This window comes from Emydura macquarii, unplaced genomic scaffold (genome assembly GCF_026122565.2).
Source record: "Emydura macquarii macquarii isolate MOO-44397 ecotype Brisbane River unplaced genomic scaffold, CSIRO-AGI_Emac_v2 contig_1551, whole genome shotgun sequence".
Lineage (NCBI taxonomy): Eukaryota > Metazoa > Chordata > Testudines > Chelidae > Emydura > Emydura macquarii.
Genome location: NW_027131688.1, coordinates 11,911,549 through 11,983,637, shown reverse-complemented (window position 1 = coordinate 11,983,637; position 72,089 = coordinate 11,911,549). Strand labels below are relative to the sequence as shown.

General features: G+C 44.0%; 1 long non-coding RNA gene across 2 annotated transcripts; it reads right to left on the bottom strand.

Annotated features, from left to right (window-relative positions):
* Positions 1-32,989: 32,989 nt before the first annotated feature.
* On the bottom strand, positions 32,990-39,280 carry LOC137157711 (uncharacterized). 2 transcript variants are annotated; one of them, XR_010921207.1, is made up of 3 exons: positions 39,166-39,280; positions 37,120-37,260; positions 32,990-33,282 (listed from the first exon to the last, which is right to left on the bottom strand). It is a non-coding gene; the product is annotated as an uncharacterized lncRNA (long non-coding RNA). The 2 variants fall into 2 exon arrangements; XR_010921206.1 differs by having other exon boundaries at positions 39,114-39,220.
* Positions 39,281-72,089: the final 32,809 nt, after the last annotated feature.

Here is a 72,089-nt window from a genome sequence, read left to right as displayed (position 1 = left end):
TCAGTTTTCCATCTGTAGGATGGGATAGAGATCAACTTTAATTTCTTCTACCCCTTGCCTATCCAGTCTATTTAGATTGGAAGCATTTCAGGACAGAGGCAGTCTTTTGCTCTGCATTTATACAATACCTAGCATAATGGGGCCCTGATCTCAGCTGGGATCTCTAGGTGCTGTTGTAATATGAGTAATAAGGAGCTTAGCAGAGCTTGCAATTCGCTGCCTACTAAGAAATTGGCTGGTTTGCAATCTGCCTTCAAGAAAGGGGCCCCAGAAAGACAAATTTCACTCCAAAATTGATTCAAATAAAATTACTCAAGCTATGTGAGTTAGTGTTCCTTTATATAGTCGAAGCAGGCAAATGCAGTCTGTTCTCAATAAGGATATGAAAGAGAGAACAGCTCAGCTGTGATGAAGTAGAGGGGAAGGTTTGCAGAGAATGAAGGAAAACAGATGTCTACAGGAGCCATCATCTGGAGGAAGAGAGAGGGCAAAGCTAGAAGAACAGGAGCTAGATTAAGGCACAGACGACACTGGGGCAAGAACACTGGGCCAGATCCTCAGGGGTGTAAATTGCTTTGATCCATCAATGAAGCTGCATGGATTTATAATAGAAGAGGATTTAGCCCAATGTTAAAAACAGTTTAAACCAGTTCAAACTAACTTTAATAAACACCATACGGCAGGAGTGTTTGTGTGTGTCACACCCTCTCCTCCTCCAAGTCCCTCCTTCAGATCACTTCTTCCAAATGACATTTCCTTGTCCTCAGGCAGGTGTCTAAAACCCAGACTGGAATTCTTTACTTCCGCATAAAAATTCCACCCAACCAAAATCTGCAGAACTACTAGGACATGTGATAAGACATGTCACTGCTGAATCACAGGGCTCTTTACTCACCTATCTGCCGTCTCAATCAGTCCCTCTGTGTTTGTCTGTGTGTAGTGTTGATCTAGATCAGTGGTTCTCAAACTTTTTGTATTGGTGACTCCTTTCAGACAGCAAACCTCTGAGCGTCAGCCCTCTTATAAATTAAAAACACATTTTATATATTTAACGCTATTTTAAATGCTAAATTTATCACCCTCTTGCTTAAAATGAATTTACCTTTTCTCACCACTTTTAAATTAAGAGTAAAACACAATTATTGAAGGAAGCAGAAAAGTAATTTTTTAAATAGTTACTGTTTATTACTGGAGGGGGGAAAGAAGAAACTTTGTCAACATCACTTTTCACAGCAGACTTGGTGCCCCCTTGCCACTCTTTCTTCTGTGCCACCGCTAGCAGCAGCGCAGAACTGCAGAAGTATGGCTGGCATGGTGGCCATACCATGCCACCCTTACTTCTGCATAATGTTTGATCTTTGCACTGGTAGGGCTGGCTATAGGGGGTGGGGCTAAGGCAAATTTTGGAGTGGCTATAGCCCCTGTAAAGCCCCACCAGCGCCTCCCCTGCCTGTGTATCTGACTGCTAAATTATAAATTACTTTTTTTTTGTTGCCAATCTGTGTTCAGATTGTTCTGCCGTTTAATGCAGCTCTTCAGCTGCTGAACAAATCAAGCCCTGTAATGTTGTCTCAGTCCCACCTTTTTAGCCTCAAGATAAATCAGCACACACAACACAACAATCCCCACAGTCCAATTTCCTTAAAAAGGTGATCAGATAAATATGTATTTTGTTTAGGAACGATCGTTGCATTATACGTTTACAATACTTTTTGAAGTAAATGCACTCCATTGCAATGGAAAGGTGTGTGTACTTTCCTAAAATACTAGATTTAAATGATATATTTTATAGCAGTTGCTCTCTGTTTGTGCACATACTTGCGACCCCACATAATCACCTTGCAATCACTTGAAGGGTTGTGACCGCCCCCCCCAGTTTGAGAGTCCCTGGTCTAGACAAATGGAGATACCTGGGTCGGCTAACACAGTTTGGCTGGTCAGTGTGGACCAGACTAACCTTGTTAAACCAAATTTGAGGCACACTGTGGGCAGCGTCTTAGAGATGTAAGACGAAAAGGGGACCAAAGGAGAGAAAGCTTATTTGTCGCTAAAACGAGACCAATTTGAATTTTGAATGACTGTAAAGAGATGGAAACTTAGAGATCAACTGATTTCTCTGGGAAATGAGAGCATGCCACTCCTCCAGAAATTGCTCAGTATCTTGCAAGTTCAAACCCTTAATATAGCTGACATGGAATCTGAGGGCATGTCTACACTGATGGCGGCAAAGTGGCCGCCGTCAGATCGATCTTTCTGAATCGATTGAGTGGTCAGTGAAGACCCGCTCAATCGATCAGGAAGTCGACCTAGTAAAACCACCTCCTCAAGCGGCGTAGCGCTGCGTCAACGGGAGCACAGCTCCCCTCGGCGCAGTGCAGTGAAGACACCGCGCAGCATGGAAGTACAGCAGCCGACGGGAGTTACACAAGCTACTCTGCCTAGCTTGCATAACTCCCGTCAATTGCCGCTGAATTTCCAGATAAGTGTTGGCCAGGCCTGAGTGTAGAAGGGCTGAATTTGCAGCTGTCCCGTGAGATTTTAAAGAATAATCAATATCCTCTTCTCGGGGACCAGTTTGGGCACGATCTGAAACTGTTATTCAGCAGTGACTGCAAGAAAATCAGCTGAGGAACTTGAGATTTATCTTGAGGAAAAACATTAAAAGCTGATGAAAATCTGGAACCCCTGGGGCCCTAAACTCATGGCAACCACTAGCTAAGTGTAATGTACACTTGTAGGAGACAGTCCAACTGCCAGGCTGTAGCCGATCAGAATTCTACAATTCTGTATTAAAAAAACCCACAAAACCACTATTTTAAAAGAGCTGTGAATGAAAAGAAGGCCTCAAAAGAAAAGAAAACAATGTTTTATAACAGAAACTGAAGAGATCTGGGAGAAGTAAAGGTTTGGAGAAGGGAGATTGTGTGAAATAAAATGCTCATCACTAGAAAGACACCCCATAAATAAAGGGAATCAGGACCAGGGAAATCAGAGAAAGGCTCAGGGGTGGGAAAGTATCACCCTTAGTTAAGAGGGCAACTAGCTAATGGAAGCCACCAAAGGTTCATGCCAGTAACCGTTCCTGCTGTGTTCTAGTGAGGGACCCTAGGTTAAGAAAGAAGAGAAATTGAGGAAAAATTCTCTGCTAGTGTAAATGGGAAAAACCCAGTCAAAGTCAGTGGAGTTTACACCACCAGTTTGGCCCAGAATTACTCCAAGGCCAAAATCCACATTTCTGCCCACCGTGTGTATGTGTTAGTTGTCAGCAGGTTAACCTTGTGGTCAATAACCAAAAACAAAAGCAGCTCCAGGCTTTGATTTTAAAATCTTGAAAGGTATTTTATACCCTTTTCAACACTTTGCAAAGAACCCCCCATCCCCCATCACACACACTCCCTGAGAGAGAAACATCTGTTCCCTGGACTTTTGCTCCATGTCATATGGTCCCTGCTAAGAGTTCCTCCCCAGATGCAGCGATGGAACATCCCCTGCTAAAAAGAAGGCGGGACATTAGACCAGCTGGGAGCAGAAAGCTCTCATAACCACAGGGGACGGAGCCAAGATCAAAGACATTTATATTTTCCCAGGTGATCCCATTCTCAATAGCACCTCAAAGCCCCAATATTCTCACTCCAGCTTTAGCCCCAAAGCAAACAAACTGGAGCTGATTTGCTTATCCCAAGGGTCGCTGATTTCACTCTTTGTTGGCTTATCACAGTCAGCCGTTAGTAGAATTCAAAGAGAAAATAAAAGACGATAGCAGATTGAGAAGACTGCAAAGTCTGTCTAGGAAACCAAGGGCTTTAGGTAACTTTAGAGCAGTGTGAACCAGGTTTGCAAGATAAGCCAAAAACTGGTATTATGGCACAACTAAAGAACGAAATCAGAAGTAAAGAAAAAAAAAAGGGAAATCATCGCAGCATGGATCAGTCAGCTCCCGGGCTTTGCCTTTGCTCCCGTCACCTCCATTGGATACCATCAAATTTATAAGTAACATGGACCCTAACCCTGTACCTATGGAAATCAATGGCAAAACTCCTATTGGCTTTAATAGGGGCCGAAACAGGCCCAAATTGTTTTGGGAGTAGGAAGAACGTTTCTCTGTAAGAAGATTATTCCGTCTGATTCCTCTAAGAAATCTCCATCTTTAGAGGTTTTTAAGGTGTGGCTTGACAAAGCCCTGGCTGGGATGATTTAGTTGGGATTGGTCCTGCTTTGAGCAGGGGGTTGGACTAGATGATTTCCTGAGGTCCCTTCCAACCCTAATCTTCTATGATTCTATATGTCTGTTATTCTGTTTCTTGCACCTTTTTCCAAAGCACCTGGTGCTGACCACTGTCAAAGACAGGACGCAGGACTGTGTGGACATCGGGTCTGAGCTGGTCTGGTCATTTCTATGTTCCTAGGACTGGAACAATTCTGCTTCTTTTGAGTCAAGACAGAATCAGCCTAGAAACACCAGATGTTACTTTCTGAGGTCCTCAAAGTCCAGCCTGTATGTGCAGTTGCAGGATCAGGATCATAGATCCGCATAGTTTGCGGGCATAATCCTGCTCAGTCATCACGGTCCCCAAAAAGACAGAAACAAACAGCAACTAATAAACCTAGCTCCAGGGGAAGCATGGGGAAGGAGGGAATGGTTCCTCCTGACTGGAGCCGGTTGTCATTTATTTTGCAGGAAACATTTTTTTTTTTAATGAAAAGTGGCCTTTTTTTCAAAAATGAAAATTTTCACCAGAAACTTCACGTTTTAAAAATTTTTGAATTTTCCAATAAGTTTAAAACTTGGGGGAGGGGTTGGGTTTCAGTTTTCAATGTTGGATTTGTGTTTAAGGGGTTTCTGACCCCTTCCCTTCCATTTTTTAGTGGCAAAATGGAAAAAGGGAAGAAAAAGGGACAAAATACTAAGGCCGTGTCTACACTATAAAGACCATAGCAGCCTAACTGTAGCGCCATAACTATGGCAGCATAACCCCCCTAGTGTAAATGCAGTCCACAGTAAAAGAAGAGGCTTTTTTGTCGGCTTAGGAACACCACCTCTCCAAACAATGGTAGCCACCATTCTGTCGACCTAGCTCCATCTATTTCAGGGGTTAGCTTGTCATACACCTATGACGCTCGGGGGGGTGGATTCTTCACAGCCTTGACCAATGTAGTTATGTTGACCTAAGTTTTTAGGGTAGACTAGCCCTGAAAATGTTTCATTTTCAACAATTTTGGTTAATTATTTTTCACAAATTAAACACATACACCCCAACATTGGTCCTTTTCTGCAGCACTAAAATTATTCTGCAAAAAAAAATTGTTAGTATCTTTTAATCAGTTCTGCGCCTAATAGTGCAGCTGCTACGCCGAACAATCTACCCTTCAGAGAAACGTCCATATTCTCACTGCCACACATTGCTAAGTTTCTGAAACGATGCTTTTCACATGGTACCATCTGGTCAACCAAACATGTACATAGAATCATAGGACTGGAAGGGACTTTGAGAGGTCATCTAGTCCAGCCCCCTGCACTTATGGCAGGACTAAGTAACATCTAAGCCATCCCTGACAGGTGTTTGTCTAACCTGCTCTTAAACATCTCCAGTGATGGAGATTCCATCACCTCCCTAGGCAATTTGTTCCAGTGCTTAACTACCCTGACAGTTAGGAAGTTTTTCCTAATGTCCAACCTAAACCGCCCTTACTGCAATTTAAGCTCAGAGCTTCTCCCCCCGGTATAGCTACCACCACTCGTTGAGGTGGTCTTGTGATGTCAACAAGAGAGCTCTCTCCTGTCGGCATAGAGTGGCTACACAAGCGCTCTTAGAACAGCGCAGCTGCATCAGTACAGCTGTGCCACTGTAAGTGCGCTAATGTAGACACGACCTTAGTCTTTGCAGACAATCTAGCCCTCTCAAGTTGCTTGTGCATTATAACTCCTGGGGTTCCACCCATGCACGTGCAGGACTGAGGCCTATGTTACCATCTGTATACCAGGTATATACAGTGCCCGGCAGGCAGCAGGGGAAGGGAAAGGCAGCAAAAGAAACCTGGGAGGAAAGGGAGAGCCAAGAAGATGATTCAACAAGAAGAGTAGGGGCTGCCTGGTGAGATAGAAACAGGAGGTAGGAAATGCCAGCCAGGCAGGAGGAAAAGGCTGTGAGAAAGGAGCATATCCTGAGAGCAGAGGGGAGTAGCAGAAAATGGGCCTGCAGAGACTTGGAGTGTAATTAATGTGAAACCAAAGTCTCTAAGAAGAAAATGTCAGGATTCCAACAGATAGGACAGTGAGGGGCTTAGAGCCTATCAGAAAGCTGCTTTCTCCCCATGGACTCTTTTAATAAGCTTCTGGCCGGGACTTCCCCACATCATGCATCCCATCCCTAGCAGTGGTTCATGCTATGCTCACCATAGAGCTAAAGGGATTAAACATAATTATGATTAGTCCCTGGAAACCTCTGCAAATGTTTGGCTAATGGCAGCCCCTTTGATAAAGAAGAAAGGCGGCAGCCTGCTGGGTGAATGTACTCTCCCCATCTCCCTCTCTAGCTGTAAAATGCATTAGCCTTTGCAGAAACTGTGGGGCTGGGGAACTGTGCTTTGTGGGGCTGCACAAGTTTCAGCAGGAAAAGAGATTTAGTGTTTTTGTTAAAGCCTCAGCTCCTGGAGTCGTGTGACTATATGAGAATTTCAGCATGCATTTTTAAAAAAAATAGTGTTAGCCCTCAGAGTTGCAGAGAAAAAGCTGGAAAATGTGACCCAAATCTACCCAACAGGCTCAAAAACCTGAAGGTGAATAAAAAGAACACAACTTCTTTAAAAAAATGTCTTGATCTTTAAGCCGGTCTCATGATTTTAGGGGGAATGACTGACAATTTTTTAATGCTTTGGGTTGGCAATGCTGTAAGTGGAAAACGCTTCCAAATCAGACTCGTGTAAACGGCAACACAAGGTGCGGGGCAATGGAGAATCAGCCCAGCAAGGAATAGCTTTTTTTAAATGTTCTGATTATCTGTTTGATATATGACAACAATTATCAGCACCGACACCAGAGAAAACCTGTGTGTGTGCCTAGAACTGGGCCAGTAACTGATTTTTCAGTTCTCAGGCCAAACTAAAAAATAACTGTTTTAGGTTGACCCAAAATGAAACTTAAAAAAAAAAAATTAGCGAAGCAAAGAAGTAAAAAATAAGAATTGTGAAATGAAATGAAATGCAATGCAATGAAATGAAATGCAACACAAAGTGAAATGGTTTGTTTAGTTTTCAGGATTGTTGTTTTCCTTTTACATTTTTTTTTAAATAAAATGGAAGTCAACTTCTAAAGTAAAAGATGTTTTGAACTGAAAAATCAAAATGTTTCACTTCAGAAAAGTTAAAACAAAATGTTTCCACTTGGGGGATTCAGCACAAACTCATGAAATATTCTCTTGACCCAAATCTGCATTTTTCAGTGGAAAAAAAGGTTTGGCTGAAAAATTTCTCCCAGCTCTATGGGTGCATGAGAGGTCCGAAGGAAATCCAGTACTGTAAATATTTGAGCACAACTGAAATTGGGCTCCCTTTTCCCTTGCTGTCCCTGAGCAAGCAGCTCGCCTGGCAGTGAAATCAGGTAAGAGAGAATAAAGGGGCAACATAGTGTCAGATGCGATTGCAATAACACCTGTAAAAACAGAAGGAAGAAAAGAAGATGAGCAAAAGAGAGAGGGAGACCCCTGGACATGAAAGCACGAGACAGGTGGCAGGAACAGAGGAGGGAGAAGATGAGATGTCAGAAGAAATGAAAGAAGATGGGGATAATAAAGGAAGAGAAGAAATAATCAGTGACAAAGGAGAGCGGATAATTCAGGGGAATGACTCTTCGCCCTTCTGTAGTACCTTTCGTCTGAGGGTCTCAAAGCAATTTACGAAGGTTGATATGTATCATCATCCCTGGTTTACAGATGAGGAAATAAGCACACAGAAATTATGTGCTTTCCCAAGTGAGACCATGGCAGTCAGGAACAGAACACAGGTCTGTCTCGCAATCTCCCACTCTGACCACTAAGCCACATTGCCTGCCTCACAACAAATATTCCTGATAGGTAGTTTTACTGTAGAACTTCCCAAGACATAACCCATTGGCATCCAACTCAGAGGAAACATTCAGAACAGTTCAAGCCAGAGAATCATGCCACAGAGAGCAAATGCAAATATTTTACATTTTGCCCATTAAACAGAACAATAATATTTCAATGAATGTTAGATTTTTCTTTGGAATAAAAGAGGATGGGTGCATTTTGACTACCCTGGAAAAGGAACTCCGCAGGAATGGTCCCCAGAGGCAAAGAGCTAGAACATAATTCCCAGGATTTTGGCGTAACACTGGTTTTATCAATGCAAAGAGCATTTCACAAAATTAACAAATACAATATAGTAAACCAGAGGCAAAATAAAGCCACTCAAGAGTCCTTTTCTCTATGATTTCCCAAGATAGTGCCATTACTATATTTTTTCCAAGGATTAGTGCCCTCTAGGGTTGCACTACCAGTAAAACCTCAAATATTACTCTCAGTCGTATTTCGGCATTATTAACCAGAGCAGTTTTAATACTTGCAGAAAATAATTTATCATCCTTTTCTTTTCATGGAAAATCCACATGCCCATTGTAATTTGCTCAGATCTACTCAGGATTCAAAAGTAATAGACACATTCATGGCAATTTTTTAGCATTGTAGATTGATGGCAAATTCTATATAGGTGCATAGATTCTTATACCCCCCTCAGCACCGCAGGATTGAACACTTTCCAGTTGTGCATTAAGTGATGTGACTAACATCTGTCATGTACGGTTCATTCTCTCTCATCCTCTTCCTTGGGGGAGAATTGTGTGTGCAGTGGAGTATTTTGTTTTGGCAGGGTTTTCTTTGTAAATGCATGAATTTATGGACGGAGAAGGCAGATCTAAGAGGTGCACCTGGTCTTTAGAGCAGAAGGGGAGGCAGTTTGATGGTGCTCCTTCATTCCTGTGGAATTTAATCCCACATTAATGATGACTGACCAAATGAGACATGTCTCTCGCTATGGCAACATGGAAGCCCAGGATGGCAGGGCATTGGTGGTGCATACCCACTCTCTGGTGTTTTGAATGAGCCCCAGATGAGCAGGTTGAGTGCTCTCTCTCTTTACCACCAGTCCAGAAGGCCTGCATGACCTTCCATCAATGAGGGCATTGCACAGCGATTGCTAACCCAGGATCTCCAGTAGCTTGAAAACTTGGCTGAGCTGAATGGCAAAGGCTCTGCAGCTCGCATGCTTCCTGTACTCACCAGGTATCTGTAGTCCTTTTTAAACGTGATAGTTATTCGCCTCTGGGACCTCCTCAGTTACAGGACATTGCTTTCTTGGCAGTCTGTTGCACTTGGAAAAACTACAAATTCCTCTAACATGATTTACTAACACAAATCTGAAATACAAACACTCAGTTACTGCTGCACTGCAGCCTCACTACACGGCCAAGAGCAACATGCAATGCTTGTATAGTACCTTTCATGGTACACAGTGCAAGTCTCTTCACAGACCAATATTATTACAGCTCAGGCAATAACAGCTAGCCAAATAAAACAACACAGTTATTCTTGGGGGAAAGTTTCCTGAAGGTACCTATATTGAACCCAGAAAATTTGTGAGCATGTTGGCACTGCAAGTCCAAAATTGACAGTTGCATGTCAAAGATGACAGGCTGTGCGCTCCCATGTGGGACCGCATGTACAAACTGGCACTTGACAGCACCGTTACCAGTCTTGCATGTGTACATGTAAACACTGCAGGTGCATTTATGGAAGCAGAAGTAAGCAGCCCCCCCCAAAAATGTGATCCATAGAGTTTAATGAGGTCACATCACAAACTAATACTGGAAGGGGAGTTGGATAAAAGTGGCAGAGCTCATGCATATTGTAGAGGCTAGTTTTCTAGAAGCAGCCACTAACGTTGTTAGGACAATTCTGCATGTTTGCATTTTTGGACACATACATTTTGAAAATGTGACCATATGTGGGCAAGATCTCACATCAGTAACTGGGACCATTCAAAGGCCAGTTTTTTTCACCCAGGCTCAGGGAAGCCCACAGAATATAAAGTCGAAGGAGACCATGGAGGGAGAATCTGTGTTGCATTGCATAGTTGAGCAGTTCGGAAGAATAAACATCAAGAGCCAGTGCAGAGTAGAGCTGGGCCTGAATGGCAGCATTTGGATGGGAATCCTAGCTATTCAAAACTTCAGGGGTCTTGGACACGGGTTTTTGGTTTGGCCCATTGTAAAAGATGGGGGACTGATGCACAGTTCAGATTCTGGCCCAGATCCAAACTTTTCCCTGGATGCTTTGATCAGAGGGTTTGGCCTGACTCCTTGACTAATGCCAGTAATATCCACCATGAGATAAACTGCATGATGAAGCGTGCTAATGCCTTGCAAGCCTGGGATGTATTATTTATACAGTATTATTTCAACATGCACGGTAACATTTTCAAAAGTGCTTCAGTGACTTAGGAGCCTAAGTGCCATTTTCAAAAGTAGCTTGGGGACGTAAGGCTGGATTTTTAAAGGTATTTAGGTGCCTAAAGTTACAGAAAGGTATCTGGCGAGATTTTCAGAAACTCCCATTGACATCAAGAATCCTAGAGTCTCAGTGAAAGTCAGTGGAACATAGGTTTCTAAATCACTTAGGCGCTCTTGAAAAATTTTACTATCAGACGTGATCCCTGCCTGGAGGAGCCATGTTGAAAGAATCTAATGTGTAAACCAGCAATCAAACAGTAAGGAGAAAAGGGGATCTGGCAGAATATAAACTCTTTGGGGGCAAAGACAGTGTCTTATATGTTTATGCAACTTGTAATATAATGGTGTCCAGTTTCTGGCTGGACTGTTGGACACTACCCCAATACAGATAATAAATAATAAGAACCAGGCTGTGAGCTGTAAATAAAGGGCTCAATCCTGGGAGGTGCTGTGCAGTCTAAAATTCCCATTTCAATCAGTATGTCCTCGTAAATATACTCTGAAAAGCAAATATAAAGTTAACAATGAGATTTCCTGAGCAACACTCCGTAAAGGTTAACAAGGATAATGAGATTAATGCAAAAACCAGGGTAATAGGCAGATAGGTCTCTCGTAGCATGGAACAATTTCATAATCCCCAATCTCATCAGTTTGCACATTTCGAAGCAAAGCATCTGTGCTTCTTTAGGTCTTGGATTATTCTGAAAGTGTCTCATTAGACTTCGAGTGTTGCCAAATAAACTCAGCCAGCCTGTTTAATTCACCAGTGAAAGTATCGTCTCCAGCTGCATTATTGCTTCAGAGGCCAGTGGGGCCGTATCAGATCCAAGGTGGTCTGCCAGTGGTTTAGTCAGTCAGCAGATTCCCACAGAAAAGAGAGCATGGAGAGTTAGCACAGCAACGCGCTAGATAATAAGCTGCAATTCAAAGGGGGTGTATGTTTGCTTATTGCTTCTGATTTACTGACTACGTCTTATCAGCCCCTTCCATTTTGCAAACTCCAATCCCAGTCCTCAGCAAGTTAATAAATACCCCCAGAAACAAATTACAAAAATTAGTCACTGCTAAATGATTTTGGTTCTGTGAATTCTTTTAAAGCGCTCCAGCAAAGCTGAGATTATCTTTATTGAGCTAATTGCTTTGCTGCAGACTGTTTAGTCTGTCGTCTGCAAAATGAAGAATGGCCGAAGGAGCTGAACCTGTTCCATGCCATGTTCTTGTGCCAGAATGGAAGCCCTTGTGCTTTCACTGCACACAGAGAATGAGTCGCCTCGGCCGGTGCTTTTCAACCAGGCTGAGAGCATCGGATCAAAATTTGTTCTGAAAGTCTCTGAGCTGCGCTATTCTAACTCCCCACCTCATGAGCCCTAGTGGAATGACTAACCAGGCTTCACTACTAAACAAAATAAACCTCAGCTTAAGGGCACCAGGCTAAAAATAAAGAACACACAGCACCCCTCCCCCCTCCAAAACAAGCACCGGGGCTAGACGCCATTGTTAAAGGTCTTCTCCATGGGCTTGTTCACATTCAATATTTACACCTCCCCAGTCTGAATGAGGGTGGTGGAGAACTGCAGGAAGGTCAACGCTGAATAGATGAGCCCCTGCCAAAACAATCTCTACTTGAAACAGGGCTGGGCAAACCTCAGGGAACTCAAGAGTGTTTCAAACGTCTCAAAACTATTTTTGATGAAGTTGTGGTTGGAGTTCGCAATGCTTTCCTGCTGTAATTTAACCCAAAATGCTGTCTCATCCCCCAGGCTGGGATGAATGGATGACCTATATGTAGTGTACATTGACGTGTTTTTATCATTTATTATTTGTATTGTCCTAGCATCTAGAAGCCCCAGTCATGGACAAAGGACCCCGTAGTGTTAAGAACTGAATGCAATATATTGTTCATTAACATTTCTCTGTCTCCTCCCACCTCTGCTCCTTTCTTGACAGTCTCTCTGGATTTGATTCACAGCTTCATAGATTTCAAGGCCAGAAAGGAACATTGTGATCATCTAGTCTGACCTCCAGTAGAACACAGGCCACCGAACTTCCCCCAAAATAATTCTTAGAGCAGACCTTTTAGAAAAAACAGTTTTGGGTTTTTACTCGGCTCCATTTCCAATTCAGGTTTTTTACTCCTACTGGATCTTTTTCTTGCTGCCCTGAACACAGTAAAGTTTGGGTTAAAATTCAACTTTCAAAACACAAAAACAACTGCGTCAGCTCTTCGGGTCTGGGACTGTCTCTCAACTATATGCTTACTACAGTGCAGCCCCAGTCTTGACTGAGGCCCCTAGGTGATACCATAACAGAATCCATTCAAAAAATTGCATCCGACGAAGCGGGTTTCTGCCCACGAAAGCTTATGCCCATATAAATTAGTTAGTCTTTAAGGTGCCACAGAACTCTCACTGTTTTGCTAAAAACAGACTAACACGGCTACCCCTCTGGAACTCATTCAAAAAGTGATTGTGTAAATGAGGCAAAGGGAGTTTGCCCATCCCAAATTTTGGATGTGTAGCCGAAAAACAACCCTCAGGGAGTGAGCCAGACTTAGAGATGAAAGGAAGAGAGTTTGCCATTTCAGTGCATTCGGGAAAGGAAATTTGCAAATCTAGGGCATATTTTATACAGTCCATCCTGAAGTCTCAACTGTGTCCCTTTTTTATCAATGAACCTTAATGCACAATACACTCCCTAAAACAGCCAACAGTCCATGTTTGTTCTTTTTATTAACTTATTTTTCACTTACTGCTGTGATGCCTGAATGCATCATTCATAAACACAAACAGAAATGCGGGCAAAGACAGCAGTTTGTTCAAGTTAGAGATGGGCCCAGCAGAACAGGCAGATGGATTTTGAACACCTGGAGGTGTTCAGATTTGGGGTTCAACCTGTCATATAGATATGGGCCAGCTGCAAAATTTAGAACCGGAATTCTGATTCATGCCAGTCCCTCGTTTAAACCCATTGATCAAAAATTTGGTCGAAAAAGATCACTGCTGCTCCATGCTTGGAAATCTAGGGTTCAGATGGATTAACAGAAGGACAATTTCACATTCAGCAACTTTCCTCTGAGAACACCTAGTCTTCAGCTCTCAAGAATGCACATACAGGAATAGTTTGCAAAAGCTGCCAGGCATTTATGGCTTGATCAGGGGAGTTGCTGAGCACCCACAACTCCCCAAGGCTCTTAACTAAAAGCAAAGCTAGCATGGAGAGCCTATTGCAACACATAACTATCGCTTTCATAATGTTTTCTCTGCAGCTCAACAGTTTCCTTTGCAAATGTTCCCATCATTTAAGCAAAAGCTGTTGCGCAAACCTGATCCAGAGAATACCTTCTGTAGCCCCTTACATATTCCCCATCTACTTTGCTGGGACCTTGAACGGCTCAATGGCTGGCCTCCCTGAATTGAAACTGTCTCCAGCCATTGAGGGAATTAGACATCTCTCTTTGAGATTAAGTGGCTACCAAGAAGAAAACAATGGAAACTTGTGTTTGTTGTCACATCCCACAGCACAGATCTATGGAGCCATCTGTTCAGGGCTCTGACAAGCTCAACATGGGACAGCCATGTCTTGCTCCTCCCACTCTGTCCTTGCACTTTGACTCTGAAATTAGAGCCAGATGACAGCGGCAGCGAGAGTTAATTGCAACTTGGGGGGTAGCTCCGAACCATGTGTGCTGCAGAAGATAACCTCCCACTTTCTGAAAGGAAATGATGGATGACCTCACATTTTCCATGATTCACTGCCGCCCGCCACGTGTTCCCCTGATGGGCTCAGACAGTCAATACAAGGATGCATCAGGGAAATAATAAAATAATCAATATGGGGAATACAGTTCTTAAGTAATTGATAACCAGGATCCTTCAGGTATCAGACAACCCTGACGATCAATAAACGTCTGGCTAAAAGAAAGCCGCCACAGTGCGGCTTACACTAAGAAAGGACATCTGACTGGTTTTTGTATTCCCACTTGATTACCTCTCTTACTCCAACAGTGCTTACATCAGCTCCTTCTAAGCCCACCTAGCCCCATTGCACCAAAGCACCTAATTTATATAAACCAGCTCCAGATCTGTTGCTTTGCAAGCAAAATAAGAATCAGCAGCTCTTTTCATTATTACAAATAATAACACTTTGACCTCACACAGGTCCTTCCAAAAAAGATCTCAGATTGCCCAATATTAATTAGTTAAGCCTCACCAAAATCTCTTGCTGTGGGATGTTTTCGCTACTGGTTTTTGGGAATCATGAAAACTGGGGGCTTTACTCATGTATAATTATTACCAAAGCTGTCCAGAAACAGCTGGCTGGATGATCCACTGTGCAGAATGTTCATTGAAAACATTGGTTCTTTTAAAAAAAACAAACCAACTCAATAATCTATTCATGAGTATCTCCCCCCATGTTATAATGAGTTCCGCTTGAAAAACAGACATAATAAAACCTTTGTTCTGTTTCACTTATGTGCTTTTTTGGGGGTATCTGGAAGCCTGGGTAAACCAATGACTTTGTTTGAGGTTAAACAAAAACTAAACTTTCATCTGTTTAAATCAATTTTGCTCTGGCTCCTTCTTGCGGATCTTCACAACTGAAGAGACACTTCTGCATGGTAACCTTCAGCAAGTACAGTGCACCTGACTCAATGTTAAATCACCGTATGCAGTCACCAGGGATTTAACCCAATTCTGCAGGGCAAAGAGGCAATTTCATCCTTAGTTTTAGAAATCTTGTGGGTCCCAAACTGCCAGCAATCCAACTCTATGCATGATAGATTTCACAGTACTACAGCCACCCTGCACTTAAGACTCCTGTGCAACGAAACACCGAAGCATGTGCTTAATTTTAATGTAACCATATGCTTAAGTGCTTTGCTGAATAGGGTTGGACATTAGCACATGCTTAAGTCTTTTGCTGACTCAGGTCCATATGCAGGCTACGTGTCTGATAGGGAGACAGGGCCTTGTGATTGGATTTTATTATTTTTCGTACGCCTTGTAAATCAGATATTTCTCTTTCTGAAAATACACTGACGACAAAGCAGTTGACCCGCAGCACCTGAAATGTGCATATTCCAATTGCTTCATTATGATGTTAAGGACCAAAATTTGTACTTACTAAATCCTCCACACAAGGAAGTCAGGCCAGGATTATAATACATCCAAACCATTTATCAACTATACCCTTCAAACCATTATTCCAAGACTAATAGCTACAGGTCTAGGCATTGAATACTAATGCCACTGACTCATCAGTATTCTGAAGGGCCATGTATGCATCTCTCAGCCACACACACTGATAGCATGCTAGCCACGGAGGACGTAATGGCAATTCACACTCAGCTCAATAATACCATTAGTGTGTCTTCTAGTCTCTTGCTTATCATTGTCACAACGCGTCAATTCCCAGATATCCCAGGCAATTGGCCCAGCCGCCCTGCCACACTCCTCAGTACAGACTGAGCCAAGGTTGCTTTGTGAAATGCAAGAGAGCTGTCCTGCAGAGAAAGGCAGTCGCGGGTCTCTTGCTGACTCTCCCACTCCCATTGTTTGCTGAAACCTTTCATTTGTAATGCTCACGCTGGAGTAGTGCCGAAGCATGAGCCTGGACAAAAGAACTTGGCCCCTCTTCTGAGCCAGTCTGCACCCCAAATCGCAGAGGCCAAGGTGGGAGAGGCGACGTCCAAACTGGAACACAAGGAGAACAGAAGCTGGACACCTTGTGGGGTACATTTTTTTAGGCATAAATAACTTTGCCTCCGGCAGGGGGGCCCACATGTGACAAGGGTTACCCAGCCATTTGTCAGGTGGCTGCTCCTAATTTCATCATCATCATCATCATCATCTCCTTTTTCCAATGCCAAGGTTGGGTAGGGCCAAGGTTCTGAGCAAATTCCATCCACATCTGCTGTGAGCCACCATTTGAGCTTGCTGGGGCACCACTGTCTCTCTGGACACTCATGGCCTCTTTCGCCATGCCTTTTTTACAGCACAATGTTAGGCAGTTGGCATGGGGTCATTTTAGCAACATGGCCAAACCAAATTTGCATATTTATTATCAGATTGTGATGATAGCCAATGGCCTCAACGAGGCTGGTGTCACATTGTGCTAAGTACTGTAGAAATTTATCATAAATGCCCCTGCCCCCAAAGAACTTGCCATATATATGTATTACGTTAGAGAGAATAAAAAAAATGGGCACAATCGAATTGTTTGCCCTTAGCTGTATTCTTCTCACCAGATGAACGGGAGCCATTTCACCACCATCACGAACCAGCAGTCGTCCTTACCTTGCAGTTATAGGAAGAAGGCAGCTACAGCCCAAGTTTTATGTTCCCCAGGCTGAACTTCGGGATCCTGGTCTACAGTGTCAGTTTCTGACTGCAGCATCCTTAAGGCAAATACATTACGATAAAAGCAAGTAGTTTGATATCTGACATGTCTTCTGTCAAAGGACGATAGCCTGGCCAGGTGGTGGAGATACACTTGATGAGTTATACTTGATGTTGTAACATATCTTTCTCAACTCCATCCAGTGAGCTATGAACCTAACTCAAAGTTGACTTGTGATGGACATAGCTTTTGGTCTGTAATGGAGGACAGTTGAGAAACATGGTCCTGTCTTTCCTTAGCACGTTACACTGATCTCAAGCATTTCTACCAACATGACTCACGCGAGGGACCCAGTCTCCTTGTATAATTATTATTTATATATCTAGTAGTGATAAGAAGCCACAACTGAGATCAAGACCCATTGTGCTAGGCACTGCACACAAAGTGAGATACAGTCTCTGCCTCAAAGAGCTTACCGTCTAAATAGCCAAGACAGCCAAAGGGTGGGAAGTGAAACAGAGGCACAAAGAGGTGAAGTGGTGTGTCCAAAGTCACACAGTAGGTTAGTGGCAGAACTGGGAATTAGGTCTCCTGGATTCGAGCATATAACCCCTCTACTTCTCTTCTAAAACAACTTTTTTTAAAACTGATTTTATGTCAGTGTAAGAAGTAAAGCACATTATTCGTTCTAAAGATCTCTTAAATATGAAGCACTAAATAAGTGTCATGGTTTAGACTCAAACTCTCTCTTTTTATCCCTGCATATAATGTAACCATTGTTATACAGTGTGACTCAGGGGTCCCATGACCCAGAAAAAAACAGTTCAGATTCATTTACATTTAATATATGGCTTAATATGGTGGTTATTTTGAGGGAAATGTAAGACACTCTGTCATGATAGTTAAGTGTCTGTATGAAACACAGAATATAAGCCAAAGGGTCATGAAATGCAGTATTTCTTTCAGCCTTATCTTCCGTTTTCAGCTTGCCAGCCTGCAAGCTGTCATATATATATACACACATAAAGCAGCACAATCTGACTTCCAGAATGGAAAAATATTAATCTTTAAATGACTTTGGCTTTTGCCAATGAAATCCGCAGCTGGAACTGCAGGAACCATGATACTATTAAAGAACTAAATCACTTCTAACAAGCATCTGAGCGGTGCTGTACGAAAACAAGCAAACTGACTGGCAAGCATGGTCACCTGATGAGCAAGCATGGTCACGTGACCTGCTTTGATGGAATGCTGAAATGAAGTCAAATGGAAATTTTAAAATAGGGGGGGAGGGGAAATCAAGGCAGCAAAAAAGCTAAAGTTGCGTCTCAATTCAGCTTTAGACTCAATTTGCCCCTCTGTGAGGCTTTCCCCTCATACTGAGACCATTCCTAAGTGAAGTAAATCACCACTGATACATTCAACAGGTAACCCAGCAGAGCTACGCCTTGCCTAGCATTCTGGTGTAGAGCCGTACGCTTAGCCAGTCAGATTTGGCGGAGTACGTGGTTGTTCTCGAGGGACCAGGTCCCCAGTCCCACACCATGGAAAACATTTCTCTGCTTGATATTCAAAGGCCCAGGCAGTTCCCTTTGCACTAGGACTGCCCACCACGCAGCATGTATGCAGAGGAATGGCTTCTCAGGCAGCAGGCGTGATAGAGTGTAGAGGCCGCCAGCACGAGCGGGCTCTGTGGGAGTATTTCTGCGACATGCAGCCAGCCCTTTGCTGGTTCTTCTGCCTTGAGAGAAGCTGTTTCTATGGCTCTGAGCTCTTTGTGAAGTCTTCAGTCTGTGTAACTGCCCTCGCAATCAGGAGATCCCTTTGGCTGACGCTCCAAGCCACACAAGTACACAGCTGGCCAAACCTCAGCCACATGCTGTTCTCAGTACATGGCTTGATAAATGGTGTGACAATGACAAGACATCTATGGGCAGCTCCTCAGCTGTGAATTGTCACAGCTCTCCTGACTTCAATGGAACTATAATAATGTATACCAGCTGAGGCTCCATATATCAAAGACCTATAGGAAAACAATCATATAAAATTATATATGTTGTATATACAATGGTCAATTATTTGTAGTACTAGCCGTTACAGATTACTGGTAAATGGTATAAATAAGCTTCCTTCCCATTTTTTTGGCTGGTATAATTTGGACACAACCACATATGGCAGAAAAACTCTTGCATCATTAAGTTTATCCTCTGTGACATGGTCTTTCAGCATATGCTCTGTAAGAAATAGGCCTTTTTAATTAAGAATCCCACCCTTTCATAAAGAAAGAAATTAACTTCAATAATCTCAGCGTAGTTTTAGTGTCACTTTGTTTAGTTAAACTACATTTTGCATTATGGATATTTCAGTGTTCCATGCAAGTGTTCAATGCTGACTAACATTTCTACCCAGCTTAAATGAAATTTCTGGTGCTGGCTTGTTTGGAGAGAGCTGGGAGTGTCACATCTGAAAGCTTTACAGAGGCTGTGAAAAATAGCATAGAAGAAGACCCAGGGGATATTCACATGAGTCTGCAACAGTTTTATTTGTTGGATTAATAAAGATACATTTAAAGTTCCAATTCAGGATGCGCTGGATATCACTTAAGCATGTGCTCAACCTTAGGTCAGGAGTAACAAAAAATAATATATATATAACAATGGAAGAAAAAGGAAGTTGATAGTAATGAATATAAATCAGAAACTAAGAATTGTAAAAAAATAAAAAGGATAAAGGAAGCAAAGGAACACAAGGAGAAATCTATGGTCAACAGAGTTAAAGAAAATAAGAAGGAATTTTTAAGTATATTAGGAACAAAAAGAATCCTAGCAATGTTATTGGTCCTGTACTAGATGGAAATGGTAGAATTATCAGTCGTAATGCAAAAAAGGTAGAAGTGTTCAATAAATACTTCTTTTCTGTATATGGGTTAAAAACAGATATCATCATATCATATGATAACACTCTTCCATTCCACCAGTATCTCAGGAGGATGTTAAACAGAAGTTACTAAAGTTAGCCATTTTTAAATCAGCAAGTCCAGATAACTTGCACCCAAGAGTTTTAAAAGAGCTGGCTGCAGAGCTTGTTGGACCATTAATATTGATTTTCAATATGTCTTGGAACACTGGGGAAGTTCTGGAAGCCTGGAAGAAAGCTAACGTTCTGCCAATATGTAAAAAAGATAAACAGGATGACCCAGGTAATTATAGGCCCGTTAGCCTCAAATCAGTCCTGGGCAAGACAATGGAGTGACTGATACCGGCCTCAATTAATCAAAAATTAAAAGAAGATAATATAAATTAATATCAATCAAAATGGGATTATGGAAAATAGATCCTGTCAAACTATCTTGATATCTTTTTTTGATGAGATTATTAGTTTGGTTGATAACGTTAACAGTGTTGATTTAATATATTTAGACTAGTGTAAGGCATTTGACCTGGCATCACATGACATTTTTATTAAAAAACTAGAACAATAAAAAAATTAAAATGGCAGACATTAATTGGATTAAAATCAGGCTACCTGAAAGGTCTCAAAATGTAATTGTAAATGGGGAATCCTCACCCAATGGGTATGTTTCTAGTGTCCTGCAAGAATCGATTCTTGACCCTATGCTATTTGACATTTTTATTAATGACTTGGCAGAAAATAGAAGATTATCACTGATAAAGTTTGCAGATGACACAAAAATTGGGAGAATGATAAACAATGAAGAGGACAGATCATTGATACACAATGATCTGGATCGCTTGGTAAACTGGCTAAATGTAAACGTATACATCTGGGAACAAAGAATGTAGGCCGTACTGAAATGATGGGGAACTCTATTATGGGAGCAATGACTCTGAAAAAGATTTTGGGGTCATGGTGGATAATCAGCTGAACATGGTGGCCAAAAGGGCTAATGAGATCATTGGATGCATAAACAGCTGACACTTGGGTAGGAGTAGAGAGGTTATTTTACTTCTGTATTTGGCACTGGTGTGACCACTGATGGAATACTGAGTCCAGGTTTGGTACCCACAATTCAAGAAGGATGTTGATCAGTTGGAGAGGGTTCAGAGAAGAGCCATGAGAATGATTAAAGGATTGGAAAACATACTTGGAGAGAAAGACTCAAGGAGCTTAGTCTATTTAGCTTGACAAAGAGAAAGTTGGGGTGACTTGATTACAATCTGTAAGTATCTACATGGGGAAGAAATATTTAATAACGAGCTCTCCAGTCTAGCAGAGAAAGGTCTAACTTGAGCCAATGGCTGGCAGTTGGAGCCAGACAAATTCAGACTAGAAATAAGGCATACATTTTCAACAATGAAGGTAATTCGCCGCCATCAGATCGATTTTTCCAGTTTGACTGAGCGGCAGTTAAGATCTGGAAGTCAAACTAATAAAACCAACTCCCCAAAAAGCGCAGCGCAGTGGAGATGGCGTGCTAAAGGGGAGTTACAAAGTCAATGGGAGTTACGCAAGCTACGCCAAATTTTGCCGACAGTGTAGACCTGCCCTTAGACTCCTCAACAACTCCAGATCACTGTCCACAGGTAATGAAGACACTCCCCTCTGGGATCCAATGTATTTAGTCCTCACACACAGTGACCCTCTCGGCTCCAAATCCCAGTTCAGTGTCTCTCTCCCCAGCCCTCCTATCCAGAGATGGGTCCCAGTTCCTTTTCTCTCTTCTGGCCCCCAAACTTCCCTGGTGTCAGGGTCTTCACTGTGGGAACCTCTACTCGCCTCTCCTCTCCCCTCCCCCCACAGCTCCCTGCTCTTTTAGGGTATGTGTACTCTGCATATGTGAGCGAGCCTCCCAGCCTGGGTACACAGACGCATGCTAGCTCAGCTCAAGCTGACATGCTAACAACTGCGGCTTGGGAGGCAGATCAGGCCCTCAAGCCCACCCAGCCTCCTGAGCATGAGCAGGGCTGGCTGGCCCGAGTCTCCGCTGGAGCTGCAACGTTCACACGATTATTGTCAGCGAGCTAGTTCAAGCTGAGCTACCACAAGTCTGCCTGCCCAGGCTGGGAGGCTCACTCCCAGCTGTGGTGTAGACATACCTATAGGGGAATCAGCTGATTCCTGCTCAGCTGTGCCTACTTAGTAACTAACAAGTACTAGTCACTAGTAACCCAGGCCTCCTGCCCTTAAAGGGGCCACCCACCCTGTTACAAACAACCACAGAGCAACAGGTATATGTAGATTAAAAAACAAGATGCTACCAAACAAGATATTCCACTGCACAGACTTCTACTCTTGAGAGAGGATGAGAGAACAAACAACCTAGGACTTAATGCACTACGGGAAGGCACTCCAGTACTACAGAGATGAACGCGGTGTAAACACCTGAGTAGAATAGAATAGGAGCAAAGCCCACTGGATCGGGAATGGGGAGCCGCTGCAGAGAAGGGAATGCAGGGAAAAGAACGGAGGAAATTCACAAAGAGAGGGAAAGAAGAGGGAAACAGAAAGGAGGGTGAGGAAGGAAGATAAATAAAAGGCAGAGACAGCAGTGAGCTAAAGGACAGCAGATTTTTTTACTGAGCGATGAATGCAACACGAAAGCGCAGAATAATAAATAACGAAACATTTAGTTACTGCATAAATATTGTATTCTTCCCTGCATCTCTGCGCCAGCCTCTTGCTGACACTGCTGTGCATTCTGGGGAGAATACAGTCCTCAGGTTATATCCTGGCCCTGAGAGAATTTGTCCTCTCTGTCGAATGAGTGTGACAACCCTGCTTTAGGCCTTTGCTTCAATCCCATTAAAGTCATTTGGGTTTAAGCACACGCTTACGCACTCTCTTGAATAAGCATGGGCTGAAGAACACCCTTGAGTGCCACCCTGAACCGGGACCAGAGAAAATAAAGTTAAGGAGTATTTTCATCAATATGTAAAGAAGGAAGAGGACAGAGAATGAAAAACATTCTGCTAACATCAACTGCTAGGAAGCAGCTAAAGAGAAAGCCTGCTGAGAGAGTTCATTTTTCTCACTCCAGCCCGGGGTTGTGTTTTTTTCTTCCATTTCGCACCCGCCTCCGTTTCTGAATGCATTCATCCTGTGGAGATGAAAAACCTGCGCTGCTCCCAGCTGTCAGAGCAACAGAAGCTCCGGCTTGCCAGGTGCTGTCTGACTCCTCACAAAAGAAGGACCAATAGTGGAGGACTTTGCCTGTAGTGGATTTCTCATTAATCAAGTTGCAGGCTCAGCTCAGTGGCCTTTATTGCTGATAGGCGAAGAGAGCTGCTTTAGCGTTGCTGCTGCAAAGTTGGGCTATGAACCCAGGCTGGGATTTTCAGAAACGCTCAGTGCTGGTCTAACTTTGCTGCTGTTGAGTTCAATGGGAATTTTGTTTCTAATGCAGCCCAACGCAAAGCATACATCTAAGAACATAGGTCCAAATCTTCAGAGGTATGTAGGTGCCTAAATGCTAGTTTTTTCAATGGGAGTTAGGCATTGAAATACCTTTGAGGCCTTGGTCACACTTACAGACTGGGGAACTGTATCCTGGAAAGCAGAGACTCTGAAAAGGACTTAGGGGTCATAGGTGAGATCCAGCTGAACGTGAGCTCCCAGTGCCATGTTGAGGTTGAGAGTGAATGGGACTTTTGGATGTATAAACAGGAAACTATTGAGAAGGAGCAGGGTGGTATATAGCATTGGTGAGACAATTACTGGACTCCAGTGTCTCGTTTTGGCATCCATGTTTCAAAAAAAGATGTTGAAAAATTGTAAAGGGTTCAGAAAAGAGTTACAAGAATGATTCAAGGTCTGGAAAACATGCCCTAGAGTGACGGATGAAAAAAGCTCCATCCAGCCAGCCTTCCAAGAGAAGGTTAAGAGGTGACTTGATCATGGTCTATCAATACCTACATGAAAAGAAAATTTCTGATATCAGAGGGCTCTTCAATATACCAGACAAAGGCATGACAAGTTCTATTGTCTGGAGGTTGAAGCTTGACAAATTCAAATGGGAAATAAGACACAATTTTTTAACAGGGAATGTAATTAACCATTGGAACAACCTAGCTTGAGATGTGATGGATTCTCTGTTAGTCTCTTCAAAGCAAGGAAGTGCATCTCTTTTAGAAAGGCAGACAAACTCAACCAAAAGTTATAGGCTCAATGCAGGAATTACTAGGTGGAAGCCAATGGTCTGTGTGGTGCAGGAAGTCAGCTTAGTTAGTCATAATGGTCCCTTCTGGTCTTGAAATCTAGGAATCTCTGTCTTCAGTGGAAACAGAGTTAGGTCAATACTGAATGTTAAACTGTATTATACCATTCAGCCACTAGGTAGCACTATATGTAAAATACCTCATTTAAACAAACCTCAGCCGTACCTGGCAGAGCATTAAAGGATCTCATGATGAACATATGTGGTGTGTGTATAAGCACGCTCTGCGACCAGTCCATATGTGGTACAGAGGAACTGACATGGTGTCAGGAGTAAACTAATTCCAGAAAGAGAAGGAACAAAGGCTGCAGACAGAAGGAACAAAGCAACAAAGGTTGCAGGATCACATCAACATGCCACTCTTCAATGTCCCAGAGAACTTCACCTTTGACAAACTTTCACAATGGACAGTCTGGAAGCAAGATTTCAAACTGCAAATGAACTCCACAAAGAAACTGGAGATATGCAGGTATCTTTTTTAGGGGTAGGAGGCAGAGCATATCTTTAAATCCTTTGACTTTACTGAGGACAGTCACAAAGATGACTATGAAAGGGTTCTGGCTGCGTTTGATACCTCAGGGAAATGTGGTTTATGAAAGAGCATGTTTTCACCAGAGAATTCAAGAGCCAAGGGGAAATGTTGAATGTTTTATTAGCGCTCTGCATACATTGGCTGAAAACTGTGATTTGGGGAATGCCAAGCATAAAAATATCAGAGCCAGGATGGTTGTTGGGTTAACAGACAAAAATTTTTCACAGCAGCTACAACTGAAGAGAAATTTAACCCTAGCCACAGCAATACAGATAGAATGGAGTCAGAATTAGTCAAACAACAGAACAAAAGGCAGGGGCAACTTGAAAAACCTGAAACTAGCTTAGAAGCTGTAAACAGGCACTTGGGTGTTAAAAGTCATTATCATAAAACCCCCGAGGCCAGGGGAGAGAACTCCCAGTCTACGGACTTGTCTACACTCACAGCACTGCAGCTGCATTGCTGTAGTGTTTAGTGAAGACACTACCTACGCCAACAGGAAAGCCTCTCCCATTGGCATAGTTAATCGGGGTAGTGATCAACAGCTCGATGTCTAGTTTGCAGCCGGTAACAAGCGGAGTGTCACAGGGGTCGGTCCTGGGGTTAGTTTTATTCAACATCTTCATTAATGATCTGGAGGATGGGGTGGATTGCACCCTCAGCAAGTTCACAGATGACACTAAGCTGAGGGGAGTGATACACTGGAAGGCAGAGATAGGATACAGAGTGACCTAGACAAATTGGAGGACTGGGCCAAAAGAAATCTGATGAGGTTCAACAAGGACAAGTGCAGAGTCCTCCACTTAGGATGGAAGAATCTCATGCACTGCTACAGACTGGGGACTGGCTGGCTAGGCAGCAGTTCTGCAGAAAAGGACCTGGGGATTAAAGTGGACAAGAAGCTGGATATGAGTCAGCAGTGTGCCCTTGTTGCCAAGAAGGCGAATAGCGTATTGGGCTGCATTAGTAAGAGCATTGCCAGCAGATCGCGGGAAGTGATTATTCCCCTCTATTCGGCATTGGTGAGGCCGCATTTGGAGTATTGTGTCCAGTTTTGGGCTCCCCACTACAAAAAGGATGCGGACAAGTTGGAGAGAGTCCAGTGGAGGGCAACAAAAATGATTAGGGGGCTGGAGCACAAGACTTATGAGGAGAGGCTGAGGGAACTAGGCTTGTTTAGAGGGGGGATTTGATAGCAGCCTTTAACTACCTGAAGCAGGGTTCCAGGGAGGATGGAGCTAGGCTGTTCTCAGTGGTGGCAGATAACAGAACTAGGAGCAATGGTCTCAAGTTGCAATGGGGGAGGGCTATGTTGGATATTAGGGAAAACTTTTTCCCTAGGAGGGTGGTGACGCACTGGAATGGGTTACCTAGGGAGGTGGTGGAATCTCCATCCTTAGAGGTTTTTAAGGTGCGGCTTCACAAAGCTCTGGCTGGGATGATTAGTTGAGCTTGGTCCTGCTTTGAGCAGGGGGTTGGACTAGATGACCTCCTGAGGTCCCTTCCAACCCTAATCTTCTATGACTCTATGATTCTATGAATCCATTTCCATGAGAGGTGGTAGCTATGTCATCAGGAGACGCTCTCCTGCCTACAGAGCTCTGTCTACACTGACGGTTAGGTCGGTATAACTGCATTACTTAGGGGTGTGGGTTTTTCACACCCTTTAGCAACATCGTCATACTGAAGTAATTCTGTAGTGTAGGCGTGCCCATAGTTACACCAATATGTTTGTAATGCAGACCAGGGCTAAAAGAGACAAATTCCAGGCTACATGCTCAAGGTGTGGAAAAAGTTATATACCAAGAGAAGATGTATGTCAGCCAGAGGTACATGGTGTAATAATTGCATGAAATATGGACGTATTGCAGCTGTTTGTCACACCCAAGCAGTCAGGGAATTGACTCATATTACAGACAATCAAGAGCCATTGTTTCTGGGATCTATCGCATTTGATGACACAGAGCATGCCTGAAGAGTGAAACTGAATATTCATAGCAAGACTGTTGACTTTAAAATTGACTCAGGAACCGACATCACAGTCATCTCAGAAGGGATTTACTATCACCTTCAACCCGCTCCCAGAGCTGAAGTCCCTCTGACTAGCCTGGAGGTGTTCTGAACTACATGGGCCAGGTCGCCAGACACAACTTACAAAGACAAAAGCTATGCATTCAGAGCGCATGTGATCAAAGGAACACAAACCAACAACTTTTTCAGTGGCAGAGTGGCAGCCATGATGGGCCTAGTGAGAAAAATGGAAGAACTCAGCCGAGGATTTGATGATATTGGGCTTTTGAAAGGAAATCCAGTTCAAATCAACTTAAAAGACAATGCTGAACTATACAGTGTACAGACACCACTCCCAGAGAGACCTGGTGCAGATTTATGGAACTTCAGAAGATGTATTACCTGGTGATTGTGGACTATTTTTCCAGGTATATAGAAATAACATATTTGAAAGACACAGTGCCTGAGGGGCACTGACAAAGTCCATTTTTTAATCTTCTCTTAGTGATACCTCGTCTTCTTGGCCAGTTATCATTTCATCTCCTTTCCCAAAACTTGCATGTACAGCAAATGCCACCTTGAACCAAATTTGGAGTCAGCATCCAATTTTGTACATGCAGCAATGGGCAGACACCCGCTCTGCATGCACCACACTTACACGAGTAAATACGATAACTTCATAAGACTCATATTTGCATAGCTATTTGGATATAGTGCAACGCAGGCGCAGGCCACATTTCTAGCTTCATTCAGCTGCCAGCGCAAATGTGAATGAGCCTGGAAAATGGAGACTTCTCTATTGAAAATCATTCACAAAATCCAAAAATATTCCATTCAGAATGCTTACAACTTCCCATAGGGTCATCTTTTAAATGCTCCTAATTTAGTGTCAGCAGGAGCTTAATGTGCTAATAAAACGTGATAGCTTCTCTGTGGGATATAAAACCGCCGTGTGGACTTGATTATCTGGTTTTTAAAGTAAAATATTGGAGTGTGAAACTATCACATCTTCCTTCAAGCATTTCTGGTTTGCTCTTCACTTCACTTGTTAATTCGCCTACGCTAGATACGCTGTGTTACCTGGTCTGTTTTAGACACACATGCCCCAATTCTCAGCTTCCCCAACCCTGATCTTGGGGCAGGATTGAGTGGGAGAGAATGTAGCTTTAAGCTTCTGCATTCCACATATTATAAGGCACCTGGGGGCTTACCGAGGTCCTACTGTAATTAAGAGCAGTCCCAGGGCTGCTCTAACTTATGCTCTACCTTTCAGGGTCCCCTATGGGCACTGGGAAATAAAGAATAGTTGGAATACAAAGCACTCCAGCCATGACCCTGTCCCTAGGGCAGGGCTGGGAACAGGGTCCCTACACTAGCTGTCCACTGGCCAGGAGGACCCCTGCACAGGGTATGTTCTCAGAGGGACCTTTCACCCACATTAAGACCCTTTTACAGTGCCATAATGGCATTAAAGGGCCCTAGTGCCACGGCTAATTAGGCCCTCACAGTATAACTCTCTTCCTGGTAAGCCTAGGCAGGGTGTCCTACTGGCACTAGACAGGGATTCAGGAGACCTGTGTTCTATTCCCAGCTCTGCTCTGGCCTGCTGGGTGACCTCGGGCAAGTCCTATCACCTTTCTGTGCCTCAATTTCCCCATCTGTAAAATGAGGCTAACAATGTTGTCCTCCTTTGTAAAGCGCTTTAAGAGGAACAGATGAGAAAAGCGCTCTGTAAGAGTGAACTATTATTGTAATGATTAGCCAAGAATTATGCAGCCAGGATGAAATCCACACTTCAGCAAAAGGCATGTGGGAGACCCCAAAACAAAGGAACAGCCACAGTTCCACTGCAGGGGAAATCTACACCAGCAAACCTCTTCTTACGTCAACCTGGCCTTAGATGGCAAGATCTCTGGAACGATGAAGCTGGCCAGCTGGAGGTCTGATCATTCAAATGGCCAAGGAATTTTGGCCATTGACTTTACTGAGAGCAGGACCTGCACTTACATTCATAAAGCACCCTGTAAATTGATGGCATGATCTCCATTATTAACAATTAACACTGGCCCATCCCTGTCTCTCCCAGTGATTTAAATCGTCCCTCACCCCCATGCTTACGTTACTGAAGTCGTAAGGTGAGCAGGAAGTGAATCCAATGCAAAGTGTGTCCAGGCCCAGCCTCCTTTTCCCTTCCCCATCGGAAAAAAGGCACCACAAAGACTGAAAACGGCTTGTTTAAACCAGGTGGATTACTTTGATACTCCCAAAAGCAAAACAAATGTCAAACATAACCACATTAATCGTGTTGTGATACCTCACCGGGTCTTTGTCACGCAGGAAGTACAGCACTGCAGGCCAAAGCAGCCAAGAATGGTAACAAGCCCCAGGTCCGGGAGACAAGAATCATAACAAGCCCTCAGCTAACGATTTCCCCAGACGCAATGTGTTTGCTAATCTAAATATAATGGTGCATTGAAGTTCATGCCGGGGTTTCATGTTTGAAACGCTGAGTGTTTGCCTTTGATGATGACATGAATATCTTCTTGATCTGTTCGCTCCGGCTGGAAAAGCCCCAGGGCTTTTGGTTTGCGAAACCTCAGTTCCTATTTTTCAAGAAACGTTTAGGACTTCTCAAATGTTTGTCAAGTTTCTCCCAAAGATCTGAATTCAAAACCACTGCTGTTAAAGGGACATTAATTGTCTGTTTTTGAACAAAATGGAAGGCAGTGCTATGCAAAACAACAGGGAGTCTTGCTTGAAAGTCATTTTTCCCCCTCCTGCTAGGATGCCTGGAGAAATGAAATTCAGTATCCCCCAAGCAGCAGCCCAGAACTCATGCCTTGCTAACGTCCCAGGAACTTGGGCCTCAGGTGTGTTCAGCTCTTTTTTTTTAAAAATGGGGTTCAAAGTGAGTTCTTGTGGTCCTCCCTGCCTGGGAAAGGGGAGCAAATCCATCCCTGGCCAAACTCCCAGTCAAGTCAGTGGAAGCTGTGGGTGCTAAGCCCCTCTGAAAAAATCAGGAGTGGGGAGAACTGTGTTGGAGGCAGCTCTGGTTATACTTTCTGTACCGGTGTGTCATGGGGGCACTACCTGGCCCCTTCCTTAAAGCACAGGGGACACTATGTCTATCAAAGACAAAATACACTCAGCCATTTCCCCCTCGGGCTACCAGCACCGATGCCGGCCACACTAGAGGCCTCTTCATCTACCATCTGCCAGCTCTGGGAGCCCGAGAGGTGTGCAGAGGCAGGGAGAAAGGGCTCCTTATGCATTCTCCCTTTCTCTAGCACACCCAATCTACTGGGAGCCTTCCTTCTCCCCATAACAAAATGTTTTTGGTCTCCATAGTCCATCAGAAAGAGGCTTCCATAGTATCCACTCAACCCATTCTTCTCCCCTTGGGCACCCAAAAAATAGAGGCACCCAAAACTGACAGACACTTCTGCAGATGTGACTTCTCTCTCTGTCAGTTTGTCCATCCATACACCAGATGTAACTGCACTCGGCCAGAGGCCTTTTGAGAACCTCAGCTGAGCGCCTCTATGGAAATGTTAAGTCACATAATTGAACATCAGGGAAGTTTTATTTAAGCCAGATCCAATCTTTTCACTTAATGCTTATTGCTTCTAATGCCAATAAAAGCAGCATCACCTTGAAAACTTTTCCCATGTGCAGTAAATGCCATTACAACTGCAAGGTATTTTCAAGAAATCCCAACTGTGACCTTCAAATTCAGATTCCTAGAGACATTTACCACACTGTAATTTTTCCTTTTCAATACGCACCATTCATACCAGGTACTAAAAAATGTTGGGTCTCCAGCCTGAATTTCTGACTTGGGTTTTGAAAAGAGCAAGAGCCAGTTATTTTAATGTATCTGAAAATATTTATACAGAAATGGGGATCACTGTGATTAATCGTCGCATCCACAGAAGCATCCTGTGCGAGGGGGAAAAATTAGAATAAATTCTGCATGGGTTATTTACGATCCAGCTGTTTCAGCAGTTATAACCCTAATGCCTGCTCTTGCTATCACAACTGAAATGAGCTGATTCGCCTCTGAGATCACAAGCCCTACTGTTCTGCAACTCAGTAAAGCTGTATGCAAGGAAAGAACCTTGCCTCCATCAATAACATCGTTACGGACACTCCTGTAATAATGAAACTCCTCTCTTAATGACATTTTAGCTCTGGAAAGGGAATGTTCTTGAGCAGTGAAGAAATCCATTGGCTATAACCCCTGGAATCTGTATGTACATTTTAGTAGATGAAGAAAGCTTTTTTGTTTTGCAGAATATTCCATTTAAGCTTCCCAGCTGTTGGTAAGGCCTCTTGTCCAAAGCGGGATCTCTTTTTCAAACATTTAGAACATAAGAACAACCATATTGGGTCAGACCCATGGTCCATCTAGCCCAGTATCCTGTCTTCCAACAGTGGCCACTGCCAGGTGCTTCATAGGGAATGAAAAGAAGAGGTAATCATCAAGTGACCCCTCCCGTCGGCCATGCCCCAAATATATTGCAAGCAAATGTTTAGCACATTCCATGGCCTGCAGCTCCTAATTGGGGGCATGTTTGCCCCTAATTATTCTCAGACTGTTGAAATACTGATGTTGTTCCAAAGGGGGATTGGATTAGGCAACATTCTTGCTCAGTGCCCAGTATGTCTGAAGAACCCTCAGAGAGCCTACCGCTGTTTTTTTAGATTAACCCCCTGCTTTATAACGGAGGCAATACAATCTTTTAATCCAATCTACCACTGAAAGAAAAAAAGTGTCCAGATTTTTGCAGTAGGCAAAGCAGCACAAGAACAAAGTCCAACAGCAGCTTCTCAGGAGGGGCTCCAGTGGGTCTCTGAGGCCCGAAAAGTCATTGGTCATGTGAAAATGTTGGTCTTTCTCCTTTTCTTTGGATGTTCTGTTCTCTCTCTCTTTTCCCATTGCTTCTCCATTTTCTCCCTGCCCTCTTTCTTCCATGAGTCCCACGCCCCTCCCCTTCTGTTTGACTTCATTTCAGCCCATAACCCCCCTTTCACTTCTGTTGCTCCCCCTTTCCTCAGAGACCTCAGGGCTCCTGCATTCAGCTGGGATGTGGTCACTGGCAGAGTCTCTCTCTCTCTCAGGCATTCCACCCAAACAATCTCTCTCATGGTCCTCGCAGGCATAGTGTCGCTCGGCCAGATCGGGCAGTCTTCGCATCTCCGCTTCCTCCTTTCCCTGCTGCTTCCCTGCAGAGATTCAGCTCTTTCTAGAGGGAGTGGGAATTGACAGGAGGGTCTGCCAGGCTGCGGTTTCAAAGCACCGTGTGATGTGTTTGGCATGCATCTCTTTCCCAGCTGTGACAAGCGCTGGGCTGTTGATCTGTGAGCATGTGCCCGGGGGAGATTTCACATACATATACACAGCAGCACTGTCATCTGAGAGAGATACTTCAAAAACTGACAAATGCATGTGACGCTGACGCTGCATGAATGAAAGAAAACAGAAACTGGTGAGTGTAGGATTTGCCGTCTAGTTTGGCAAGGGCCACTGGGGACTGTTACGTTGTAAATCCTGCTGGGCAGGGCCTGTTGCTTGTCAGGGAAATGTATAGCACCTGGCATAATGGGGTCCTGATCAAAGCTGGGGCCACTAGACCTACTGTAATACACGCAGCCGACTAGTGCAGCATGGCTACCGGGGTGTTGCTGGACATGCAAGAAGAGGGTGCTTCATGATGGCTGCATGCTTAAATTTAAAATTTTGCTCCCCTGAATTACATTGCTGAATCTAGCACTCCATGGACAATGTCATGTCCCCGCACTGGGCAGTGTTTCCTGACCAATACTATAATGTTACCCTCTCTATTAAAAATCACTTGCACACCACCAGATGTACTCAGCACTTTGCAAACAGAGGCTTCAGTCCCGTACTTGGCTCCACCCAGATGCCAGGGTTTGCCCACATGGAGCTCAGGACAGGATCAGGCCAGCATAAGGATTTAGGACAGTGCTCTTCATTGTTAGGCTTACCTATGGTCAGAGCAGGTATTTGGAGCACCCACAGAGGGTTAAATATGCCAGCTTCCTGTTTGCTGGCCCTTTTTCACATAGTGGAGCCTACTGGCTGGAGCATTGGCCTGGGACTCAGGAGATCTGGGTGCTATTCCCATTCTGCCACTGGTCTGCTGGATGACACTGGGCAAATTGCATTGTGTCTTTGTGCCTCAGTTTCCCCATCTGTAAAATGGGGGTAATGATATTGACCTCCTTCATAAAGCTCTTCGACATCTATTGATAAAAAGTGATGTACGAGAGCTAAGTATTATTATTTGTAAATACCATCACACTTCCCAACAGTTATCAGCAGAATCTAAGGGTTATTTTTGCAAAATGTAAAAAAGAACAAAAATACGAAGGGAGCAAAGTTGCTACATCAAAAGGACTTTATCAATGCATATGTGATGGGTCAAAGAGCATAAGACCCACTCAGGCAATATCTTCCAAGGGGCGCTGACCTTAAAGAGCCATATTTCCCTCTGCTATTGTTTTCTGTAGTAAAAATGAGTCATTAAACTGCTGGTCATTATTGGGGAGGCGCTATTTGATGAGTGAGACATCCTGGTGGCTAAAGGCAGGATTGCAAGTTGGAAAATCTGCATTCCATTCCCAGACTTGCCATGGATTTGCTGAGTAACTGTTGGCAAATCACTTTGTCTCTTTCCCCATCTGTAAAACAGAGAAACAGGGATAATAATTGTGACACACACACACACACCACTAAGCTGTCATGAGATTTAATTTATTAATGTTTTTAAAGAACTGTGAGATCTTTAGCTGGAAGGCGTTCCATAAGCACCTGATCCAAACTCACTGACATGGAAAGACTCCCATTGATTTCAGTCAGCTTTGGATCAGGCTCTAAATGCAATGTAAAGTTACAGCTAGTAGAAAATTCGGATGGAATGTCTCTCCATCAAAAAACACTGTTTTGTTGAAAATTAAAAACTTGCTGTGGGAACGTGTCAATTTCAACAAAGTTTCATTTTGAAAAAAATTGAAACTAAGTGTTTTGATTTTTCATTTCAAAACAACTTTTCATTTGGAAGTTCAGTTTATATTTTATCAAATTTTAAAAGGTTAAAATCAGAATGAAACGTCGATTTTATCAAAACAGAACATTTCAGGTGACCCAAAACAATTTTTTTTTAAATTTTATTTTGTGGAAATTTTTGAAATGTTTAGTTTTCAGTTCAAATTGGAATGAAAACAAAACTTCCCCATGTCAGTATCTTGTGTGGAACAGAAGTTCCAAGTTTCCACTAGCTCTATGTAAAATATTATATAAACACAGCTTTACTTATTCTCCTAAAAGGTAGAAATGTAAATGGAGTTGAAAAAATAGCTTTAAAATACCTAAACACTATGAAGACATAAGTATAAAAATTAAGTGCTTTATTTTAAAATGGTATCTGTACAAAAATACAGCTTCAGCTGAGTACCTCAATAATATTTGATAATCTCTTCTGCTACACCATGTCAAACCATTTTTCATGATCAGATCTCTGTTTACACAAGGAGTAGTTCTATGATCAGTTTTCATCGGGGAAAGGAAACCCTCCCCCCTTACTTCTCTGCTGGATGTTCGATTGTCCTTGTGCTGTTCATAAAGCATTTTTTCTATCCTTCCCACGTTTAATTGGTTAGATGTACAAAGAACATTTCAGGGAATTGAAGACAATCAAGCAACTTGGTTTATTGCTGTGCTTAACTAGATTACTCCAAGCATCTGTGGTGGAGTGGGAGACAGGGCATACATGTGCGGGGGCGGTGGATGGAACAGACACAGAGGCATATTATAATTAATCCTTTGAGATGTATAGAGCAACAGCATTAGCACTGCCTATTAGTAAGGTTGCCTCACGCTTCCCATTATAAGTTACTCATAACTTTGCCAATTACAACCACTTGAGCTAAAATTTTCCAGGCCATGTCTCTCCCTCAGGCTGATTTTTTTTTCTGTGGGGGGGAGGGAGGGATTCAGCTAAAATGGTCCAGCCAGTTTCATGAATGAAATTATGGGAAAAATAGATTATTTTGTTGATGTTAAAAATGCTGGTGACCTTTACTTTGAAAATCTCTAGTGCTCCCATGAATGCTTTGGAGCAGGGACTTGAGATTTGACAGGAGGGGAGCTTTGACATCAGGGATGTGCCTTTTGCCAACTCGCTGAAAATCTGCCCCGATTAGGCCAGGTTATACATTTTTTAAAAATTCCAGTTTGCACATGCTCAGTAGAGACTTTTTATATTTCAAATTCCCTGAAGATTTGATCCACACTAAGCATGCTCCAGCCGCATCTCTGGGTTGTGCCAAGTCCCAGAACGGGCACCTGCATTTAGAGCAGGGAGCCTCTCTCTCCTGTGCTATCCCCTGCAAGGCCCAGGCACCATAGATGAGGAACTACTTGATTTGAATGCAAAGGGGACTGGATCTGGGCCTCCGGAAGGAGGCGGGAATGGAGAGGGGCAGCTGGAGCTGGGAAGCAATGGATGGGGAGGGGTCACGTTATTAAAGATGGTCACAGGGCCAATGCACAAGTGGGCAATGAAGGCCGCACTGCAATTCTGAATTCTGTCATTTCCTAGCTTTGGACAATGTTCTTTTAACGTTGTGTGTGTGTGTGTGTGTGTGTGTGTGTGTGTGTAAAAAATAGATATCCACGTTAGAGTAAAATAGGCAAAATCTCGTACTGCCTCAAAGTATTGCAACAGGACCCCTCCCCTAAATAGGCCCCTTTCCTCCTCCTCCACTTTTTCCTCCTTTTCCAGCAAGCAGCAGTGAGTGAGAAGTGGGGGGTATGGCCCACTTCCCATGAGGCACGATGGCCTTTGGCTTAAGGCATTGTACTGGGATGCAAGAGATCTGGGTGTGATTCCAGACCACAGATTTCCCACAGATTTCCCACCTGACCTTGGACAAGTCACTTAGTCTCTCTGTGCCTCAGTTTCCATCTCTAAATTGGGGATAACAACACTTCCCTGCTACTGAGAGTTGTGGGGCAGCTAAATTCATGCATGTTTATGAGGAGTCCAGATACTGTGATGATGGGCTCATTATGAGTAGATAGATGGATACCCTGTGCAATGGCCACCCTTATAGCATCATGATTTTTAAAAAACCCTGCATAAAACCATTAGCAGAGCCACATGATCAACCTTCTGAAACACTGCATCACTTCCTCATCAGACACATTGCTTTTTCTCCCCAATATGCAAGTTATTTTTAATGGCAAAAACTAGCCCCGATATTTAAATAGCTACTGAAGAAAAGTTTACATACAGTAGACGGCAGATTAAAAGTCTGTGGGTTAGAGATTTATGTAAATGCAAATACACTATGACAGCAAGTTCCTCATTTAACATTGCTCCTTCAGGGCTTCAGTACAAACAGACAATCAGATAAAGGAATATGCATGATTCTGATGGTGTGTTCAACAGTGTGGTGGATCGTTGGATGCTGTGGGCTAAAAACACATGACTTGCTTATGTTTCTTAAAATAAGGCACATACACTTTGCAGAGTTAGAGGATGGGAGGCAGCCGTAGTTTCAATCAGAAACCGGTTATTTCAAGGTGCACTGCAGCATCGGACCTAAACATTTCTTTTCTTTGCAAGGATCATTTGGCGGGGGGAAGGTTGTGGAAGGAGGGGTTTAGCTGTCCTTAACTGAAGTAGTATAAAGACATAGGCATTCATGTTTAGTTTTGCTGGCCCACAGTGACAGCTGTTATAGACCTGACGTTCATTGCCTCCAAACGCTGCATCTTGCTGGGCTTGGAGTGAGAGAGATCATGGTACCAAAGTCATTGCAGACTGACAAATAGATGAGCTGCTATTAGACCAGGATCAGATTCTTTTTTTTAAAAGATGTTGCCAGTGCTTAGTTTCACAGTCACTTTTGCTTCTTTTTCAGGAAGGAGGCCAAAAAAACCTAGGACAGCCAAGATGTTTTGATGTGAGATGTGCCTGGAGCACCTGCACTTCAAAGAGGGTCAGGTTAAACACACCTAGATGCCAGGGACTTGGGGTAAATAGCACACAGTTGAAAGTCATGTTTTCAGGGGCCTGGTCTCCTCCCTTTGATGAGAATGTGCAGTGTCTATCAAAGAGACAAGGTGAATGAGGGAATATCTTTTGTTGGACCAACTTCTGTAGTTGGAAGGTCCAAGGTACACCCACAGTTTGTGATAAGCATGGTTCAGACCCATGAATCCTGAAAGGTGTGTTGTGGGTGTATTGATCATCATAGCAATGGAGATATGTCTGCAGTTTTTGCATCTGTTGTTCTGGAGGGGCCTGGTACTATTTTGAATTGGTGTGTTCTGGTCTGTGGGGAGCTTGCATCTGATGAGGAGTTTGGCGAGTTATTTGAAGGCCAGAAAAGGGGGTTCAGGAAAGATTTATTTCAGGATGTGGCCCCATAAAATATGGAAGCCAGACTAAATGGTGACATCTACTTCCTGAACAAATGCAAGAAACAAATCATCAGCCTCAGAAGACTTACCATTTTATAACCCTCTGACCACTTCATCCAACTCCAAATATGCTGAACTACTCTGCAGAAGGACCTTCGTAAGACTGATGAACCATATCCTGTACCAGAAATGACCACCTTACACACAAAATCATCATGTATTCCTGCACACTGGAAGAAAAAATAAATCAATCAGGAAACCTGCCTAGAGATCATGAAGTAAACCCAAAACAACTATCGAAAAAGCCTGATGACAGCCATTCAACACAACAACAAGAAGTGGAACCAACTACAACAACTCCCTAACCAATAGAACATCCCCTCTGGAAGAAATCAAGACACCATGACCCATCACATAGACACCACAACGTCATCAACCTATCAAGACTACCCCTAGCTGGAACTGAAATAACTGTACTCTCCAAGAGACTGAACTTTTGCCCCCGCGACAGAACCTGATACCATACTAACCTGGAGAACTAGAATTCTTCTGCTGACTCTTCCAGAAGGAATTCTTCATAACAAAGACAAAACCACCCACAACCACCACATCCCCACCCAACAGTCATAACAAAAATGAATCAACTGACTGGACACCTCCCAGCAGATGAAACCAGCAGACAGTGATCAAACCCGCTGACAAAGGGGGCACTATCATAGAATTTAGTCATGATGACTGTGTCAATGAGGCCAACAGACACTTCGCTGATATCACCTACTATAAAGAACTCAAAGACGACTCCACACCATAATTCACACAGGCATTTAGAGGTTCCATCAAATCCTTTATAAAACAACTCCAAGAAAAATTCTACAATCTCATCCCCCACAAACCCATCCCAGGGACTTTTCATGTGCTCCGTAAGCGACACAAACAAGGGAAACCAGGCAGACCCATCATATCTAGCCACAGCACTCTTACTGACGGAATAACAGAACTCATAGAAACCATCCTTAAACCACTTATCACACAAAGGTTCAGCTTCCTCCAGAAACACTGCCACACTAACAACCTCCCTCAGAACAGCACTCTTGCCACAATGCATGTCAGCTCCCTAGACACCAATATCCTTCACCACAAAAGCATGACCGCCTGTCTCAAATAAATACCAGATAATGCACAACACTTGGAAACCAACGCACAACACATTGCCAAACCCACAACAACTTCACATTGAACAACAAACACTTAGTACAAACCATGGTGTAACCCCCTTCCTTTCCTGGGTTACTTGGGAGCAGGCAACACTCACCGGCGTGCACGGGTGCCATGGGTTGCTGACAACAAAGGAGATCCTGAGTACCCCAGTGATGATGTAGGATAGGTGGGAATCCTCTATCCACCCCTCTGCTGCAGTCCCTTTACTTCTAAAGGAATTTAAACTTGGCGGTGCCTCCACCTGGCTGGCCCCTGCACACGCTCAATAGCGGGCCTTGGGAGCTTCCAGGACTAAACCTAGTCTAATAATAATTATAATAATCTGAGACATAGGTCTAACTTAACAATTGCAATTATGCAAACTAAACATCCAATATACTTAAATACTTACACTCCAATATACTTAACAAATTAAAGAAGAATGGCATAACAGACTGAAATTAAACACCACTATTATTTTAAATCCACTGGGGCAGTGGAATAAATCAATTAATAAAACAGTACACAGTAAGAAATGAAACTTGTCTAACGGACATCTACACTGCCACGATGTACCCCACCTCCGGAGTGTGCACTCCCCTAGCGTTCAGAGCCCTAACCCCTTGCTTGCGTGGGCGCGCTTGCAGATCTGAAGAAGCAGGCAGCACTCTGTGGGTTCAGTGCACCAGTTCAGCCCAGGTATTAAGCTGTGGATCTGGAGTTGGCCCAACCCAATGACTGCAGTCCTGGCCCTGCTTAAAGGGACTCACTCTCTGCCTCTTCTCAGGCCTGGTCAAAGTCTCTCTGCTGTGCCCCTTCCCTTACAAACCCTGCCCCAAACAACGGGGGGAGGGTGACACTCACACCACCTGCACTGCAGGCCCACCTCAGTCAGCTCCAGGCTCAGTCCCTGCCCTGGCTTGGGCAATGCCACCAACCTCCGAAGCTCCCTGCTCCACCAAACTCCAGCAGACTCTCCACAGCAGCTTCGAGACCCCAGCAGCTTCCAGCCTCGGCTGCGCTCCACCCCAGCACCAAAATGGACTCCTCCACATGCTTTTCTCTGACTCCCTGGAAAGGGAAGAGTCTCTCTCCTTTTTCCCCAAGGCATCATGGGACTTGTAGTCTCCCAGGATCTTCCCAACTGTAAAACTCCCAATTAAGTTCCAAGGCCCCTGAAGTACAGGGTGCCTACAATGGGAACAACCCTGGCTCCTAGGATGGCTTCACAAAATATCGACCTCTTCGTGGGTCACCTCAAGGACGAATTTCTGGAAAAAATGCACCCTCAAAACAACAATATACCTGGAATACATTGATGATATTTTCATCCTCTGGACAAAAAAGACCTGAACTCCTCATAGATTTCCATCACAACTTCTACAACCACCACATATCTATCAAACTCACTCTGGAACACACACACCCCAAGATCAACTTCCTCGATACCATGATCAGCTTCAGCAACGAAACCTTACAAATGACTGCATAGAAGAAACCCCACCAGATCACCACACTTACCTCCACAGATCCAATAACCCTCCCACTCATAAGACAAACCAAGAAATCGGTTACCTGCAGCCAGGCCCTCAGATAACACAGAATTTGCTCTAAAGAAAAAGTCCGGGATACACACACCTAAGCACACTTAAAACTGCCTTCATTAACTAAGGACACTCCACCAGAGACATAGATCACATTATGAAAAAGGCCACCCAAATGCCCCCTCTTTCAATACCAGAAAAAGAAAAGCATTAACCATATTCCCCTAACTGTCATCTACCATCCCACACTGGAACCCATACGGGATATCATTAAACAATTACAAACCATATTTGATCAGGACCACATCCTAAAAGAAATCTTTCCCAGACCCCCTCTTCTGGCCTTCCACCTCCTCATCAGAAGCAAGCTCCCCACAGACAATGACACACCAACTTAAAGCAGCACCAGACCCTTCCAAAACAACAGATGCAAAATCAGCAGACATATCTCCACTGCTATGATGATCAACACCCCCACTACACACTACACAGAAACCTACACTAAACCTACACAGAAAAATGATAAAAGACAAAAATACCATCTCAGCTATGGGCAAACACTTTTCACAAAGAGATCACTCCATATCTGATCTTTCAATACTTGTCCTCTCGGGAAACCTGCACGACGCTTTCAAAAGGCAGGCCTGGGAAATTCAATTCATAACTCTGCCAGATACCAAAATCTATGGTCTGAACAGGGACATTGGTTTTATGTCTCATTACAACCATTTGTAACACACCATGCTGCCTGCTACCCTAAACTGCCCACTTCAAACCCTTTATGCATAGTATCTAACCCCCAATTGCCCATTTCATTTCAAGTGACTGCCTACAACAAGCATTACCCCTTCCACATAACAATCTGCCCCAACTTGTATTTAGCTCAGGCATTCTGCTTCCTTCCCCAGACCTGAAGAAGAGCTCTGTGTAGCTCGAAAGCTTGGACCTTCCAACTACAGAAGTTGGACCAGCAAAAGATATTCCCTCACCTACTTTGTCTCTTTAATAGAAGCTGCACATTCTCATCAAAGGGAGGAGACCAGGCCCTGAATACATATCTTTCAACTGTGGTCTATTTACCCCAAGTCCCTGGCATCTAAGAGTGTGTTTAACCTGGCCCTCTTTGACGTACATGTGCTCCAGGCACCTCTCACAGCAAAACATCTCGGCTGTCCTAGGTTCTTTGGCCTCCGTCCTGAAAAAGGAGCAAAAGTCACTATAAAACTAAGCACTGGCAACGACTTCAAAAAAGAACTTGATCCTGGTCTAATAGCAGCTCACCTGTTTGTCAGTCTGCAGTGACTTTGGTACCATGATCTCTCTCACTCCAAGCCCAGCAAGATGCAACATTTGGAGGCAATGAATGTTGAGTCTATAACAGCTCTCGCTGTGGGCCAGCAAAACTAAAAGCAAACTCCGATCATTTTATACTACTTCAGCTAAGGACAGCTAAATAAAATCTCATCCCCGTCTCTTCCCCTTCAAAAAAAAAAAATTGATCCTTGCAAAGAAAAGGAATGTTTAGGTCCTGTACTGCATTGCACCTTGAGAAATCCTCTTAATGACAGAAACTATGGCTGCTCCCCACTCTCTAACTCTGCAAACTGTATGCTCCTTATTTTAGGAAACATAATATAATGTGTTTTCAGCATACTTAGTTCAACAGCAGTTGCCCCCCATTTTTCACATGGGAAAGTGAGGCATCGAGATGTACAGCACCTAGCACAACAAGGTCGTGGCCCGTGACTGGGGCTCCAAGGTGCTACGGTAGTACAAATAATAAATAAAATAACAGACTCAGAAGCTGGCAGTGACAACAGCTGCACTCATTTTTTAAAAAAGAAAAAAATAAGCATTTTTGTCTTTTGTATGATCCTAAAAATACCACTTAAGTGTCCCAGTTTTCGATTTTGCAAAAACGGTTACTTTAATCAAGAGATGAGAGAGAGAGAGACAATTTCAGTCCCACCCTGCTCTCTGCCCTGTTACCCACACTGTTTTAATTACTGCACACTCTACCTTCCTGTCAGCAAACGCAGGAGGATGAAGGCACACACAGCCCTGATGTACAGTATGTTAACGTTCAGTGCTTTCAGGCTGCAGAATGCAGAGAGAGACTCCATGCCAAGAATACTGTCCTCTGGATCACTCTGCTAAAACCTCAGAAGGTCAAGGAAGATGATATTTCCCTCTCTTGGAAACTAAATTCTGGGAACACCGTACACGCCCAGACAATCCTTCTTACAATCTCCAAAATTCAGTTAGACACAAGGGACGGGCAGGGGTCAAACTTTTCCTGGCTTAACAGTAATACTATTGTATATTAACCCCTTCCCTGCAGGTGGTGCACAAATTGTCATTGGCTAACAAAGAAATAAACATGGCATGCACAGGCACAAATACATGCAATGGATGCAATTTTTTCCTCTACCAAGTCCCTGCCTCACTTCCTCAATTGGGGGAGCACAAACCTGCAGCAAAAATCAGCACAGACTCCAGAATGTCTAACATCAGCATTAATTACCAGATCATATGGCATGACATCCTTCCATAGGACCAGATGGGTACCATGGCAGTAACTGTATGTCAAGGGTGCTTTGGTATTCCACCTTTGAAAATCTCGTGCAGGACTTTCAAAGCGTAATTAAAAACTGCTGCCCAAAACTGCAACTATCTTCCATTTTTATGAATGCTTTGAGATGGAGCAGTAATCCAGGAGTTAGATAACCTGGCTGCTCACTACACATTTATTTTCTGAGCACTGTGCTTCCACAATCTGGGGAGAGCAGCCACAGAGAAAAATGGGAAAGTTCAATAGCAAAGCTTTTTTATTAACTCATCTCAGCTGAGCACGTCAGAGGAATGGCAGACAATTGTGTACGTACAGCGAGGCCTGAAAGCAGGGAAGCAAATTGGTCAAATGAGCTAAGAGCTATATTTAAATCAGCCAACCATAACAAAGGTAATACCTTAGCAGCTGGGCACCACCGCTTACCAGAAGGTCAGGAATTAATTTTGATCTACAAGTTTGTCACCATGGGATGTCGAGCCTCCGTAATCAATACTGAACTCCCAAATGTTGCACATTAGACAAGAATAATGAGACGACATTAGAGTAACCTTATACTGTCTGGCAGCACACTTTGGTAGGACAGTTTGCATCAGCCCAGCTGTCTCAGAGCTCAGGAGCCGATGAGCTGGTAGAATTTGGACTGTAGAAGCAGCTGTTAGTGTTCCATGTTACCCCTTCGTGTTTGCCTTTGACTTTAAGAAGGAATTTTTTGGTGCGTCTCAGCGTTGCCTAGTCTTTTACAGATGACACTTTCAGCTACAAAAATAGTACAGACAGAAAAATAATCGTCATAAATCAGATAAGCACTCCCAGGAGGAAGAGAGAGATTTCTTTCTTCTTCCCTCCCGATGTAAAGGCAGCAGCTTCCATTTATATATTGCGTTTTTCATCCCAAAGCACTTTATAAAGTATGTAGCCATCCCTTACTGGATTTTGCACTTCACAAAACACCACTGAAATAAACATGAAATCCCCTGCATGTACACACACACTGATGGGATGCTACCGCAACTTGGCATTAAAAGCAGCAGCATAGAATAACCACAACAGAGCCATAAACTCCTGAAAAACAGAGTGTGATCACTAGGACAATGGAAGGAGCCATAGCTGCTGGCATTTGTTCCTTCTAGTCTCCTTAAAATATAGCACAGAGAGGAAATATAGTCCTTTGGTTAAGGGACTTGATTGGGGCTCGAAGATCGGGGTTCAATTTCTGGCTCTTCCTAATGGTGGCATGGAATGGCAGCAAACTGGCCCGGAGGGGATGGGGTGTGGGAGGCCAGAGCTGTGCAGTGGTCTACGCTGGGCTGTGACTCTGCAGGAATGCCAATAGCGGCTTCTGTGTCATGGCCCCAGCCGCTCATTCTGACAACAGATCTGGCACATGTTGTGATAATAACAACAAATCTCTGGCTAAAGAGGCACTCAAGGAAGACAAGGCTAGTGTGGAGAAACTAAATGTATTCTTTGCACTGGTCTTCACGGCTGAGGATGTGAGGGAGATTCCCAAACCTGAGCCATTCTTTTTAGGTGACAAATCTGAGGAATTGTCCCAGATTGAGGTGGTCTTAGAAGAGGTTTTGGAACAAATTAACAAGTAATTAACAAGTAATAAGTCACTACGACCAGATGGTATCCACCCAAGAGTTCTGAAGGAACTCTAATGTGAAATTGCAGAACTAACAACTTTGGTATGCAACCTAGCATTTAAATCAGCCTCTGTACCAGATGACTGGAGGATAGCTAATGTGATGCCAATTTCTTAAAAAGGCTTCAAAGGCAATCCTGGCAATTACAGGCCGGTAAACCTAACTTCAGTACCAGGCAAATTGGTTGAAACTATGGCAAAGAACAGAATGATCAGACACATAGATGAATACGATTTGTTGGGGAAGAGTCAACATGGTTCAGTAAAGGGAAATATGCCTCACCAATCTACTAGAATTCTTTGAGGGTGTCAACAAGCACGTGGACAAGGATGATCCAGTGGATATAGTGTACTTAGATTTTCAGGAAGCCTTTGACTAGGTACCTCACCAAAGGCTCTTAAGCAAAGTAAGCTGCCATGGGATAAGAGGGAAGGTCCTCTCCTGGATCAGTAACTGGTTAAAAGATAGGAAACAAAGGGTAGGAATAAATGGTCAATTTTCAGAATGGGGAGAGGTAAATAGCAGTATCCCCCAGGGATCTGTACTGTGCTGTTCAACATATTCATAAATGATCTGAAAAAACAGGTGAACACTGTGGTGGCAAAATTTGCAGATGATACAAAACTACTCAAGATAGTTAAGTCCAAAGTTGACTGCGAAGAGATACAAAGGGATCTTATAAAACTGGGTGAGTGGGCAACAAAATGACAGATGAAATTCAATGTTGATAAATGCAAAGTAATGCACACTGGAAAACATAATCCCAACTATACATATAAAATGATGGGGTCTAAATTAGCTGAAGAAAGAGATCACTGAAGAAAGATCTTGGAGTCATTGTGGATTGTCTTCTGAAAACATCCACTCAATGTGCAGCAGCAGTCAAAAAAGGTAACAATGTTGTGACTCATTAGGAAATGGATAGATACTAAGACAGAAAATATCGTATGGCCTCTTTATAAATCTATGATACGCCCACATCTTGAATCCAGCATGCAGATCTGGTCAGCCCATCTCAAAAAAGATATATTAGAATTGGAAAAGGTACAGAAAAGGGCAATTAAAATAATTAGGAGTACGGAACAGCTTCCATATGAGGAGAAATGAATAAGATTGGGCCTTTTCAGCTTGGAAAAGAGATGAGTAAGGGGGGATATGATAGAGGTCTATAAAATCATGATTGGTGTAGAGAAAGTAAGTAAGGAAGTGTTTACTCACTCCTCATAACGTAAGAACTATGAGTTATCAAATTAAATTAATAGGCAGTATGTTTAAAACAAACAAAAGGAAGTATTTCTTCACACAACACACAGTCAACCTGTGGAACTCCTTGCCAGAGGATGTTGTGAAGGTCAAGACAATAACAGGGTTCAAAAGAGAACTAGATAATTTCATGGAGGATAGGTCCATCAATGGGCTATTAGCCAGGATGGGCAGGGATTGCTGTTTGCCAGAGGTTGGAAATGAGCGACAAGATGGATCATTTGATGATTACCTGTTCTGTTCATTCCCTCTGAAAAACCTGGCATTGGCCACTATCAGAAGACTAGGCTAGATGGACCATTGGTCTGACCCAGCATGGCCATTCCTATATTCTTATATAACACTTTTCAGCAGTAGATCTCAAAGAGCTTTACAAGGAAGGCAAAATCATTATTCACATTTTACAGATGGGGAAACTGAGGGACAGAGCAGGGAAATGATTTACTAAAGGTCACTGAACGGCAGAGCCAGGAATAGAACCAAGGTCTCCTCAGTCCCAGTCCAGTGCTGTATCTAGTAGGTAACACTGCCTCCCTTGTAGCATTTTTTCCAGTTTCAGTTTTCCGCAGCAGTCTCCATTTTCCACTTGTTTTCCCTGTGGGAGGGCAACATACAGTCAGATTTACAAATATAAATATATACTGTGCATAGATACAAAAAGGGCACATAAATATAGAGAACTTAGGCCTTGTCTTCACTAGAAAGTGTTGTCGACAAAAGTTTTGCCGGCATACAGCTACGTTGCGTGTCTTCACTGTCTCCTTCTGCCAGTGGCTTGCATTCACGCGATCAGCTCTTTTGTCGACACAGGGAGCACTGCACTGTGGGTAGCCTATCCCACTGTGCAACTGCACGCAGGCTGCTTTGGGAAAGGTTTGTAGTGCCTCACGGGACAGGTGCAGTGTCACAAGGTGAAGGTGTCTGAATCCCATAGTTCCACGGGCATCTGATTAGTTTGACAGCCGCTTTTCAACTGCCCTGAACACAAACACAAGAAGCCCACAGAAGTGGGGGGAGGAGGGGAGAGTGAGGGAATGAGTAAGTGTGTGTGTGTGTGTGTGTGTGTGAGTGAGTGTGTGAGAGAGAGAGAGACACACACACACACACATGACGAGCTATATGGGCCCGTGGAGCCTGTGCTCCACCAACTTTGAGGATGGTGGACCCGGCTCCACCAATATTTCTGTGGTGCTGGTGGGCCGGCCATGGAGGTACAGAGCCCAGCGGCCCCCAGCGCCCAGGGCAGCCCAGCCGTTCTGCCTCCCTCACCTGACACACTCAGCGGCTGGCCAGGAGCCGCTCCAGCCCCAAGCGGCGTGGCGGGGTGGCAGCCGCCCCCGTACCTGGTCCCGCCCTTCCCCCACCCCTCTCCCATGTGGGCCCAGCACCCTGGCCAGGGCACCACCAAAAATTATACGACCCTGGCACCCATGCACATACACACGGAGAGACAGACAGACAACGGGTGTTGGGGACAGCGAGTCTCTGCCCTCGTCCTCTCTCTTTAATGTCAGACAGCAGCACCTGGAAGCAACCAATTCCAAGGCAGAAGCTGCTACACAGACAGCTCGTAGCTGGCGTCCCGGTTCTGGTGCACCCGCGGGGGCGCAGGGAGAGGGACATAGTCCCTACCTCCCTCCCTGGCTCTGCAGTGCATGTAGTTTAGGGCGGGCAGGGCAGGACTGCCGTTTGCTGCGCTGGGGCGTGAGCTCTCCACAGTGAGTTAACTTGAAAACTTTCTGTGCCTTTGAAATGGGAGGGATGGAGGCAGCCGAGCTCAAACTGCTTACCAGAGCGGCATTCAGGATGGTATGCTGGGATAACCGGGAGGCTATTTTTAGTGATATAACCTAAGGGCAGTGTCTACCCACGTGCTTTTTCACAAAAACTTTGCCGAAAAAGGCTCTACGCCTCTCGTTTCGGTGGTTTTATTTTGTCGACAAAACAGGGCAGTTTTGTCGACAAAAGGGTCATTGCAGTGTGTACATCAGGATTGTTTTATCGACAAGAGGTGACTTTTGTTGACAAAACTCTCTAGTGTAGACCAGGCCTTAGTGGCATGAACTGACACCACCTCATCCTGCAGTGAGTTCACCTCTGGTGTGGAACATGGCAACTGTTTATCAACATGCAGCAACACTTTGAGACACAAAGTGCAGAACAACAGCATCTCGAAAAAGAAACTGCAGGAGGAATTTAGGAAGGCAGAATGCATTTGCCAAAAATCACCAGGTATCATAATCTTAAAAGACATTCACAGATTAATAGATTCCAGGGCCCAGGGACCATTGTGCTAGTCTAGTAGGACTTCCTGAATAAAAAATATGCCATAGAACTTTTCCAAAATAATTCCTGTTGAACTAGAGCATATATTTTGAAAAAATATCCTATCCTGATTTAAAAATTGTCAATAATGAAGAATCCACCATGACCCTTAGTTAAACATTTACCCCTTATTTCCAGTCTAACTTTGTCTAGCTTCAACTTCCAGCCATTGCATCTAATCCCATAAGACCTAATAACAGCAAAGGTTTAAGGGACCTTGGTTTTACATCTCACTTGAAAGATGAAATCGGCAATACAACAGTGCCTCTTAACAACATACAGGGGCATTTTTTGATTATTGACTAGGAGAAAGAATACCCACTATTAGTAAAGCTACAACACTTCCTGCATTTTCCCTATCAAAATACTGAGCTTAGTTTAGGAGACCTGATGAGATCACATTCCAAGGTGACATTGACTTCAGGCCAATGTAAAGATGATTTGGGGAGAGTTTGCCAGCACCAACCTTACCTCCTAAGACCCTACAGCTATTTTCTGTATTTCTGACTTACTATTTTTGGGCAGCTGTTTTTGTTTAGAGTCAAGTCTGTCTGTGTTGCTAATGGTAAGTTTTTAAATAATTAAAGTTTTCATATTTCTTTCTCATTTCTTCCCTAGTCATCTGGGATATCAGGTGTTACCAAAGGAATTTCATTAATCTTCCAGACTTGTGTCTGTGTTGAAAAGATGTAATCTTTCACAATTAAGTGCCCTGTCTTATTGCTAGATAATGGAAATCTCTGACTGATACCCAAGAAGGCCACACCCATTACCTCCAGCAGTTGACAAGGATTTTTTTCCAAACTGTTTTACAGAAAAGAGTTTTAATATATTTTTAACTTGGCTCTGAAAATAAGTCACAAAAGAACTAGATTCACTGTTCGTTCCTGGTTTAAAGGTGCTCCCAGAGCTGTTGAATATACCAGTGTGTGAGACCTGTGCTGACACACTCCACACAGGGAAATTGTTTCTACCATGCTCTTACTTTTCCCTAATATGTTTCTGTGTGCAATACTTTGACAATCAGCATTGCCTGTAGACAGTTCCCTCTCACTCCAATCACTCTCTTAGATGTTAACAACCCTGTGATGGCCACCATTGATATTGACACCTCCTAACAAAGCTATTAGAGTGATATTTCAGCAGGAAATGGTGGTAAAGCTGCAGTAATCAGACAGAGCCAAAAAGGGTTAATTAAGATACAACAACAGTCAATACGTAGGCAAACCATAGGCAGCATAGTCAGTTTTTGGTGAGATTTCTTAAGCTGGAGCATAGCCAGAACACAGATACATTTCCTGCCATTCACAACTCATTTTACTGGTTTCTAGATCTTTTATGAAGATGTTATATGAGATCAGTTCTGACACTGATACCAGGAGTAACCCACTAGATACTTCCAACTCACCAATTTGGAATATTCCCTTTCATTTACGATCTTTTAGCTAGTTTTCAGTTCATGTGAGTGATCATATCCAAGCCAGTTAAAATTAATTTTATGGGTGGGTTTCATGCGAGCCTGTATTATATTTGGATTGCAGTAAAGCATAAATTATGACCCATGACAGATTTCATTGTGGGCTTGAAATTCCATAGCAGAGTTATTACTGAAGACCTGAAACTCTAATTGTTTTCTGAATAAAGTGGAAATTCCGCCCCTCCCCCCCTCAACAAAATACATACACACCGGCTTATTCAGCTATGTCTGTCAATATTTTGATGAGAAAAAGCTAAAGAATTCCCGAGGAGATAATTGTCAGGTAATGGTTACAAATGCCCAATCACACTCATTTTTATTATTGTTATTAATATTTGTTTTGTAGTAGCACCCAGACAGCCTGGTCAGCAGATGGGCCCTTTTGTGTTAGGTGCTGCACAAACAGAGAGGCAGACAAAGTCCCTGCCCAAATGAATTGTGGGTTTTGTTTAAATTGGAACCAGGCAGCATTTTTTTTTTCTTGTGTGATACTGACAAACTCACTGGGCAACAGAAGTTATCAGGAATCTTGGTCTGGATTTGCTTAAAGCTAAGTTTCTACTGTCAGGATAAACCAGACGTAGATACTAGACTGTGTAGTCATAGGTGCATCATTGCGAAGTGTTCCACTAGCACTTGATGTGAAATGATTTCAGTGTCTAACACTGGTGAGTGATTGCTAGATAATGAAATGATATCAAGAGCTGGAGGAGAAGAGGGTTTTTTTTGGCTTTAGAGAAACGCCAGATACCTTTGCCAAATCTATATCTAACTAATGAAGTGATTAAAAGATGTAGAAGAATGTACCGTAAAAAAAAATAAGCACCTTCCATTCTAGTTAGATTTAAAATGTTGCTTAATAAGGTAATTAGAAAACCATCACAGAGCAGTGGCAAGCTGAGACATAGGGAACATTGCTCAGGCTGTTTGAAACTGGCTGCATTTCTAGGATGGCCATATTTCAATATAGCTGTTTAATAAACCACCCAGGCCATACTTTCTTTCCCTTTCTGCAAGGCTGGTAAGCTGCATTATTACACAAGTGATAGCAATTGGTTCTCTGCCTTAATCCAAAGGTACCTTGTTATCACCTAAGGCTGCAGCTACTGACAAAGGGAAATGCTATCTCGTGCAGTCTAATCTTACATGCAGGGCCGGCCCTAGATCAAACAGCGCCCCAGGCAAAGAGCATCTCTGGTGCACTCTCTCCCGCCCGCTCCCCATTTGTTAAAATTTTGAATACCTTATTTGTATTGCATTTGTAGCCCATTTCACGGAATACTGAAAACATTTTACTGCAAACATTTTCTTTTCTCTTTTGTTGCTAACATCAAAAACAGTACCCCAAGCCCAGCGTCTCCCAAGCCCAGCACGCCAGGCAGTCGCTTTGGTCGTCTGCCCCTAAATCTGGCCCTGCTTACATGTTGTGAATAGCAAAAAGACCTCATGCTCAGGCTGTGTCTGAACGTGGCTTTTTTTCCCCCTTGCTATGGAAGATAATCTGACTGCAGCCAGATTAATACTGTTCTCTATTTGTCAGCACCGAAGGTCCCTTAGGGTGAACAATGACTGATTTAAACTGACAGTAGTATTACCAGTGTTGCTGTAGCCATGCTGGTCCCAGGATATTAGAGAGAGCCCCGAATAGCTCTGTGAAGCTCAGAAAAGCTTGTCTCTTTCATCAACAGAAGTTGATCCAATAAAAGATATTACCTCACCCACCTAGCCTCAGTAGTATTACCAAGCAATGCTCAAGTTTTGGGGTGGGGAAAATGCTATAACACGCTAAAGGGAAGTTGGTTCCACAACTCTCCCCCACACCTTTTTGTAGCTACCTCGCTACTTCCCCCCCAACTTCCCCAAAAATCAGCCGCACAAAGCTGAGTTAGGACTACAGTTGGGTAGAAAAAAGTTTTCCATCCTGCAAATTTTTTTGAGAATTTGAAATATTTTCCTGTCTCAAACAGGGACAAAATCAAGATCTCAAAGATGGTCACAAACTGAAAAATTTGTTTGTTTTTTTTTTTCTTCATTTCAGGTCAACTGAAACATTTTATTTTGATAATTTCAAAATATTGATTTCAACCTTTTGCCTCTTTTTTTAAACCTTTATTTCAGTCTAATTAGCTTCCATTTCAAAACAAAGAATCAGTTCAAAATGGAAAAAAAGGAATTTTTCATTTTGAAAACTTTGAAACTTTTTCTCGCTGTCTTTTTTCACATTGGGAAATTTCTTGAATTGGACCCTGTTTTGTAAATAGTTTTGGTTCTGATGAATCAGCATTTCTGATGAAAAAAACAATTAATCAAAAAAATTCCCAACCAGCTCTAGCTATTACACGACAGCCTAAAACCCCTCTTCTACAGTCAATCACCGTTTCCAAGGATGCCTGCAACCAATAAGAGCAAGGCCAAAAACATTGGCTCTGCCCACCTAGATTTTGCTTCTGTTTTAAATCACTGTGGACAATGGAAAGTTTTATCATGAGGGAACCTTATTTTAAAAATATAGTTAACAATGTATTACTGCTGATGCCACCGAGGCGTTCTCTTCAGCAGAAATGAGCCCATGCATTTTCAGAGGTGAAACTCACATTGACTTCAGTAGGGCCAGGAGTTCACCCATGAACTCCAAAAGAGGCCAGCTACAGAGTAGTTCGAGCACTCCCTGCTGGCTGCTTCACACAGCAGCAATCCCCAACCCCCCAGGTAAGATGAGGTCAGTAACTTTGCCCCAAGAATAGAGAGGTGTCATTCTGCAATGGACAAGATGAGGGAAAGTCAAGTGGGGTAAGAGAGCTGATCTCAGATGGCAAGAGCAGGCTACTGTTGTTCTTTCTCAAAATGCCTTCAAATTCCCACCAAGGGAAAGAAAAACAAAGGGAGAGCAGGAGGAATGCAGCACTGGCAGCTTTTCATCATAACACTACAGACTACAACGCAGCAGAACAAGCCCACAAAACAATAAATCTCATCGCAGGAGAGTTCAAGTATTCTCTGGTTTTCAGCCTCACCAAAAAAGTTGGTGAAAAAGAACAGTAGGTCAAAAATTCAGTAGACCATCCTTGTGCTGAATCTCATCTATCATTCAGGGCACATCACCATAAATTACAGTGACCCTCAGTACCTGCTGCTACTTTACTGTCCGTCACTTATGCTTAGGGCCCTACCAAATTCACGGTCCATTTTAGTCAATTTCATAGAATCATAGAGTTGGAAGGGACCTCAGGAGGACATCTAGTCCAACCCCCTGCTCAAAGCAGGACTAACTTCAGCTATATCATCCCAACCAGGGCTTTGTCAAGCCTCAGCTTAAAAACCTCTAAAGATGGAGATTCCACCACCTCTCTAGGTAACCCATTCCAGTGCTTCACCACCCTCCTAGTGAAAAACTTTTTCCTAATGTCCAACCTAGACCTCCCCAACTGCAACTTGAGACCGTTGCTCCTTGTTCTGTCATCTGCCACCACTGAGAACAGCCTAGCCCCATCCTCCCTGGAACCCCCTTTCAGGTAGTTAAAGGCCACTATCAAATCCCCCCTCATTCTTCTCTTTTGCAGACTAAACAAGTCTAGTTCCCTCAGCCTCTCCTCATAAGTCCTGTGCTCCAGCCCCCTAATCATTTTTGTTGCCCTTCGCTGTACTCTCTCCAACTTGTCCACATCCTTTTTGTAGTGGGGGGCCCAAAACTGGACACAATATTCTAAATGCGGCCTCACCAGTGCTGAATAGAGGGGAATAATCACTTCCCGTGTCCTGCTGGCAATGCCCCTGCTAATGCAGCCCAATATGCTATTAGCCTTCTTGACAACCAGGGCACACTGCTGACTCATATCCAGCTTTTTATCCACGGTTACCCCCAGGTCCTTTTCTGCAGAACTACCTAGCTCGTCGGTCATAGGATTTTTAAAATCATAAATTTCACAGTTTCAGATATTTAAATCTGAAATGTCAGTGTCGTAACCGTGGGGGTTCCAACCCAAAAGGGAGTTGTGAGGGGCTGGGGGATCGCAAGGCTATTGTAGGGGGGTCGCGGTATTGCCACCCTCAAGTCTGCACTGCTGCCTTCAGAGGACACCCCTGCCCTGTCCCTCCCTGGCTGCATGCCCAGTGCTTGGGAGTTAAAGAAGCCTTGGGCTGGCTGTGTGTGTGTGGGGAGAGGGGTGACCATGGCATCCCCCCGACCACAGGGCCAATGGCACTCGCCCACCCACAAGGCTAGCCCTGCCCCCTCCAAAAAAGTGACAACCCCCCTCATATCATGCCACCATCACCTTTGTGCCACTGATGGTGGTTGTGCTGCGTTTAGAGCTGGGCTCCTGACCAGCAGCTGCTGCTTTCTGGCCACCCAGCTCTGGGAAATCTGATCTTCCCTACAATAGCCAGATTTCCCAGGGCAGACCAGATTTCATGGTCTGTGACATTTTTCATGGCCGTGAATTTGATAGGGCCCTACTTATGCTCAGTATTGAACAGTTACGCTCCTCAGTCTAGTAGGGTTATTTTCATCTGCAATGTCCGTGCTTTGAATCTTTATTCCTTGCCAAAGCCCTTCAGACAGCCCAAGAATGGATCACCTTGGCAGTAAGCATTCCTATGGAAAGCTTAACAGACATCTCTACATATCCCTTTTGTGTTAATGCTTGCCCATTTGATCTGTGGATGCAATTTCCAACAGTGTTAACTGAAGTTACACACAGAAACTCCCCAAAGACAGTGAGACGAGAATATCTCCCCAAATTATGTTACTGCTTCATTCAAGCCATGCCCTGCATACGCACTTTATACATCATCCCTACACATATAGAAATAAAATCATCAGTACAAAGCTAATGAAAGCGAGAGATAGTGAAGCTATTTGAAAATTGAATTTCATTCGTTTCCAACTCACTACATCTATGTTGCAGCCAGTTATGTTGTTTTCCTCTGGTGCCATATGGCGTAATTTGTTTGCCAACTCCTTTCATATTTCCACAGATCGCAGGCCCCACTTGTAAGTCGATCTTCTCCATGGAAGCCACATGTGTGTTTTAAGTTGGCAGGGCAGCGTACCAACTATGTGGTTTGGGTTTGAGCTCAGGATTTCAAGCCAGTTTTCGTAGCAAGTTGCTTAGCTTTTGAAGCTGCCCTGCAAATTCCTGGGTTCCACAGCCACAGAGAAAGCTGCCTGTTCTGAGTCTCACACACCAGTATCTCCACTGACTGCAGAATGCCAGGTTGGCTTGTTCTGGTCTGCACAAAAAGCTAATCTATCACACCTCAGCAGGCACAAACCCACTCTCATTAATGGAGAGTTATTTTGAAATCCTAATTTTCTTGGACATGGTTCTAACTATAAGTTATTTTTAAATGGCAGCTTAAAGAAATAAGCACATTTCGCATGCCATTCACAACACCCAGTTAGGATCTGAAATATCACTGGATTGTACTTTAGGGATTATGCAAATTAAAGCCAGATTCAATAAAGGCTGTCCAGCTTCTGCACAGCTCAAGGTTACGTGTGCTGAAAAATACATTTTTAGGAGCTCATATTGCCGTGCAGGAGCTTCCAGAGCACGAAAGCTAGAGCAGGATATTTTCCAATGGGCCTGCCCAGGAAGAGGTCCATCACCATGGTATCCAAACCCCTCACATACATTAGGGTATATATTCTCCCAACACCCCTATGATGTAGGTAAATATTATTATCCCTGTTTTGAAGAAGGGGAACTATGTCCAAGATCACATAGGGAGTCTGGGATAGAATCTGGATCTCCTGAGCTTTAACCACAAGATTATGCCGTAATTCACCATATTCCGAAGAGTGAACAAATGTAGTATAAATGGGTCATATTGACAGTTGACTTATAATGTAGTACAAATGTGGTATTATTTTTATTTATGCCGCCAAAAGCGGTGCATTCCATAGCAACTAACGTTCAAACCAGCTAAATCAGGCTCTAGTAAATCGGCCATAGCTGCCCTAACTTTATTCCATAGTCATAGACTCACAGACCATTATGATCATCGAGTGTGACCTCCTGCATGACATATAGAACCTCACCCAGTAATTTCTGCATCAAACCCATAACTTCTGGTTTGAAAGACATCTTGTCTTAAAGACTTGAAGTGATGGAGAATCCACCCCCTCCCTGAGTAAATTGCTCCAATGGTTAATTACCTGCACTCTAAAAAATTAGTCTGAATTTGTCTAGCTTCTGCGTCTAACCAGGGGATCTCATTATGACATTTTCAGCTAAAGTAATGAGCCGTCTAACTCTCAGAAATCTCTTTCCCTGTAGGTACTTGAAGACTATGATCCAGTCACCTATTAACCTTCTCGTTGATAAACTAAATAGGTTTAGCTTCTTTATAATAACATACTTCATAGTAAAAAGAGGCTGAATTATAGTTTTGTATGTACAGTTTACTCTGATTTCAGTGGGGACAGAAGAATAGCAGCTTTATTATTAAAAACAATTCTTATGCTACCACTGCATTTTATTGAGGATAAATGCACAATATCTAGTTGTCCTTAAGCAGCTGTACCAATGCATTTAACAGCACTTGAGAGAAAGGAATTCATCAGAGAAGAAACCTTTCTAAAAACCATGGTAGATGCCTAGGAAACAAGACAAAGAAGAACCAGCACAGGGAAAATTCTTGAATGATTTAGCATCTCTACAAATTAAAAGCTGGTAAAAATAGCAATTACTAATGACAGACAAGCAATTTACTATTCTATTCATCCATCTCATCTTAGATACTTTTTTGTTTCCTTGTGATTTATCTACATCAGCTCAGTTTATACTGTAATATATGCTGATAATTGGCATACCTTTTATTTTTTTTTAAGGAAGTCTTTTATTTGCAGCTGAATGCAATGAAAAATGCTCTGACAAAGAATGATCTAAATAAAATAAAATTAGAGAAATAAGAGAAGAAATGTGCAAAAGCCAAATAAATTTAGCTTATCAAAGGGAAGGTTTGTGGGGGAAGGGCCTTTGGGTTTTTTTGGGGGGGTGGGAGTGCCCGCTGGACCAATTTTTCCTACGTCTGAAGAGATGTATTAATCACAAAGACTTTAGGCCCAGTACAGAGAGTTACTGCATGTTTTCCTTAGGGCGAGGAAGTTTACTTTAATCAAATGGAATTTAAGTCCCTTGCTACTCCACCTACAGATGGCTGGAATGCTGAACTTTTCAAGATACTGCTTAATTTATAATCCCACAAAAGTGTGTCCCAGTTTGTTAACACTATGTGAAATGCCCTACTGCCCCATGGCTAAGTTACCACAATGAGCACTCGGCACATAGCTTCAAGTTAATACGAGTGTACTTGTTCCTGCCTTCTTTTCCTCTCCTCATCAAAGGCAGTTTTAGAGATGTACAAGAGATTATTATTATGCTTATTGCCGTAAAGTTTAGGGAACATCCAAGGACCCATTGTGCTAGGCACTGTACAGACATGGAATAAGAGACAGCATCTGGTCCTAGAAGTTTATGGTCTAAATTAAACAAGGGGGACGGGATATAACATACAAGCAGAGTGAATGATGTGATGGTCTGCAAACATCATGTTAGTGCTATGATTTTTGTGCGTGCGCTTTGTGTTGTAATCCTTTGGGTGGGGTTTTGTTAGGAGGGGATTAGCTAAACAGAAAGACAAAGAAGGGAGAGCGGACTATGAGCAAGGCAGCGGGAGGGGGGGTGAAGCGAATAGTTAGTCGGTGTAGGGGAAAAAATATTTCCATGCATAATGCACTCCCCCATCAAACAGTAAAGTTGCAAACATATGATGGAATTCACCATAGCAAGCCAATCAGCACAACAGAGATGCCCAAAATATTCCTGAGCCTCCTGTGAAATGCACAACAGCCCTCAGTCTAATCATATATTGTAAGCTCTTTGGGGCAAGGACTGACTCTTCTTGTAACACACATCTGCCAAGCACTGTGCATGCCTATGGCGCTGTATAAAACTGCCGCATGGCAAGAGCTGACTGAAATGAGGTAGAGCTAACAAGGGCCAGTTATACTGTCCCACCTCTGCCAAAATACCTAGTAGCATGGCAGCTGTTGGGGTCTCTCTCTCTCTCCTCTTTAGAAGAAATTGGTTCCTTTATGGGCATGAAGAGGGAAAAGACCCCTTGGTTGTGGGGGCAAAGGGGAATGTGGGAAGAGAACTTGAGGAAAAGAGATGGAGTTTGAATGCACAGCATATGGAGAAGAGGGGATCTGAGGAGAGTTTGGAGGAAAGTGGGGAAGAAGCAGGGAAGCACCTGAGGAGAGGAGATCTCTGACAGACCTGAATAAAGAAGACCTGGAGCAATACTTGAGCCATTAGCAGGAACAAGGAAGAGTTATGGAGTGTAGAGAAGACCATTGCTGGCCAACGAGACGTATGAGGGACCTAGTGGAGACTGGTATCAACCATGAGATGAGGACCCACCCATCCCATGTGTTTCTCCAAATGCCTTTGAAATCTGACACAACCATCTCTATCCCTCTTCCCCCCCATCTCCCATTCCCCTTCCTTAATAGAAGGATAAGTGGGATCGGAGAAACGGGGCCAAGTTTCAGGATGGATTTGGCTGGGTACTAACAAAGTAATTACACTTAATAACAATTAACTGAATACACGTTTATCCAAAACTCAGCTAAGTAGGCAATTCATATTGCAAACCGTTTTGTGAACACTTGTAAACTTTGTAATAATAATAGCAACAATAGTAATAAACAATAAACAACAAAAAAACACTAAACTTTTACTTACAACTTACGTTCAAGCACTTCCTGACGTCCTTTGTTGGTCACGTGACTGGAAGCTGGAAGTTTGGGAAGTGACTGGCCGAGAATCACTAAGCTCCGACACTCCAGTTGGCCTTCGGCAACTGGAGTGTTGGGCAGCTGAGTTTCCTCAGCTGGTGGCTTTCCTGAACTTCCAGTTTCCGGTCATATGACCAGACGCAGGAAGTTCGGGAAGCCATTGGCCAAGAAAGCTCCAGTTGAAGGTAGCTTAAGCAGAGCTTGGGTGGGCCTGCTTTCAAAGTGGGTGGCTCACCCAGGTCCACTCGTAGCTATGGCCCTGCGTGGAGGAAGATTCTAGTAGTTTCCTCACTTGCTGGGAGTCATGGCAGGCTGGATAGCAATGTTAGATGGGACAGATCCAGCCCGTGAACCGTATTTTGCCCTCTCCTGGTCTAGATAGTAACATAAATTTGCCAAAGAGGACTCCAGTAACCACTGCTATGCTTTCCTGCTGTTACCTATTAGGTGAATTTGTGTTTGTTTCTCTTTTTTTTTGGTTGACCAGGTGTCCCACTTTCATAGGGATAGTCACAATATTCGGGGCTTTGTCTTATATAGGCGCCTATTACCCTCCACCCCCATCCTGATTTTTCACACTTGCTATCTGGTCACCCTACTCTGTTTGAGTGCTCCCTTTTCCCCTCTAACAGTCAGACTCCCTGTCTAGTCTTCTGCCCTGTCACTGTGCGAAAGCTGGCATGAAAAAGTGGGGGTTTGCAATGTAATCTGACCCGGTAAGGGCTGGGTTCACACTAATCTCTTGAAGTAATGAATCCCATAGCCATTACTGAAACCCCACAACTGCTGATTAGTTTAACACTGGACCTCCTCAATTCTGTTGCCCCCAGTGAGCACAGCTGAACTGGTGGTAGGGTGACAAGCTAGCAAGTGTGAAAAATCAGGACAGGAGGTGGGGGGTTAATAGGCGCCTATATAAGAAAAAGCCCTGAATATCAGGACTGTCCCTATCTGGTCACTCTAACTGGTGGGTGGGTGACGGAGAGAAAGGCCCTATCAGGGTCTTGTAGATTAAGATCAAGAGTTTGCATTTGTCCAGAATGAGATGGGGTCCAGTGAAGGTCACAGGGCATCAGTATGATTTGCTCGTATCGGTCTTTCTGCAACACAAAACAGCTATATAAGCGAGAAGTCTTCCAGAGACAGTCAACGTCAGTTATATGGCGTTGCTATGGTTGATTCTGTAGGTGATGAATGTGGGGATTACAGGGGCTTGGAGTGCATGTGAGAGGGATGGATCTCTGTCACAGAGGATTGGGGCTGAGGAAATCTAACTTTTTAAATAATCCATTTCTCTCCTCCAGAGATTAAGGAATGTGGAGTTCAGGAGTGGCTCCCAAGTAATCATTTCAGAAACAAGACTAGAATTTTCTCCTGCTATATTGCCCAAAAGTTGTTAGGGGAATAGCTACATTATACTCAGACAGATGTGCAAAAACATAGCATTTTTATAAAGGATGGCTTATTAATGCCTGACAACAGAGATCTGCTACAGCTGAGTCAACACCCTACAAAGGAATTAAAATTAATTATATGGCACTGGATAAATTAGCCTTTTAAAAATAAGTTTGGAGCACCTGGCCTCGCAGAGCACAGCAATTCTGATATAAAGAGCAGTCTGTTGTACATATGCCTCAGTTCTGTGGAATCTGCAAGAGCTCAGAATGAGGGACCAACCAGAATCAGATTTGTACTATTTACACAGCTCATTCAATGATAGCAGCAAGAGGCAGCTTAAGGTTTGATTAAGAAATGAACAGCAGGTCAGCCAATGACGTGAAAATTATCATACAGTCTTCCATTGCCTGAACCATGACAATTTCCCTTTGGCCCAGGTTACTGCCGATGGAGTAAAGAATGTGTGTATTTCAAAAGATGAAATCCCTTCTTATTGAGAGAGTGCAGGACAGAGACTATAGCTGAAATCGTGGAAGTGTAGGACTGGAAGAGATCTCAATAGGTCATCTAGTCCAGTCCCCTGCACTCAGGGCAGGACTAAGTAATAACTAGACCATCCCTGACAGGTGTTTGTCTAACCTGCTCTTAAAAATCTCCAATGATGGAGATTCCACAACCTTCCTAGGCAATTTATGCCAGTGCTTAACTACCCTGACTGTTAGGAAGTTTTTCCTAAAGTCCAACCTAAACCTCCCTTACTGCAATTTAAACCCATTGCTTCTTATCCTATCCTCAGAGGTTAACGAGAACAATTTTTCACCTTCCTTCTTGTAACAACCTTTTAAGCACTTGAAAACTGTTATGTCCCCCCCTCCCCAGTCTTCTCTTCTCCAGACTAAACAAACCCCATTTTTTCATCTTTCTGCATAAGTCATGTATTCTAGACTTTTAATCATTTTTGTTGCTCTGGACTTTCTCCAATTCATCCGCATCTTTCCTGAAAGGTGATGCCCAGGACTGCACACAGTACGCCTCATCAAATGTGAGGGTTTCCATTAGAACCGCACACCTTAGGACACCACTGCCCTTTCACTCAGCCTGACATATTTGCAGAAAGCTTTGAAAAACCAATCAGACACACACACACACACAGAGCTCAGGCAGTTTCTTCAGCCCAGTAAATTGTCAGGTTTCATGATTTTAAAAGGGCGCTCAACCAAATTACTTTGTAATGAGACCACAACCCCCACCTTGCAATCTGACACCAGCATGCCACACAGTAGCTTCTGTTACAAATGATACCTACGGCTGAAGTTTACAAAGTGATTTATTCCCATTTTTTTCTCTTCGTGAACGCTAAGCAAATCGAATTTGTAAACCACCATCTATTAAACCATTCAGGAAGGAGGAGGATTTAACACCTGCTTTGAATCATCTATCACTAGAAAGGGTCAGATTTCCCATAATTAAGACAGAGCATTCCCACTGCCAAGAGTGCTCAGCATGAGATCCAGATCCTTCCCGGGGCGTCATTTCAGAAAAATTCAGGCAGCAGCAAAGTTGTGCCAGCATATAGAACGCTACATGATTATATTATATCCTGCCGTGTCAGGGGGACCATAAAGTGTAGAACATAATGGAGCACGTAGGCCTGCATAGCAAATGGATCTTTCCCTCAGAATTCTCCCTCGGATGGCTGTGAACGAGCACGATTTCAGCTGAAACAGGCAACGTTTGAGAGCAGAAGGATGGCCACCCGTGCCATCCCTGTCTGAACTCTGTGGAAGCCCCTTTAGCACATCTGGGGAGGAATGGCTGGATAGGGAATGGCCTGGATACTCACTCCCCGTGGCACGTAGAGCTGGTTGGGAAATGGGGGTTTATTCCTCATTGAGAATTTTGATTTTTTTTTTTTTTTTTTGGTAGGGGAAAAAACAAAACCAAAAGCTGAAAAACAGTTTTCCCGATTAAAAGAAACAGCAAGTTTTTGAGGAGAGCAAAGCTGACACTTTCCAAAATATTAAAAAAAAAAAAAAAAAAGTTTTGATAGGAAATGTTTAATCCTTCCTCCCTTCCCCACCAATGGCATCTCACTCCAAACCTGTGGGGAATGCTGACTCTATCGGTACCATACATGGGCACCACTCTGCCCCCGAGCTCTGAAACTCAGCTCCTGAGATACTGTGGGCAGACAAGGAAAGAGAGCCAATGGGAGCATGTTCCACAAGGAAGGACGCTGTGAGGGAAAGGGGGCCTGAGGTATGACGGGGAGGCAATGGGCCTGTATGTAGATGCCCTGAGGTTTGGGGGATTTCTGGAGGAATCTTAGGGTATCTCAAGGTTGGGAGGACCATGCTCACTGACCAATGCTGGGTGTGCCTTGCCCATGACAGGAAATGGCTGGGAATTAAATTCAGTAAGTTTCCTGGCCCTTCTGTTGCATTCTCCCCATTCACAGCATGACCTGGCCTCCAGTCGGGATGACCAGCCTACGATACCATGCTCTGACCTGTCAGAAGGTGGGAATGGGCAACAGGGGATGGATCACCCGATGACTACCTGTTCGGTTCGTTCCCTCTGAAGCACCTGGCATTGGCCACTGTCAGAAGACAGGATACTGGGCTAGATGGACCATTGGCCTGACCCAGCATGGCCATTCTTATGTTCTTAGGATAACACTGCAGTTGCTAACTAAGCACTGGATGCAACCAAAGCAATTCATGAAATTCATTTAGACTTTAGTGACAAAAGAGATGGGTGGATTAAGATGTAGATGCATGCAACTTTCTGAACTACCCGCAACATTTGTATCTCCTCCATCACAAACTTCCTCCTCTCCTGATTCCTTAATCACGCCTCCACCTTCATATTTCTTAACCCTAACTCCCTCATTGTCTTGGATTGATTCTCATGGCCAAATTCTGTCTCTGCTTAAACTGTGTTACCCCATTGACCAAAGTATCAACTGTGTACAGTTCTCTCACATCACCATACCTGAGTCTTGCTTTCTTCTGCCTATAAACAAGGAAGGATGTGATGGCCAGACTGGCTATTGTAACGCATTTACAGTTTCTAGTATGTTTTGAGGCAGTCCTACAACACACCTCCACGTGGACATGACAGGCTCTGCACAGGAGAATGACTCATAGGGCTTTGGATAAACAGCATAACACAACTCCAATGTGCCATAAACAGTCACAAAGAAAAGCTTTCGATTTTGGCCCAGGAGCTCTTACTTTGTCAGCTCTTCCGTGTAAGCAGCACCCTGTTATTCCTTCCCCTGCTGATAGCTGCTATGGGAAGAGCATTGCACTCTTCACATTGTTTTCTCTATAAAAGCGTGCTCGAGAAAGCAGCTGTCATGTCCCGGTCCTCCCAACTCCCACTATCAAGCCTTGCCCAAAACATCTGGCCTTCCAGATACCATTAGCAAGGTGAAGTTTCTGTTTTATCATTGTGAGAGACAGAACATGAAGGCAACCAAGGCAGGATACAACATATGTACAAGCCGCTTCTGCAGATATATAGTTTCAGACCAAATGTTGTCATCCAAATTGTCTAACGAAAGCCAGCCTTGGAGATTATCCTAATGGTTTTATTAGACATGCAAATGAAACACTCATTCCAATAGAACTGTCCATATGCATGTTGTTTTACAAGCCTACCGGTGACAGCCTTTCTCCCACCTTGGCTACCCTTGAATTTGCACACAAACCGCAAATCCTGGGAAACTGGGGAGGGTAACATTTACTATGAGCCAACAGTGTATTCCATTCACAACATCCCAATAACCAGCCCTGTGTATCCACCATGAGAATGGTAAAAGCTAGGCAGCTGGCCAGCTCAGACTGCTGCTTATTGTCCTAAACATGCTTATTTTATCATTACCTTTGTCCATCCCTCCAGCCTCATCTCATCTTGTTGTTACCCAGATTGTAAACTTGTTGAAGCTGGACGTCTAGAAAAATTGGGCCCTGATCTTTGATGGGAGCTTCTAGACACTACTACCACAGCAATAAATACGAGAACAGTTGCCATTTCAGAGTCAGCATGTGTCACACCTCTCACTACCTGAGAAACCGGATTTTCCCCACACCTATTCTAAGAAATAGCTGCTGTGACAACGCACTTCTCTCTTCACATCAGGCCTCAGCATTTCTCCCTCGAGTATTGATGAAGCCTGGGGTAAATCAGTCCCACTCCCGAGGCTTAATACTTCATGTTGGTTTATTGACAAGGTTTACAGGGTAGGCTGAGGGCTTCTTTAAACAAAAACAAAAAAAATTACATTTGCCAACTCCCACTGCCTCTTCTTATGCTGGCTACCTATCACCAGACAGCCTCTCTAACCCTCTCTGGGCCCAGCTACGCTGGTAACCAACCCACCCCCACACAAATAAACCCAAGATTTCCCCTTTTAGGGAAAAGCAGCTCTTTAGGTGGGAGAAGCTTTTTCCCCTGACTGCACATTACCCTTCAGCAGCTTGCTTCTCATTCCTCCTCCCTTTTCTCTCTCACTGGAAGAGGTTTCTAAAGAGGACAGGCTGCCCTTAATTAGTCTCAGGTGTCCATAATTAAGCTGAGGTAATCTCCCTCAGTTCACAGGGAAAAAGGTTTTAACCATTCTGAGACTGAGGTACCGGCCTTCAACCATCCTTCCAGACTCTGTGTGCAGGTGGCGGAGACCCCCTCGGCACGACGGCGGCTGGTCCTGGCGGGAGTCACCAAGATCGGAGATCTCCTGGACTATGACTGGGAGGACTGGGGGGACCCCCAGATGCTGGCTTGGCACATGGGTCTCTCCACCCTTTGAACGCCCCAGCGCATACTCCAGGAGGTGAGGGCAGCCTTGCCCCCCGCTGCTCAGGCCTCCCTTGAGAGGGTCTTGGGAGAGGGCACACCCCGCCCCCCGGGTCCCGGCCCTCCGGTGCTTTTCATTGGACCCCAGCCCTGCGAGCCCCCCCGGCCTCCCTCTCCCCAGGCCCCAAGACGGCTGCAGCTGATCCTCTTTCGTACCGCGCCGAGGGACCATCTCTACGCGCTCGTGCTGCACACCCTTCACTTCCTTGCCCTCGTGTCCCGCCCTGACACCAGGTGGCAGGACCTGTTGCCACCTGCGGAGGGCAAGGATCCCTGCTGGGCCAGTCTTTACTCCACCTTGACCCCATGGCCCGCCAGGGATATCAGTTGGCGGCGCCTCCATGGAGCCATGAGCACGGGCATGTACCTGGCGCAGTTCACCCCTCGCCCCGACACTTGCCCCTTTTGCGGCACGAGGGAGACCCTGGCTCACGTTTATCTGGAGCGTGCCAGGCTGCAGCCCCTCTTCTGGCTCCTCCAGAACCTCCTGTTGAGGTTCTGGCTGCACTTCTCCCCGCACCTGTTCATATGCGTACACCCCATCCATGTCCCCACAAAGTCACGAGACCTCCTCGTCAACCTCCTCTTGGCCCTGGCCTAAATGGCCATCTACAAGACCAGGGAGAGGAGGTGGGCTGGGGGGGGGGGCCGCTCTGCGACTGTGGGGCCTACTTCTGCTCCTCTGTCCACTCACGCATCGGGCAGAGTTCCTCTGGGCAGCATCCGCTGGCTCCCTTGACACCTTCCGGGAGCAGTGGCACTGTCTGGGGTTCTGTGATCAGTGTCCCCTTCCGGTTCTCTTCGTTTGACCCTTTGCCCAACACGCCCCGCCCTGTTTTTTTCATTAGTTGTCCCAGGTAATCAGTTGTATCCCGGGCTCAGTGACTCCACCCCTTAGGCTGGGGAGGAGCCTTTAGCACTTCCCGGGCTACAACTAGACCCATCCTTCCAGAACGGTCAGGTCTGACTTTGTCACACGACATAATGTCTGTTGGCCCAATATTGACACTGTTAGGCAATCCCCAGCCTCAAATTTGCTAGAACAGCATTAGGTTTACAAATACGATGCCTTTCAAAAAGCACAAATCGAATGTCACCGCGCAGAAGTTTTAAGCACTCCTGTGCGAGAAATCGGGCTGTAATTGAGTGAAATCCTGGCCCCACACAAACCAATGGCAAAACTCTCACTGAGGTCAGTGTGGCCAGGATTTCACCCATTAACTTCAATGGCAAGAACACATCTGGGCAAGTGTGTGTGTAGCGGGGAGGGGGCTTAACTCCAATTTTTTCCTCTCATTCTATAACTCTACAGCAATTTGCCCGCATAAGGCTGTGCCGCACTCACAGAGAAAGGAGAAGAGGGAACAGAGCAGCACCGAAGGCCGTACTAGCTGGAAGTGAAGAAGGAGCTAGTTTACAGTAGCCAGGTGCAAAATGGCTGCCTGAGGGCCAGAGATACTTGCCACTCTCGCATTTAGAAGGCCAACTACTAGAAAAGAGCGTGCTGGGAAAGGCCCTAGACAAGGGTGAACCAAACGGGAGAATTCAATGCTGAGCTGGCAGACAACGGGATACAGCTCTGGACCTTGTTAGTGAAAGGGGCTGAATTCCCAGCTGTCTGAGGGTCAGAGATTTAAATGCTAAGTCCTGAGAATTTCATAGCCAATGCCTTTTCCCCCCAGGGTATCTGGGATATTGATTTCCATGTGCTGTTGTGTTTTGTTCACACATGTGAGAATCCAGTGGTTAGTTTGCTAACCTGGGATTTGGGAGAGACAGGTTCAATTCCCTGCTCGGCTATAGACTCCCTGGGTAAACTCATATGCCCAGATCCTCAAAGATATTCACGTGCCTGACTCTCATTTATTTCGGTGGGAGTTATGTGCCTAAATACCTTTGAGAATCTGAGCCTGAGTGGTTGTGCCTCAGTTCCCCATATCTAAAATATGGGTAATAGCACTTTCCTGTTTCACAGGGATGTTGTGAAGGTAAATACATTAAGCTTGTGAGAAGCACATAAACTAAGGGCATGGAACTCATATAAGCACCTCAGACAGATAAACCCAATCAAAAATCCTCACCTTTTTGAATGTGTCTGCAGTGCTTTCCATGCTTGAAGCACACCACCAAAGCCACATAGCCAGGTTTCCGTCAAATTTCCTTTCCCCACAGCCACAAAAAAAAACACAACTCTGGCCTTGGGCTAACCATGAGAAATTTCAGGCCAAAATAATGTGCTTCCCCTAATGTTAGAAGAGGTCATGTTCTTTACTAGCATATCCTGTCACAGCACATGCTGCCTTTGGAATGTATCAGTTGAGATCTGAGGAGCACATCAATAATAGCAAACATGAGGATGGGACTGAATGCAAGAGTTCACTGAGCTATTAGGGCCAAATCCTGCCTTGACTTACATCCTATACGCAATCGCATTGAAACCAGGAGCAGAATATTGCCCTCAGAGCACACTGCCCAGTGCTGACCCAGACATGCTAAATCATTCATGTTTCTGTCATCACGACTCTAAAAGAACAGGGACTTTCGGGGTGCGGGGAGCTCAGGGGAGGGGTTATATATGTTATAATAATGGTGTTTCCCCCAAAAAAACAGTTAACAAATCATCTACAGATATTTTCTAGCACTGGTGGTTTGGGCTTTCACAAACACAATCAGAACTACGAAATTCTGCAAAGTCATTGAGCGGAAATGCTAACAAAGTATGAAAGACAGTAAGGAAAAGAAATGGACACTGCAGCTGAAAGGGTAGGGTGCCTTTAAGAACGCTGCACTGTAAACATAATTATCTGATGCCAGTAGAGTTTATTTGGTATTCCAGGTCTCATGAGCAGGGCAGTCTCATCTTATCAGAAAAGCTTGTCATCAATAAACCACCTCCAGCCTAGAGAAATACTTTAAGCTAAATGATTCCTGCACTAGGGAGATACTATCAAAATGTGAGAATGGGTTTGATCATAATCACTTTCTGCTAATCAAACAGCCTCACTAACACTTCCTCCTCCTTCATTAGAATGCATAAAAGAGCCTGAATTTGTCCTGGATAGATTTCTACTAAGGGTCTTATACCAACACTTCAGTGGTCTAGTCTGAACATCTATACACTATTCACAGCTCTTGTCTTCAGTTGTTTTGGATCACAGTATTGCCTGGCTAACTCAGTGTTGCCCTATCCAGTTCAGCTTGCATCCTAGAAGAATTGTTTGAGGACTAAGCAACTTTCAGTCAGGTACTTTAAACAAGCACCTCTGTGCCACCTTGAGATCCCAGCGCTTGGGGAGTCCGTCAAAATACAGATATTGAGATAGTTTGAACTGTTTTGTTCCGTGTCCGGTCGTAGCTCATTGTGGTTTGGAGTATGTCATTTTACGGGTTTGTACGGCGCCCAGGGCCCTGCTGGCACTCGACAAATAAGGACTTTGAGAAACTGTGGATTAAAATTAAACAAGTTGTTAGTTCATCTCTTAGAATTAGCTATGGAAGTGTATTAACATCAGCACAGTAGGATCATGTCTACTGTCTGCCCAGTAGGTACGGAGTCAGCATTTATCTTGCATACAAACTGTGTGCTTGAATAATTCTATATAAGTGGCCACAAAACCAGCAAAACGCTGGAGTAAAAGCTTCTGCAAATCTGACACAATTCCAGTTCACCAGCTAAACAGTAACAGCTGATATTCAAAAGAGACAGGTGGATAATTATCCAGTGCCACATCAGAGTGTAATGCCTAAACAAAATGCAAGAGCGACTAACATGTCACTTAGGACATCAATTCACTACTTCAATTCAAATCAAAGTATTTTTTCATCTAATTGAACCTCATGTTTTCTGGGAAATGAATAGACTGTACAGTTGTTGAACAGCCCAACTCATCTGAGCCTGAATTTTTTTTTTTCAGTGTAATGAGATTCTAAGCAAGGTCACCTTATTTCTCTATGTTCACTCAGTCACTTTATTTCTCCAGGCCCATTATGTAAATATAATCATCTAGTATGTTTGCAAAAGCTCTCAACAAGTATTTTCTTTTCACAGCAGCATTAGATCTAATTACCCACGAAAGACAAACACAATACGAAGTGGCTCACGATCATAAGAATTTCTTATATGATATCAGAAAATTAAAAACACTTTTAAATCAACGAGCCCCAAGGTCATTTCCTCTCTAGAATAGATGTGTAACAGGACACATATCAGATGTATTTCTCCCATGGAAAGAGCTCTCCTTTTCATGCGCAAACATCATTGCAGGTTGCAAAAGTCACCAATCGTTTTAGTGCATCTGACATTGTAAAGGCCATTAGTAAAATATATTAGCTTTCACTATAAACAAGCAAGCCTCAGTATAAGGGTCGATATTTGGATTATTTCAGCTCCAATGCCAAAGTGGGCCTGTGTCAGAAGCAGACAGCACACCACTGAAATGGTATGTTATTCTTGCTTTTCAGTTGCTGGAGATAACTATCATTATGTCACCGTGAAAAAATGTGCTCAATTATCCTACATTGTTATTACTTAATCTGTGTTTCAAAAAAAGCTTTAGACTGAAAAGATGTTAGATAAAGTCTAAGGATAGCAGATAAAGGTGTTGTTTTGCTGAGTCTATGCTGTAACTATGAGCTGTGGTTTCATATGTGTAACTACAATGTTATTTCCCTCTTACTACGATCCCATATGTGTAGTAGCTTAAACTAAATAGCTTGTCTGCACAAGAAGCTACCTGGAACTTCAAGAGCCAAATGTGAAATTGGTCTGTGAATGAGCCCGCTCCATACAGCAAAGAGCTGTCTAAAGACTTTTGTGACATAGGTAAGTGAACATTTTCCTTTCCCATGGAAGTTAAGGCACAGGCATGGGACAGAGGAAAGCTGGATTCAGTTCTAAGCACTACCACAGACAGCTCTGACGTATGCTCTTGGATAAATCATTTATTCTCTCAGTCCTCCAGCTGTAAAATACGGAGGAAAATACTTCCTTTGGCTGTATTGTCTTCTTAACTCTTCAGGGCAAGGCGACACCTTTTATTGGATGTACAGCACCTAGCACAATGAATCCTACCCCATCTCAATTAGGGCCTCTAGTGCCACTATGATACTCCTCCTAATAAATGTACTGGGATGATTGCTTGCTTCTGGTGGCCTTTGACATACAAGATATTAAACAATACATTTGGGAAAGCAAGGCTTTTGATTATGTTATTGTTAAGGGGATGTGCATCAAATATTTGCTTAGGGGCATTAAAAAGCCTTGCTAGGCCTCCAACCTGGGCTCTGCGCACCTATCTGAGCAACTAACATACACGCTAAACAAAAAGACAGCTCATCCCACCTCATCACAGAAATATTCCCCAGTAAAAACAATTGCGAACAAGATAGCCTCCAACCCAGCCCTGTCCCAAAGGCCTGGGGAAGAAACAGTTTCCCACTCTGGTTGGAGAACAGGCAAGGGAGCGAGTGGCAGACTAGCCCACTGACCGCTGAGATAGCATCTGTGTTTGCTAAAACATACAGTCTCACACACAGATTAAAGGTACATTCCAGAGTTTTTGCAAGCAGCAGGTGACTCCTCACCAGCCATCAGCTCAGAAAGGGCCTCTCACTTGTCAACCACTCATTTTCCTGCTAGTGCCACAGGCTGCATGATACTGATCTGTGCTACGGTTTTGTTATTAGGGCTTTGATATGCAAGCCTCCAGGGCAGCAGCAGCCTCCTTGGGGAACCCAGCAGAGGTCTAGCCAGGCGCTTCGCCAGTTGTCCAGGTATTAAGTTCATTCATCCAGTTTCAGGGCAAGCACATCTCCAGCCTTTTCCTGTGACCTTTTAAAGGACCCTTCTGCTCACTCCCATCTGCAGTCTTTTCAGTGTTCACCACCCCCAACTCACACCACTTAAAAGAAGTAACCCTCCAATTAAACGGCTTGTGCCTGTTAAAGCTGCAAAGCTAAACATGGGAGGATGTTAAAGGGAATGTCTCTAGCAATTCATTTCAAGTGGGTTTTGCAGCTGGACCAAGTAATTTTTATTATTATTATTATTATAAATGGATGTTACAGTAAAGGCCAGGAACGCCCATCAAGGATCAGGGGCCCCGCTGCAGAATCAGAGAAATGTAGGGCTGGAAGGGACCTTGAGAAGTCATCAAGTCCAGCCCCCTGGACAGTAAACCTAGCCAATGTCCAGACAGATAACAAAGGAGACAGCCCTTACTGCAGAAAGCTTACCGTCTTGGACAAAATAGACGAAGTGGGGGTCAGGGGATAAGGTAACACAATGAACAGTCTAGTAGAAATATGGAAGGCTTGATACCACCAAGGGGCTGCTATATGGCATGGTGAGTTCCTGAGTACTCTGGGGAAATCCACCAGCATCCACCCTCATCTGCTGCTGCCAGGCACCCCTTACTCCCCTCCATCCAGTTAGCCCCCGTTATGTCCTCTGCCTGGCCGCTGGCTAGATATGGTGGGGATGGAGCCCACGCATACCCTGGGCTGCTGTGTTTGCGACACAGGGGTGTTGAATTATAACACGAATACAGCACAGCCATGCATAGACAGTCTTGCTGAATGCTGCATGCCACGCCCTTGTACACAGCAAATCATCGTGGCCGTGATTGCTGCTGTGAGGTGGCTGATGCCAGGGGAGTAGGAGTACAAAACTGGTGGGCAACAGCAAATGCAATCTCAACCATTTCCTTGCCACCACTGGGGAGCTCTGTGCACAGGAAGGCGGATCAGCATGTTGGCCCGGCTGCAAATGCTCCCTCTGCTGCAGCATGGAGGAATGGAGGCACGTGAAGATGCACACGCAGAGCAGGGTGAGCAGTGGGGACTGAGAGCCGACTGCACGGCGTCGGGAACGGTCAGGATTTCACAGCATGCTCAAACCTATTGACCAATCTCCCTGATTCACAGTGATATGAAAAGATGGCCCAAATCTTGGCGGGTAGGCCAGAGAACGTTGTGCCCACTATCATACGCCCAAAACAGCCAGGATTTATTAAAGGCTAGCATGGGTCAGATAACTTACAACAAGTATTAGATAGAATAACGGTGCGGTGCGATGGCCCCAGCCTCCCCAAGCGTTCCTAGCCTTGGGCGCAGAAAGGGTCTTTGATCCAGTGAACTGGGAATACTTGCCACACACCCTCCAGAGACTCGGGCTGGGTCCTGTTGTTGGAGCCTGGGTTAAACATCTCTATAAGGGCCCACATCTCGTATCTTAACCAATGTCATAATTTCAGACTCATTTAACTTACTCAGCAGCTGTCTGCTGTCCCGTCTCCTGTTTGATCCAGCCCTGCAGCCTATGGTGAGTTGCCATACCCATTTGGGCGAGAGGGTATCAAGATTGTCCACTACAGTACCATTCGACCACACACCAGAGAAGCCCTTTTGTTTATAACTAGTCCCAAAACCACACTCTGTGCCCTTCTAGCATTAATCCAAGATTTCAGCTCACCTTCAGGCTATAGAAATAACTGGGAAAAGTCAGAATTATTTGAGATTTCCCAGATGACTTGTAATGAGGCTTTCTCCCTGTGGAGCTTCCATAGGGCAAAGGCAAATTAAAAAAAAATACATAGAGACCTTGGAAAACTTGTGAAAATGAATTTAGAACCCTACCCTCTAGCAGAAGATACCAATCAGTGACCAGTGCGTTCTCTGAGACTCTGAGGGGAAGCCAGCACAGCAAAGATGTACGTCTTACCTAGATTTCTGTACATTTTGAGAGGGCTACTTGACATTATCTTACCATCCTATTTTAAAAGATGTAATAAGATCATCAAGAAATACCTTTATATGGGACCCAGGACAAGCCCTCAGCTATCTTGGAGTAGGCTTCAGTTCCCCATTGATAGGGCTGGTTTCAGATTCTGCGACCTTCAGAACTATTATGTAGTCTCTATGGTGTCCCACACCTCCCACTGGTTCCAACACAAACAATAACCCTTATGA